The sequence below is a fragment of the Hemibagrus wyckioides genome, linkage group LG29, assembly GCF_019097595.1.
Source record: "Hemibagrus wyckioides isolate EC202008001 linkage group LG29, SWU_Hwy_1.0, whole genome shotgun sequence".
In the NCBI taxonomy this organism is placed as follows: Eukaryota; Metazoa; Chordata; class Actinopteri; order Siluriformes; family Bagridae; genus Hemibagrus; species Hemibagrus wyckioides.
Window position 1 is genome coordinate 10366099 of NC_080738.1, and position 53294 is coordinate 10419392.

General features: G+C 38.4%; 4 protein-coding genes across 8 annotated transcripts; 2 read left to right on the top strand and 2 right to left on the bottom strand.

Moving 5' to 3' along the window:
* Positions 1-7380: 7380 nt before the first annotated feature.
* LOC131349368 (chitin synthase chs-2-like) lies at positions 7381-17802 on the bottom strand. Its single transcript, XM_058384990.1, has 20 exons — positions 17664-17802; positions 17375-17516; positions 17099-17281; positions 14324-15016; positions 13863-14206; positions 13685-13774; positions 13451-13603; positions 13124-13298; positions 12432-12536; positions 12208-12349; positions 11812-12012; positions 11384-11668; positions 10909-11097; positions 10211-10619; positions 10059-10081; positions 9878-9942; positions 8714-8824; positions 8233-8450; positions 8029-8137; positions 7381-7885 (listed from the first exon to the last, which is right to left on the bottom strand). Exons 1-20 carry the CDS (start codon positions 17696-17698, stop codon positions 7874-7876), a joined length of 3684 nt encoding a protein of 1227 aa, XP_058240973.1. The 5' UTR covers positions 17699-17802; the 3' UTR covers positions 7381-7873.
* On the top strand, positions 15731-25334 carry irf1a (interferon regulatory factor 1a). Of its 3 annotated transcripts, XM_058384994.1 has the most exons (10): positions 15731-15749; positions 20088-20206; positions 20470-20613; positions 21154-21253; positions 22030-22209; positions 22924-23007; positions 23155-23301; positions 23382-23434; positions 24518-24611; positions 24721-25334. In XM_058384994.1, the coding sequence occupies exons 2-10, from the start codon at positions 20198-20200 to the stop codon at positions 24795-24797; spliced, it is 888 nt and encodes a 295-aa protein (XP_058240977.1). In that variant the 5' UTR covers positions 15731-15749; positions 20088-20197; the 3' UTR covers positions 24798-25334. The 3 variants fall into 3 exon arrangements, with proteins under 3 accessions (XP_058240977.1, XP_058240978.1, XP_058240976.1); XM_058384995.1 differs by lacking the exon at positions 15731-15749 and having other exon boundaries at positions 19816-20206; positions 23385-23434; XM_058384993.1 differs by lacking the exon at positions 15731-15749 and having other exon boundaries at positions 19820-20206.
* A 126-nt stretch (positions 25335-25460) lies between these two features.
* On the bottom strand, positions 25461-39679 carry ddx21 (DEAD (Asp-Glu-Ala-Asp) box helicase 21). 2 transcript variants are annotated; one of them, XM_058384992.1, is made up of 16 exons: positions 39523-39679; positions 37306-37527; positions 35832-36011; positions 34841-34913; positions 34563-34741; positions 34161-34278; positions 33543-33728; positions 32463-32608; positions 29922-30071; positions 29602-29763; positions 29283-29402; positions 29121-29194; positions 28141-28300; positions 26488-26622; positions 26312-26356; positions 25461-25942 (listed from the first exon to the last, which is right to left on the bottom strand). In XM_058384992.1, the coding sequence occupies exons 1-16, from the start codon at positions 39607-39609 to the stop codon at positions 25694-25696; spliced, it is 2286 nt and encodes a 761-aa protein (XP_058240975.1). In that variant the 5' UTR covers positions 39610-39679; the 3' UTR covers positions 25461-25693. The 2 variants fall into 2 exon arrangements, with proteins under 2 accessions (XP_058240975.1, XP_058240974.1); XM_058384991.1 differs by having other exon boundaries at positions 35832-36014.
* A 3066-nt stretch (positions 39680-42745) lies between these two features.
* Positions 42746-47335, top strand: LOC131348899 (hypermethylated in cancer 2 protein-like). 2 transcript variants are annotated; one of them, XM_058384129.1, is made up of 3 exons: positions 42746-42891; positions 43804-44188; positions 44448-47335. In XM_058384129.1, exons 1-3 carry the CDS (start codon positions 42886-42888, stop codon positions 45707-45709), a joined length of 1653 nt encoding a protein of 550 aa, XP_058240112.1. In that variant the 5' UTR covers positions 42746-42885; the 3' UTR covers positions 45710-47335. The 2 variants fall into 2 exon arrangements, with proteins under 2 accessions (XP_058240112.1, XP_058240113.1); XM_058384130.1 differs by having other exon boundaries at positions 42778-42891; positions 43856-44188.
* Positions 47336-53294: the final 5959 nt, after the last annotated feature.

A 53294-nucleotide genomic window follows, 5' to 3' on the forward strand; every position in this document is an offset into this window, starting at 1 on the left:
TTTAATTTCATAACCAGTTCATGAAGAGAGTCTATCGAGATTCATAGGCATTAAATGATGAGGTACAAACCAGAAAAGAGGAGGGATCGTAGTTTATTGGAACAATAAGCTGTCTAATGTCATGTATCTTGTTTGTAAAGTACCATTCACAAGCAATAACTGTGTCATTAAAATGCATATCAATAGAAGGATTTATAAGAGTTAATTGTGGAGAACAAAATCTTAGGTCTTTAATAATTTCTAGCTATGATGTCAGAGAAATACTTTGATTTAGCCTCCTTCACAGCTCTTTGATAGTTAGTTAATGAAGTATGTAGTATCTCTAACGATACTTGCAACTTATCTTTTTTCCATTTACGTTCTGACATACTCGTCTCAGAGCCTGTGTATCAGCATTTAACCATGGCTCTGCCTTAGGTTTAGTTTGCTTACACCGAAATGGAGAAATAGGGTCTAAAATTTGAGTACAAGTAGAATTAAATAAAGTAAGCTGCTGTTCAGCATCTAAATTATTTGAGGGAAAGAGAAACCAGCTTACATGCCTCATCAAAATGAGAAACAAAATCCTCACTAAAGGTGGAGCTAAACATACATGACCAAATAGGCTTCTTGGTTTTAACAACCTGGCCAAAAATAGAACAGGTGAACATCACAGGGTTATGATCCGAAAAACCATGTAACAGGACAAGGTCAAGGGTAGAGTGAGTGTGTAGGCTGAGAGAGTGTGTAGGCCCTGTAACCATGTTGTTGTAGATGTTATTTTTATCTTAACTGCAATTCCTACCCGCTTTCCTCTCCATCTGTGGAGTTTCCTTCAGGAAACCCCATGCCGCAAAACGCAAGCAGGTAGGAATGGACGCCAGTACAGGTGGAGGTGAACGATTGAAATTGGTTCCCTCTGGAGCGGTGTTAAATAAAACTTCTTCTCTGCTCCTTAAATTAAGGAGCTGTTGCCGGTTGTACATTATAAGCGTATGCACAGTTTGAGTCAGAAGAGAGCTTAGATAAACAACAAACAGCACAGAGAGCAGATGGCCAGCCACACACCTCGACGCCATCTTGGTGTCAGTAGTCAATTCTGATAAGTAATCCTTATCCTTAGCCTTAATACTTGCCATTTACCTTGATGTTCTGTCTAGAGCTGGGCGATATGGCCAAAAAATTTTTTAAAACAAAATTCGATTTTCGATTTTAAAACGATTATTTTTCTTTAAAAAAATTTAATAAAACACTAGAGACTATAGAATAGATTTTTTTTATTTGAGCAAAAACAATATAAACAAACATATGAACTGCTAATTTGGACTAAAAGTGCAAAGTGCAAAATTACTTTCGCTAACAAGTTTTTTTTGTTATTTTAGAAAAACAATAATCAATACAACATAAAAACCTTTTTTGGGGATTTATAAAATGCAAACTTTCACCAGTCTTTACAAGTTCTAATTATTCTAGTAAAATAAAGTAATATAACAAAATATGAGGAATTTGTAAAGTGCAAACTGCAGACTTAACTTAAATCACTTTTTATGAAATAAATAATTGTCACTGGAAAAAAATCCCCGAAGAAAAACAATTTTAAAGCAGTTCAACATGCAACTAACACGCTAAATAAAACCAACATGCAACTAACACGCTAAATAAAACCAAACAGGAGCCAGACAGCATTTTACATCTGTGTACATGTGCACAATCAAGGGCCAGTCTAGGATTTTCATTTAAGGGGGACTCAGCCCCCAATGGGGGTATAATAGTAAAAAATATAAATAAATAAATAAATAAAATAAAGGTTTGACTAACAGGGTAGGATGGTAAACTTATTGCAGCATTCCACTGTATTGCATAGATGTGTTTTATAACATTTGAGTACTGAACAAGCCAAATACGAGTCTTCCTGATCACACACACACATCCTCTGATCCTCGCTCTGTGACGCCACGGTTTCTTTAGTCGGATTGAAGAACGTGCTGAAAGACGGGGAGGAGCCGAAGTCTGCCGCCGTTTTCGTCGCTAGGCCATTTTTAACATTTCTATTCAGCCATCCTAAGTATTCTGCGATTCTCCATAAACTCTACACAAATTCGTGATCGCTTCAGTTCCCTTTCAATTTCATATGAAAACGGCGGCAAACTTTCGGCTCCTCCCCGTCTTTCAGCGCGTATGAAGAAACCTGAAGAAACCGCGCCTCTCTTAGAAACAAGCTCTTTGCGTCGCAGAACTACGGAAGCTCGCTCTGCCAAACCAAAGTGAAATCGGAAAATCGATTTTCGTTTTCTCAACATCGACATAAACCATAAATTCGAATTAATCGATAATAACGATTAATCGCCCAGCTCTAGTTCTGTCCTATATACCTGTCATGTTGTATCTGTTTTTGCCAGTCATCGTTTTATGTTTAGGTGGTATGATCTGATGCCATTGTGTTCCCATGTTATGGTTCAGTTTTGGTTACTTACATTGTATTTGTCCTGTGTCTTATTTAAATGTTGTTTTAGTTTTAGTTTTGTTAATAAAGCAGTGCTTTTATTTTATCCTGGATGTTGGTCTGATTCTGTGCACATAGGTAATCACAATTATTGAGGAGATCCAGGTTTGATACCCACTTCAGGTGGTTTCTCCTGACCGTTATACCATGTCCATTATTAAGTGTTATTTAAATGATAAAATAATGGAATTAACTGATGAATTAAATGAATTAACTGAATTGAGCCATTCAAAGCCCCAAGGCATGCCTCGCCACTTGTCCTTTCAGTTTCTATCTCCCCGTGCAAATAACTTATGGTAATCACACCCACTCTGTCTCAGTCCTAGTAGACTCGGGGATGGCCATCAATCTTATCCATCGCCAGCTGGTTGAGGAGCTCCACCTCCTGACCATCACTTGCATGGTCCCCCTAAGGATAACTGCGGTGAATTGTCAACCCATCAGAGGCAGCCTTATCACTCACCCTGTTCCCTTCATGCTACAGATAGCACATTTCCACATGGAGGAATCCACATGCCTTGTCTCCTCCTCCTCCTCCTCACCAGCTAGTCAAATTATACTGGGCTTCGCCTGGCTGCTTGATCACAATCCACAGATATCATGGACAGACAAAGAACTTGTCTACAGGCCGCATTTACCTACTTTCTGTACCAGAGACCAAAGAAACCAAAGGAGTATATTGAGGAGGCCTCCATCTCACCCACTGCAGCCGGATTCTTCTTCGTAAAAAAGGAAGATGGATGCCTAAGGCAGGGTATTGACTATGGTGGACTGAATGTCATTAAGGTCAGATATTCGTACCCACTGCCGCTAGTCCCCCTGGCTCCTTTTTTACCAAGTTGGACCTGAGGAGCGCTTACAACCTGATATGGATATGGGAGGGGGACAAACGGAAGACAGCATTTCTGACCGCTAGTGCTCAATACCTGGTGATGCCATATGGACTGACCAGTGTGCCTGTGGTGTTCCAGTAATTTGTTAACAAGATCTTCAAAGTCCTCCTTAACCAGTATGTAATTGTGTACATAGATGATATTCTAATTTACTCAAAGACTTACAAAGACCATGTAGTGCATGCGGGTTCAATGCTAAGCAGACTTCTATAGAACAACCTGTTTGTTAAAGCTGAAAAATGTGAATTCCACTAGCACACTTACCTTCTTGGGATATGTCATCAGTGAGCAAGGGGTACAGAGGGATGATAATAATGTGAGCACTGTCACAGAATGGTCGACCCCTACCAGTGTCAAGGAGTTGCAAAGGTTCCTTGGGTTTGCAAATTTTTATTGAAGGTTCAACTATAGCACTGTAGCCACCCCCCTCACAGCATAACTTTGTGGGAAAGTGATCTGCCACAGACACTGATCTGCCGTTTATCGTAGAGTTAGACTCATCATGCTGTGGGATTTGGGCAATCCTTTCACAACATCATGGGTCCCCCAGAAAGCTCCACCCCTGTGCATTCTTTTCTCAGAAGCTCACCATAGCTGAGGCTAATTATGATGTAGAAAACCAGGAATTACTTTCAATCAAGGAGGCTTTGGAAGAGTGGCACACCGATTAGAGGGGGCACCCTACTCAATCTAAGTACTAACTGACCATAAGAATCTGGAGTACATCCGAGGGGCTAAGCAGCTCAATCGCAGACAAGCACGATGGACTATATTCTTCACCAGATTTCAGTTCACTGTGACCTACCAGCTGGGGTCAAATAATAGTAAGGCAGATGCTGCTTCCCGCCACAGTGACCCAGTCCACAGGGAATCGGACCCAGAACCCATCCTGCCTGCCTCTATGATCATCGCACCCATACGCTGGAACCTCATGGAGCAAATCATAAGGGCCCAATGCAACAAAATGCCGACCTCTAAGTGTCCCCCCACACTACACTATGTTCCTGATGCCCTCAGGGAACGTTTTGCAACTACAGAATACCAGAGCACATAGTATCAGACCGGGGGGTGCAGTTCACATCACACATTTTAACGTGAGCCTTACCTCTAGCTACCACCCCCAATCTAATGGCTAGGTGGAGCAGCTCAATCAGGAGTGTTGCAATAGAGAGCAGCAACGTTGGAGTGAGTTTCTTCCATGGGCTGAGTACACCCAAAACTTCCTCACCCACGGATAGCCTAACTCCATTCACAGACATTTAAACAGCGCGCATGCCGTGAATCAATGCGAAGTATCCTTAGTTTTACTACAGTGAGGGAAAAAATTATTTGATCCCCTGCTGATTTTGTACATTTGCCCACTGACAAAGAAATGATCAGTCTGTAATTTTAATCGTAGGTTTATCTGAACAGTGAGAGACAGAATAACAACAAAAAAAAAACAGAAAAACATATTTCAAAAAAGTTATACATTGATTTGCATTTTATTGAGTGAAATAAGTATTTGACCCCTTGCAAAACATGACTTAGTACTTGGTGCAAACCCTTGTTGGCAATCACAGATGTCAGACATTTCTTGTAGTTAGCCACCAGGTTTGCACACATCTCACATCTCAAGGAATTTGGGCCTACTCCTCTTTGCAGATCCTCTCCAAGTCATTAAGGTTTTGTGGCTGACCCTTCAGCTCCCTCCACAGATTTTCTATGGGATTAAGGTCTGGAGACTGGCTAGGCCACTACAGGACCTTAATGTGCTTCTTTTTGAACCACTCCTTTGTTGCCTTGGTGTTTTGCGTCATTGTCAGGCTGGAATATCCATCCACAGCCCATTTACAATGCCCTGGCTGAGGGAAGGAGGTTCTCATCCAAGATTTAACGGTACATGGCTCCGTCCATCGTCCCTTTGATGCGGTGCAGTTGTCCTGTCACCTGGGGATGGTGTACTTGGGATCATAGGCAGCATTCCTCCTCCTCCAAACACGGCGAGTTGAGTTCATGCCAAAGAGCTGGATTTTGGTCTCATTTGACCACAACACTTTCACCCAGTTCTCCTCTGAATCATTCAGATGTTCACTGGCAAACATCAGATGAGCCTGTACATGTGCTTTCTTTAGCAGAGGGACCTTTCGGGTGCTACTGGATTTCAGTCTTTCACGGCGTAGTGTGTTACCAATTGTTTTCTTGGTGACTATGGTCCCAGCTGCCATGAGATCATTGACAAAATTCTGGGCTGATTCCTTGCCGTTCTCATGTTCATTGAAACTCCATGAGGTGAGATCTTGCATGGAGCCCCAGACCGAGGAAGATTGACAGTCCTTTTGTGTTTCTTCCATTTGGGAATAATCGCACCAACTGTTGTCATCTTCTCACCAAGCTGCTTGGCGATGGCCTTGTAGCTCATTCCAGCCTTGTGTAGGTCTACAATCTTGTCCCTGACATCCATGGACAGCTCTTTGGTCATGGCCATGATGGAGAGTTTGGAATCTGATTGATTGCTTCCTTCTGTGGACAGGTGTCTTTCATACAGTTAACGAACTGAGATTAAGAGCACTCCCCGAGAGTGCTCCTACTGTAATCTCAGCTCCTTACCTGTATAAAAGACACCTGGGAGCCAGAAATCTTTCTGATTGATAGGGGATCAAATACTTATTTCACTCATTAAAATGCAAATCAATGTAGAACTTTTCTGAAATGCGTTTTTCTGGATTTTTTTTGTTGTTATTCTGTCTTTCACTGTTCAAATACACCAACCATTAAAATTACAGACTGATCATTTCTTTGTCAGTGGGCAAACGTACAAAATCAGCAGGGGATCAAACAATGTTTTTCCCTCACTATACATACCAAGCCACTGTTTCTCTGACACTGTGTATGACCCTTTGCTCTGTTTTTGGATTATTACCTTTTGTCTTTGCCCGTGTTGCATATGTTAGCCAGACTGACTACTTTTTCTGGTTTTTGGACTATATGCCTGTTCTGTTGACCTGCTTTCTTCCTTGGTGTTTTGTGGATTTATTATCAAACTTCATGATGTGGTTAGAGCAGTGCATTGCTACACAGTCACAGTGCATTGCTACACAAAGATGTAAATAGCACCATTTTGGATTCAGAGTGGCTGCTGTGCAGTACTGCTTTTGGATCCAGAGCTATATCCAGATATCCGTATGTGGGCAGATGAAGACTACAGTAGGATGGAAACGAAGAATAAGCTGTCCAATTAAGTGAGCAATGCTTCCTTTTGCAGTCGAATAAACAAGTATGATATCTTGATATGAAATCTTATTGGAAACAGAAAAGAATCAAAACAAGGCTACCAGCCCTATGTAGACTTCAAGGACGACAACAACCTCCTAATTAATAACCACACTAATATTCTACATCACACTGTAGACTGTACATAACTGCAGAAAGGACATTGTTCATATCGCACTCTTCGGTGTTTAGAATAATTTATAATCACACTCTCCAGTGTCACCCAAATGAGGATGGGTTCCCTTTTGAGTCTGGTTTCTCTTAAGGTTTCTTCCTCATACCATTTAAGGGAGTTTTTCCTTGCCACAGTCGCCACAGGCTTGCTCACTAGGGATGATTTTGTCTAATATCTAGGACTTTATACAATATGTTTTTTGTTTCCTATGTTCTGTAAAGCTGCTTTGAGATAATGTTCATTGTTAAAAGCACTATACAAATAAAATTGAATTGAATTGTTCTGTCAAGCCCACACAGACAACAAACTCCAATTCCCAGAACACAAACATTCCTACAAACATTACCACCCGGTCTATACGCCTCAGAATCCATCACTGCTAACTCTATCCCAATCGTGGACTTCTGATCATATTCACCTGTTGCTAATCTCATAGACAGCCTCATGCATACATATTATTACATTTTAATGAGGTAGGGTTTGAATGTACATTCAGTTAATATATAACATACAGCCAGTGCTTGGATAAGAGAACGAGACATTTGTGATTAAGTATATTGGTCTAAATAGAAGTAAGGAGTACGAGATTTTTTTTATAGAAATATAATCTCATACAGATAATATATATATATATATATATATATATATATATAAAAAAAATATTAATTACACATATTTAAATATAATTTATTATGTACAATTACTAAGGTGTTGTTCACCCCTGGTCTTGGGTAGGTTACATTTAATTTAACATTGTGTGCAAATAATTTTAACATTTAGCACAGCAGCAAAACTAAGGGCCTTCTTGTGAAAGAAATTCAATTTGCAGTGGTGATTACTGTACATGGATTATGCATGTGGCTCATTAGACAGAGATTTTTTTTTACAAAAATAAATAAAAAAACTTTTTTTGCGCAAACTAAAAGCCCTTACAGCATTGTGGTAACATTTTATTGTATTGTATAAGGATTCTTAGGTTTGCCAGACTTGTGTGTTGTTGCAAAATTTTCCATCACAGCTCATCCTTTAGATCATTCTCTTTTAGGCATTGCATCAATTCCAAATTTTCTCCTAAAGAAAATTCTGTAGAGAAAAATAAACCTTGAAGTTATTAAATGGGCCTATCATCATGGTTAACAAATATATACAACATTAAATGATTCCAATGCATTAATAACTCTAGCAATAACAATAAAGAATAAAGACAAAAACAAAAAACAACTCACGTTTTCTTCAATAACATCGGGCATCATTGCTATAGATTGATTTCTCGCTTTCCTGTTAACCGCAGACTCAGTCCCAATGTACGCAATAAAGTGTATTAAAGTCTGGATTCTAAAGGGGAAAAAACATACATTATTAACATACAAATAGTAGTCATTCAGAGCACTTTTAAATGTCATACGACACAAGATTCATGTTTTAGGTACCTGTGCCACAGCATAGCAAAAAATTGGACAATAAGGAGGACTGCAAAACTCAAAAGGAACATCAGTCCAATAGGATCGATATATATCGCCCCATTCTGGTCAACTGTTCCATTGGCATAAGTCTTAGGGATTTTGATGGACACTGGGGTGCCAATGGCTTGAAGAAAGAAAGTCGCCACAAGCCACAGGGCATTACAGATAAAAAACACAAACGTTGCCTGAAAATGTAGAGAGGATAATTAGACCAGACAGCAAATATTCCTACTACAGTGATTTCTGCTAAGCATTTTCCAGTAATTAGTTATACTGTGCAATATACCATGCTATAAAACACACAATATTAGATTCATGAGGGCCTCAAAATATAGTGAGTATGTATTTTTTTCCAATACACTGTGTTTGACATCTTTATCAATAACTTATTTCCAGACATCAGCAAACTGCAACACTGGCAAAGTACTTTTTATTTACTCATACCCACCTTGTTGCGTAGGTCTTTTAGATCTTCTTTGATTCTTTCCTCCTTTTTTTTATCAGTCTCTAATGGTTTTAAGTATTGCTGAATAAGATCCATCCAAAACTTTTCTTCTTCCTAATGCAACAGATTATAATTATTCTGTAATTAGTTTCTGCTGTCTAGTTTTTTCCACAATAAACAGACAAAATAAGGAACAACAAGCTTGAGTAGAACAGGGATACAGGTGAAATAAATGTGTGGACTCACAAATACAATTTACTAAATATCCACACAAACCAAGTTTGACGAAAAGTTACAGGCTTAGAGGTTGTAGTCTCAGTGGGAGACCTAGTTGAAGCGGAAACTGGGTCGAAATGGTCTGTCTGAATACTACAGATTTGTAGTGCAAATGGGAATGTTTTTGAGCCCATATATGGACTTTAATTATATAAACATTTCAATAAAAATACAAAACATGTCTTAGGAATAAATGTTCTCAGTAAAGATTATTAACATTTACTATGTGATTAAATTCATGGAACCACCCATAATAGTCCATAATATTCAAGTGGTGGGTAAACATAAATGTAGCCTACAAAATGATTTATCACTGAATTCACAAAAGCTGCTACTTTAATTCTGGGTTACATCACAAACAGAACAATGGCCCTAAAAGCATTGCAAAGAATTAGATCTCCTAGTAAAGAGAAATAAATTAAAATAAGTCAAATGTATCTAGTATTTTCTTTTATAAGATAACAATAACTCTATTACAAGATTACTCACCTATTTCTACATATGTATACTAAGATCAAGCTTAAATTAGTCTTGTGTTATTAGCATATAATTTTGGTAATTTAAGAACTAATTTTTGAAAAGAAACAAAATTTTCAATAGAATAAGAAACAGAATAGACAGCAGAATAAGACAAAATTAAAATCTGAAAGTGAACATGGTTTATTAGCCTTATATTCAGTTTATTGTAAACTCAAGGAAATACTAGATAAATTTTTAATAAGTGTTTTGTATTTTCTTTTGATAAGAGTTTTTTTTGCAGTGCTTTAGAAGTATACTTTTAGCTTTTTATACTTTTTACTTATATTCTCTACTTGTTTGCCTAATCCAGCTGTGAATTTTTAATAAAAAATACTTTTAAATAAATAAATAAATAATAGTGATCATACTCACCCAGTTAAGTCTGTTCTTAATCAGGGCCAGTTCACCAGAGCTTTCTATCAACTGTTCCAGAAAAACTATCAAAGAAATCTTTATTAATCATCTGTGGTACCCTAAATATATACATTACATATAAACCTATTAAGAGTAATGGATATATAGTAAGGGTAGTCAAAAATGTTTGTTTACTCACAGGTTTTATTTTCAGGTACTTGTCTGAAAAAACAAGATTGCTGTCATTTAGTGTGCATCATTTCTTTCAGTTGGGTTAAATTAACAATTTTAAAGGCTAAAATTAGTTTACATAGCCATCAGAATGTTCATATATTAGTTTGTGACTCTTACTGTTCTTTAGGTTGAGCGACCTCTTTGCTTTCCTCTTTCAGCTGCTCGGTTTGCGGTGCTTTCTCATGTACTACAGTCACTTTTTCCTTTTTGCTCAGTTGAACCTCAAGATTGTAGCCACATAATTTGAACAGCTTCTGACATTTGACATTTTTCCTCATGTTCTGCTCAGTTCCGCCGGCCGTGTTGGCTGATTCGCGAGTGCCCCATGACACGTTGTTCATGTTGACCATGGAGTAAATTGCCAGCAGCAGGTAGCCACTCGGGATGCAGATGATGTAAAGGAAGCCAAAGATGATGAGATGGAACTCGTGAGGATGAAGAATAGCCGTGATAAAGTACATGATGACAATACCAATGAAGAACAATCCAGCTGGGGTTATAAAAGTCCCCTGCTTCACCATGTCCCCTGAACACAGAACAAGAGTTAATCACAATTATCATTTCAATGAGACATTTTTTTAGTGTGGAGAAATGCTAAAATATTTTAGCAAATATTTCAGCTTTGTTACCAAAGTAGCTAAGCATAGTTATTTCAGTGGAGGGATGTGACAAGTAATAACAATACTATGAAATGCTGGGGATGTTCAAATACATAGCAGTGTGTGTTTGTAAACATACCAGGTGATTCTTTAATATGGTGTTAGTAAAAGTACTAATTATCCTTTAGCTGTTATTGGAAAGAAAATTTCACTTACCTATAATGGATAATATGGACGCTGTCATCAGAAATGCATAGATTATGCTCATGACGGCAGCAATGGTAATTTGCAAGTCCGATTTTGCTTGTCCGAGATAATAGCAGAGAAACAAGTAGATTGAAGGAGGAACAACTGCTATCACAAGTGCAATGTTGGCGTCTAAATCGAGGACAAATTTGAGGCTTCCTGTTGAAAAGACAGAAGAAATACATGGCAATTGTGTAAATTACTTTGTGGATATTACTGAGCAGATAAGGGTCTTGCTCAAGGACCAAACTATAGTGACTTGGTGAGATTTACACTCGCAAGCACCTGATCAGTAGTGCAAGCCTTAATCAGTGCCCAAATAACATTCCTTTACTAGACCCAAAGCAGTATTCAACATTTTAGTACTGCAAATTTGCACAATATATTTTGAAGTGGGCTTGAATGGAAATGGTGATTAACATCTAAAGAGCATCTAAGTTCTCACCTGCAACCATGAGGCAGACCGTAGCTGGACCCAAGATCGAGGAGGCCATGGTGATAGTCTGGTATAGAATGTAGGGTCGCGATATGGACTTGTTGAGTTGTGCAGTAATACTGCCACTGGAAAGAAGGTCCAGAGTGTTGGCCATGGTGGACGGACCCCAGCGCCTCCGCTGGTTGTAAAACTCCTTGAACTCTTGTGGAGCATTGGTGTAAGAGTCAGAGGCAGCGTTGTACTCCACTCGCCATCCCTGCTGCAGGAGCAGTGTGCACAGCCAACGGTCTTCACCTGCACACACAGAGCCAGAACACACAAGCTACATGTGAATATACGTAACATATATAGGTTTTAAGAGTATGTACAGTGCATTATAGTGCATATAGTGTCATTTTATTTCTCATCTCTTTTTGTCTTTGCTTTTTGTCACTCACCCTGGTCATACTGTAGATAATGGGAAGCCTCCGTCGCTTTTGTTGTGTATCTCTTCATGACATTGTTGCTCATGAGTGCTTCTGCACGCATCAGGCTAAAACAGCCCGGGCTGCACAACACAGATCCAAACACATGCTCAGCTGTCTTCTGGAGCCAGTGACCCACTGCATACTCGAATTTCTGATACCACACCATCGGACCTGCAACACACATAGTGTAAAGGTATTATTTTCCTGATTATTGAGAGCACAAGCATAAGGTGGGTGCAAATCTTCACATTATATCAAAATGTTCTGAAATCTCTTCATGAGCATGTGTACTACCTGCATCCATCATAGGTTTATTATCTTTTTTCCTTTTCCTTTTGTACTTCAATTAAATATGTTATTAATCACCTGTGCCAGTAGGATGGATCCTGCCACAAGCTGCTCCCACTTCAGGGTACAACCTGAGCCGATCCACCAAAAGCATAACGGCTGAAGGCTGGAAATCCGTGTCTCCATCTAGAGCCAGAATGTATGTGTTCTCCTTGGCTTTCTGGAGGAGTAAGGAAATTCTAGGTTAGGAAATACTATGTTATGAGGCAGTTAAGCAGTTCGTTCAGGGGAATCACACTCACCTGTAGCTGCTCTTCAACATTTTTCAAGTGCACATCCCCTTGTTTGTGCATCTGATAGTAGTTCTTGTGCAGCCTCCAGCCAAGCAGATAGTACATGTACATGATCTTTGGTGGAAAGAAATGGAATCAGTGCTTAAAATGACACATTGTAAGTAAGTAGATAAACTTTAAGCAGACTTAAAGTTGTAGCCAGTGTGTAGTATGTGCCTAAAGCTAGCCCTTGATTTCATCCTTAATGTAATGCATCTAATGATGACATAAAATAGCACCTACAACTTGTTTGGGTAGGGCTGTAATTAGGATGGTTAACTGAAACTTGAGGAAAAATATCAGATAACAAATTGTAGTATCTGCTTACCACTTTCAAAGTTCCATTGTTTACCAATTAATGGTTTTAAATAAGATATTATTATGTTACAGAAACAGATTGAATGTTATTTATCTTTTAATTTTATTTTTATTTTTTGCTTTCAGCCTATATAATAATATGAAAACATACGTGTTTTGCCTGAGTTTGAATTTTTGCAACTGGCTCCCGACAAATTACAGAAATCTTTGTGTCTTCATCATCCATGCCATTGAATGAATAATTTTTCATAATGGTATTTAGTCCTACCAGTATATACTTTTCTCTAGAATAATAATTGCGGAGAAAAGGGTTTGTTATCACAACAGTATCTGCAGCAGCTCACCTGAGACCATCTCTTTTTGTGGCGGATCTGGTGTTTGTCCTTGAAGTGAACAAACAGCAGGTTGCCATGAGGAAGTGTGTACTGCAGCCGACAGCCGTACGGCGTCTGGAAGATTTTCTGGTCAGAAAGCGCCCTTTTGTCCCTAAATACACTTTTGTTCTCCTCTGAGAATATGCTGTATATAAACAGGACACAGACACACACATTTTACATTTATGTTTCAACATAAACTATATACAGTATGTTTATATACAATATATTAGTACTTTAGTATCTGTCTTTTGTATTAAGGAATTGGCTCAATATTTTATTTGCACATTCACTTACATATAAACTTCTCTGATGACTTCCACCAGGGTCTCGGCATACTCGTTGACACATCGCTTGTTGTCTTTGGTCAGGAAAGCATCGTCGAAATAAATGTGAGACTCAAACACAACATCATTAAATTGGTTTTTCTTGGGTCGGTATTTGTCCAGCCTGCAGGAAATGGAGAAAACATTCATTAGAGATTGATCCATGAAATTCTCAAGTGAAAGATCCTTTTCACCACCAGAATACCTGAACATCGAGATGATCATCTTCATCATTTCATCTAGAGTCTCATGCCACATGGTTGCACAGAGGTAGATGGTCACCTTCTCCTGTTCCCTATTGATGAAAATATATGAATGTTTATTACAGATGATGATATACATCAGTATGCATTGTCCTTCATTAAGCACATAGACTTAACTACCTGGCTTGTTTTGGCTGGAGCACAACCTCAAACTTGGTGTTCAGGAGCATGGACTGATCAATGAACGCTGCTTCATAAAGGTTACGCACGAACAGGTCCTTTGTCCTGACAATGCGTCCTATGTTCAAGAACCAGATGTAGAGTGTGCAGAGCACCAGGCCAAGCCACCAGCTAACCAAAGACGATCCAAGCAGACCAAATTGCATTACATTTGTCTTGTTTGCCATGTGGTGGTAACATATGTCCTGAGTTAAATTACTCAGCAACTGTCCCACAGTGCCTTGGCTTTCCACCTTCACAAAGGTGCTACAGTAGTCAGCAAATAGCATGGAAGTACTGTTGAACTAAAAAGTGAAAAAATAGTTAATTATATACATATAACATAAAAATAATTATATATATTATTATAATATTATATATTATATAAAATATATTATTATTATTATTATTATTATTATTACCTGTTGCTTGTACTGCTCAAAGGGAATCCAGATAGCCAGCACAAAGGCACCCAGCGTGGCTGGAGAAATGAAGATCATGGGGGTGAGGAAGCTGTGGCGCACAGCATGCATTTTGCACGCAACCACAGCCATGTAGCGACACAGAGCTGAAGCTAGAACCTGAATAGCGAAGAGGCTCAAGACGAGTTCTTTGGTAGAATCGTGGACTGTCAACACTGTTGACCAATCCTGCTTTGTGAGCTTCACATACGCTCCAAGAACACTAGAGGTCACAGCGATTCGTGCCAAGCTAGCTACAATGTTCACAAAGTTTTGGGATCTTTTGATGTCCCGGATTGTGTTCTCGAAGAAGACAATGTTGAAAAGCATGGCGTAGTTTTCCCACCAGTTCAAAGAGACCAGGACAGTGCCTCCTATGGCTAAACCCACAAATAGCCCAAGGCCATTTTGGTCTCTGAGGTAGTTAATAGCAAAGAAGGAAAAACCTGCAATTAGGAAAACAACAGCAGCTAATGAAGTTGCAATGAATCGCCTCCTTCCGTGCTGGACTGTATTTGCGATGACCTGCAGCATGGCTGATAATGTACCAATGCCGTTCAGAAGCATCACATTAGTCAGGATGTCAAATTTGGGCATAGTGACCAGGGTAAGGACGGAAGATCCGAGAGCCACCAAAGTTTCCACTGAAACAATCTGAACACAGACAAAGGATACAATTGTAGTTCAATTAAATGCAAGGTAATGTATAATAAATAGCAATATAGCAACGGTATTACAGTCCATCCATCCATCCATGTTCTGTAGCCCTTATCCTACACAGGGTCACAGGGGTCTCAGGAGACTCGTGGCACAATCAAAATAACAAACACACACACTCACACAGCCATTCACACACTACAGACAATTTAGAGACGTCAATCAGACTAAAACATGTCTTTTGACAAGGGGAGGAAACTAGAGTACCCTAAGAGCAAGGAGAATATGCACTGTGCTGCCTAGGTTCAACCAATAAATGCTTAAACAAACTTTGTTCTCCACAAGATTTAAGCATTAACCAACAGTAGATTCAAGAAATAAATATTTTGTATTACTTATAAGTACTTCAATTCTACGATAATCCAGCTTTTCTGATTTGTATTGTTAAGCTTGATTTTCAGCTGGATCTCCCTGGCAAATGAACCACTGAAAAGCAGTGATGGACTTGTTGTCATTACATAAGTCATGCTTTAGTTATTACATCAGTCCTGCTTTTGTTTCTACAGAAGTTACAAAACAACAGAAGTTAAACCATGTAGGCGTGAATTCTGTACAAACAATATATCTAAAAATATATCTTTTTTTTTTTTTAATTAGCCTACTATGTTGGCAGCACTGCACTAACATTTACACCACTATGCACAGACATCGGCTGAAAGAGCTTGCTGAGGTTTGTTCTCATTTTAGTCACTCATCTATTTCATTTTAGAAGTCCTTTCAATTTTACAGAAATTAAATTAGAATTAAATGCATTAAATTCATTTGACAGAATTTGAGTAATATTCTAGTGTTGTAGAAAAGTATAAAATGTTCCTTCATTTCAAATACAACTAAGCCAAAGATTATGGGTTTACTTGTCCCATCAGGACAGCTTAGTGGTGTTGGGATTTGAACACACAACCTTCTTATCTGTGACACAAAGCCGTGCCCAGTGAGCCACCACAGCTAGTGTGCTTTGATTCAATTATTCCTAACACTGCACTAAAAAGCACAACATCTGTACACTAGATACAGTGGCTCATAGCTTAAGGTTTCAAATCACAGCTAATAAGGTTTTGTATTCAAATCCCAGCATCAGCAATCAACTGCCTTGATTGTGTCCTTGAGCAAGACCTTTTGCCAGAGTTGTATCCTGCATCAACCAAATACAGGATTAGGTGTTATTTTTATCCTATGTAAGATATAACAGTTCTTTACTGTGAACATGTCTTACAGTTGTTTACTGTGAATCTTACAGTGTTTACAGAGTTTTATTGGCAAACCAGACTGCTAGTAAATTACTCTAAAATCTACAGCAAAGTCTGGCACAGTGTATACTAGAAAAAGTATAAATTGTGTATAGAAAATAGTCCTAATGGCTAATAAGGCATTGTTCAGATTCAAAAAGACTGGAAAAGAGGTTAGTTATCTAATTGCAAATAGGTAAAGCTTATGTAAGAGTACATAGAGGAAACATTGGAGGAGAAAAAAATGTGACACTGAAAATACTAACAAGGAAGATGCTAATTCTAAAAATAAGCTGACAGTTGTAAAAACAACTGTCAGACCAGTTTATTATCAAATAAATTACACCTTCACCACAACCAGATAGGTTACGGAAACTAATCTTTTAAATTGTTTTGTTTTTTAAATAATTGATTATTAAAGTTGTTGTAAAGAAATCCTCTAGAGGTGGATTCCACACGAAACCATTAGGTTTAGGATTCCCTTAGAGGGAAAAATGAAAACCCTAGGGTGCTAAATTGAAAGTTTTTACTATTTGGATTATGGTCTGTCATTGCCGCGACCCAGGTTCAATTATACGGCAGATAGGGTTAGGGTTATTGTTAGGGTTAGCCCAGCCACTAACTCCCAGTGCCTGTCCCAATCCCAAATAAAATGGGAGGTTGGTCAGGAAGGTAAAACTTGTGCCAAATCAAATATACGGACCGGATGATGCGCTGTAGCGACCCCAAACAGGGAGCAGCCGAAGGAACAACAACAACAACAAAAAATATTTGGATTATGGTCAGCACTTACCCATAGTAATGTTTGCATTGACGGGGTTTTTGAATCCTTAAAAGTAATTTTCCAGATGCTTTTGAGCAGCATTAAAACACTTGGAGCAATCAGAAGGCAACCAATGAAGAGGAGAGTGTAAGGTTTGTTTTTTTTGGTTTTTGATGTGTCACTGCAGAGGTTTATTAACAGCAACAGAGATGTCTATAATGGAGAAAACAGAAATAACAATCAGATATATTTAAATGCATTAAAAAAATATATGGATACCAACAAGACAACTGACATTAAGCTTACTTTGCTGAAGAAGGCAAGCCCAAACACTAAGAGTCCAACAAAGGTACATGTGATGATTTGAATGAAGCTCAGACACTTGCGTGGTTTTTGCTCATCTGAAATAATCGGTGTTTCCCGGGCAGCATCCCAGGACTCCTTGGTCCTACAACATATCAGAATTTTTTTTAAAATTATTTTTGTGTTTTAAGAATAGTTTTACTTGCTTCATTGTGAATAGGTTCATTGAGAAAGTTTACATAATGATGATAATACTGAAACTCAAGAAATAAAAATTAATCCAATCTCTTACCATTGCTGCTTTTCAAACAGATCTTCATCCATCATTGCTCACCAATGAAGTGACACCACAGTGAGAGTCTGATTTATTAGATATATGAATGTGGGTGGTTACACATGATCTTGTTTCCAGACACCTCTTGAAATGGTATTTTTTTTTTTTTTTCAGGTATGAGGAAAGATTTTTACATGATCTTGTCCTTTCATTAGAATCAGCACATAGCCTGGAAAGTCCACACCTAAGAATTTTTGTTATGTTTAACTGTGGCTCATGTTTGAATGTCATCTTTGCGCTTTACTTCCTGTGATCTGCTTCTGTTTCTGAATTACTCAGGCTGCTATTATATCTTAGATAACAATTACTGGTGCCACACTGGTGCCATGACTTATGAAAGAGAGAAAGAAAACACATGAAAGAAAGAAAGAAAGAAAGAAAGAAAGAAAGAAAGAAAGAAAGAAAGAAAGAAAGAAAAAGAAAGAAAGAAAGAAAGAAAGAAAGAAAGAAAGAAAGAAAGAAAGAAAGAAAGAAAGAAAAGAAGCAGTCTTTATATGATTTATGTGATTAGGGGAATTATGTGATTCTTGTGGCAACAATACGCAACAAAAGCATAATAGCATGTTCTATCTATTTATCTATCTATCTATAATACTGTTGCCATGGAGATGTGGTCTGTGGTACATATCCACATGAAAACCAGGACCCAAGGTTTCCCAGCAGAATATTTCCCAGAGCATTACACTGCTTCTGCAGGCACACCCACACACACCACCATCCAAATAATGTAATAATAAAAAATAAAAAAAAACTTTACTCATCAAACCAGACCACCTTTATCCACTGGTCCAGTTCTGATGTTCATTATAGATGTGGTGTACTGGGATCATCATGGTCACTCTGACTGATCTGCAACTACGCAGCTTCATACACAGCAAACTGTGACTCCTTTCTATCAGAGCCAGCAGTAATGTTTTCAGCAGTTTGTGCTTCAGTAGCTCTTCTGTGGGATTGGACCAGACAGCTAGCTTCCTCTCTCCACACACATCAAGTCTTGGGAGCCCATGACCCTGTCGCTGGGTCACTGTTGTCCTTCCTTGGTCCACTTTTGTTTGGCACTAACCACTGCATACTGGGAACACCCCACATGACCTGCTGTTTTGGAGATGTTCTGATCCAGTCTTCCAGCCATCACAATTTGGATCTTGTCAGAGTTGCTCAAATCCTTACACTTACACATCAACATTGAGAACTGACCGTTCAGTTGTTGCCTAATATAATACCATCCATTAACAGGTGCGACTGTAATGAGATATATGTGTGTGTGTGTTTTCTTCAGCAGCTATAAATTAAAGATTGCCAAACTTCCATTTATAATAAAACGGTGTGGCAGCCATCACAGTGCACTATAGCATGCTTGATCCTCTCCAGGTTTCATTTAAGAGCCTTGCACTGAATCTTCCCCTAGTGCTGGAGTAGTTCTTGTCCATCCTAATTATGCCTTAATGATATAACTTTGTTCCAGGAGTCTAGCTTGGTCCAAATTTTGACAGTCAATGTATATGTACATTTATATTAGATCACCATATTCTGTCTTACAATAAGGTGTGGTTCTTTTGGCAGCCATGGCATCTCACTTGCTCAATCGCTGGCAGGACGGATGTATGGAATGTGTGAGTGCATGATCTCCTGCAATAAGCTGGCATCCCTTCTATTGTTTATTTCTTTCTCATGCCCAGTGTTCCCAGGATAGCCTCCTGATCCACCCCGAGCCTAAACCCTGATGCATGTTTAAATGCATTACATACTTCCTCAGCCAGTTTGTTTTTAACTAACATTATTTACCAGCTCAGTCAAGTTCCAAAGAAAAAAGGTGGAGCTATGATCTTTCACCAGTTACATACCATGCTTCTGATTTGTCACAAGTCACTTCTTTATTACACTATTTCAGTTTTCTTTAATATATGGTCTAGACTAAAGCAAATGTGTTATATATTGGCTTATATATAAGCAAGGTGATTAACCGGATACTTTTTCCAAACCATACACTGATAATTATAATTATATAAGATTTTAAAAATGAATCCTTCCTTTCTTCCAAAAATTAACCAATATTCCACAAGATGCTTTATTTCACAGCAAACATTATAATCTGATGTTTATCAATATATTATAAGGTACTGGATGTTATTCTAAAGCAAATGTGTAAATATCATTATGTCATCATTATAAATCCTTCAGATTTGATATCTGCCCTTAGTAGTGTAGTTTTTATATTGATAGAAATGAATGTGTCTTATCATGTAAAGTTTGCATGTTTTAGACATAAATTCTATGGTGGAAAAAAAGAAAAAAAAAAAGAAAAAAGCTGTGAAATGTTCCAATGAACTGAAGATGGGGCGGGTGGTTAGGTCATCCACTACCAGAGAATTTCTCCAGCAGGTTTTTTGGAAACAGCAGAAACCTGTTGGAGCAGGTACGAAGCATGAAAACGAAGCTATGCCCTGCTAAAACGTCTTGGCTGTGTGTTCTCCTGCACAAAGCACCGTTCTATGCAAGAGGTAGGTTATTTCCTTGTTCTGATCCTTCATTTTTTATTCTCTATTTAATTCATTTCAGTGTTACAAAATTGTTGTTTCGTATGTTAATGATCACAGGTATGCTACATGCGTGTCTTATCAGTAGCATCAAATTACAACACTGTAGCCGATGTAAACACTGTTGGCATAAACATTCTTTAAACACTGTGAGTAATCCGAAACTAGATAGAAGGAAAGACTTGAAAAAGTAAGCATGTGCATTGCTGACTTGTCAAACTACACAGGATAAAGAAGGAGGGCGAAATTGCGGTAGTCTACTCGAGAAGGACCAAAATTCAAAGATGCACCAGGGTCGCCTGCGTTTACGGCCATGGCTGGAAGAACAGATTAAGTCAGGGAGATATCCTGGAGTCATTTGGCTAGATGAGGTAAGGCTTCATTTCATCTTTTCATGATTGCTAAATGTTGCTTAAATGTGTTAAAGGCTTCTAAACCACATGTATGTTGTGTATAGTAATAGAAAACTGACAGCTGATAATAAGAGGGGTTTCACACATATGTATGTATCATGTAAAGAGAGCTGAGAACTGTACTAATCACTGATTACTGATTTTAGAGCATCTCAAAAAAAGAGAAAGAAATGCTTTTAGATCATTCTGTAGTGTTTTTAATATCTGAGTAATCTTTTCTAACCTAATTCCTAATCTACAAAAGTGTTCACAAGAATCTCACAACATAATTCAAGTAAAGACTCTCTAGATTTTTTGACATTACATTAAAGAAGATATTAGGCTGGTATTATTGGTAGAAGAGAAAGAATGGGGGGGGGCATCTCCATAAGCTTCATGCATATCCTATGTCTATGAACATTATATTTTTACTAGCCATATTATATCACAAAAACCTGCTACTGAAAGATCATTTTTATCACAGCTTTTTTTTTCTTCTTCAACCTATTCAAACTTTAGACTGCTCAGGTCTTCCAGATTCCTTGGAAACATGCCGCTCGACATGGCTGGAATATAGACAAGGACGCCACTTTGTTCCGAAACTGGGCCATCCATACAGGTGAGGGACAAGTCCAGACACCAGTGGACACTGTCTCCAATTACACCTCAGCATGGCTTCCCTAACACATGCAGATACTGTTGCAAACTGTGAACCCATATGACCGAGCTACAGTATCACTGACTTGCTTGAAACTAAATGATATTTGATACACCTCAGAGCTTGATGCTCTGTCATATTTCAAGTTTGTCGAAAAACTGATGATACAAAGTGGAAAAGTACAATTATTAGTACAATATAGTAAAGGTTTAGGAATGTAACCAAGTAGATTATTATAAAGAAATGAGCAGATGATGTCTTCTGAACAGATACAAATAGGAGAAAGTAAGCTTAAGGAAGGATCAGAAGGAATCTTTTAGCTGTGCTGCAGGACTATGATCCTGTGAAATGCAACAATACTGTTGTATAAGCAGGAGATTTATTCCATGCACATGCATGTAAGCGGTCAGATATGAAGTATGGGACAAACAGATTTGCAGCATTTGTTCATTCAGTCTGTAGTGGTTAGGGTTGCAGCAGTTTGTGTTTGGAAAAAATAACCCCAAAGTGTTGTAATCTAAACAGCATGTCTTCATTTTGCTCATCAACTGGTCAAGTTGGCATGAGAAATGAAGAAAACCCAAACTGGTCATGCTGACTGTAGTAATCTTCTTAATCTTCCACAATGATACAATTGAAATGCTTGTTTCTGTTTCTGAGTTCCTAAGAATTCTTTATGGTCTGACTATCATAACTGTGGAAACTGTTTTGTGTGTTTTACTAATTGTGGCTTTCAGGGAGATACAAACCTGGCATAGACAAACCAGATCCCAAGACTTGGAAAGCCAACTTCCGCTGTGCCCTCAACTCCTTACCAGATGTCCAAGAGCTTCGAGACAAAAGCATCAAGAAAGGCCACAATGCTTTTAGAGTCTATATTCTTCTCCCTAACAGCAAACTGCCAAAGAAGAGAAAAGGCAAGTGTTAAAAAGCTCATACATTACTTATATATTACATTTAGATTTGATATTGTGTATTAAAAGTGACTACAGTCTAAGGAGAAAGGTGTTAACCAACTTTACTGCAGGTGCTGAAAGATATGCTTTAGTCATTTGGCTACATACTGGAACAAATTGATGGGAGGAAGAACTAAATACACTCATTAACAACTTACATATACTTTACAAACTCACACCACACTTAAGGTAAACACAAGGCTTGGGACTAAAGTACTATTATCTACAAGTGCTACAAACTGATGACTCTCTTCTTCCTTATTTCTTAATGATTAGGTCTGCTTTGAGTAAAATAAGTAGGATACCAACATTTTCCGAAAGATGATAAATCTATCCATGATTTAGAGATTGTAAGTGTTATCAAGACTAATGAAAAGAGCTAAAATATTTCAGATCCTCGTCAACAGGTATTTGCATCTGCGTATTTTAGTCATCGGTCACTGAAAGCTTGTTTACCCGCCTCATGTCTGGGTAAATAGTTACTCAAGTACTGACTAAATGTGTAGTTAAGTTTACTTAGTGGCCAATAATGCGTGATTCTGATTTGTGTTCTGATGCCTCTGAATTGTGGCAAAAAAAGAATCACATAACTCAGAATTTTATAATAAGGTAATAGCTCCTAATGGTGCAAATAAACAAACATACCCTTTAATATCTGGTGTCCACTTTCTCCAGTGTCCAGTTTAGACATCGAGGATGGCAGAGTCAGTTTACCTGCATTACTTCCACACGGCACTGCACCTCTGGAAAGGTTTACGGGTGAGCAAAGCTTCATTAGATTTATTAGCAAAACATCAGTTAAACCCAGGGCCTTCTTTTTTCTTTGTAATTTAGCCATGAAAGTCATTTGAACCAAACTAGCTTTGTCCTATAGGAGAATAATATTCAGGTCTTATTCTTCTCCAGAGGCTTTCAGCAGGTATAAGGAGGACGTCAGAGGTGTTGCTCCTGAAATGTTTGCTAAAAACTGCTACTCTTCATTACCGGCAGTGAAAGAAGAACGCTCAGCTCTCTACTGCTGCTCCTCAGCCAATATCAGCCCAGCGGCACATGGTGAGAGAAATGATATATTACTCAGATTTAGAGTGGAGATTTCTTTATGCGGTACTTTATGAATGTTAACTCTTTCACAGAAGTCCAAGCAAATGCAATGGAAGAGCACGAGCAGACTGAAGCAGTGTTAAAGGCAAGACAATTTGAAAAAGACTTTCGTTTGTGGAAATGAATCATTTCTTTTTAATAGCTAGTGATCTGTTACTGAAGCAAGTGATAGTAGCTATAAATTTGTGTGTGTGGTGTTTTGTCTGTCGATTCGGCTTCCTGTTTAATTCCAAGTATAAGTCTCACCTAAGAGCAGGTCGACAAATAGCAATATGTCAAATTAAACACACACACGGAAAAAACACATAAGGAAATAAAAACAGTTCCTATGTTAAGATAACAAGCTATACTATTTCTGTGTGTCTGGTGCCGAGATACTTGAGTTGATTGCAGTGTCAGTGATTGGTTAATTTATCAAGTTAAAATATTAAATTTCACCAAGAATGCTGAGTATCACGCTTTTGTTTATAGTTATATTTAAAATATGACAAAATTTTTAGCCTTTTAGATTTCCTTGTAATCTTGAAATGTCCACCAACTTCGCGTTTTCATCCCAATTACTGTAATTTTCTTATGATAATTAGTGGTTGTGCTGCGCTTAAGCCTGTAGGCTGTAGATTCTAATCTGGTGTGATCTGGTGACATGTTTTTATCTTACAAATACCAAAAGGCTTAGTCCAGCTAGCCCTTTTATATCCGCACCTTTTTCATGCATCTAGGTTTAAAATGTCTAATAAAGTAAGGCAACGTGACTGAATTTGAGTTTTGGATGTTTTGACACTTTGCAGGACGACTTCATTTTGAGTTGCTGGAACATGCATGATATTAAAGAAAAGATTTTTTCTTTTAAACAAACAGCTTTTTACTAACAGTGCTGAGAAAACATGATGGCATTCGACGCCAAGATTTCAGGGGGCATTTGTGTTTGTGTACGAGTGCAAACTAATCAGAAACTGCTTGAGAGAACACACAAATGGCAACTTCCTACTACTCGAGTCACATGATAGTGTTTTTCCAAAACGTAGACCTGATTAACTGGTTTAGCTTAATTTAGCTTCCAACACTGCTAATAATTAAACTTAAATCTTGATCTAATTGAAGCATATTAAAGGTTTCAGTAGCTTGCAAGCTCTGTAGGATGTTGACGTGACGGAATTTTGTGTTCTAGATAGTAGACCACCTACAGAACACGGACCACTGGAGCCCTTTGCATGAGCATGAAAGAGGCTGGAGATCAGCAAATACCTGGATGGAAGGTGTTTGTAAGTAACTTTTTAACATTGCAGTTGATTTGTTCTCATTACTGTGGTTCAATTAACATCTCTGGCGATATTCAAGTGACCATTTGTGACTCAACAAATCTGATTTCAGATGAAATAATGGACTGTTCAAGCTATCCCTTCCAAGCAGACTGGCACAATCATAACATGACGAGTCAATACGTCTGAGATAACCTTCAAGATAACTCATCACATTTTGCAATAACACATGCAACACACTGGATTGTAAGCATGACAAAAAGTGCAATCAAATACACCACACACATAACTAATGGATTTTTCCTTGATGGTTATAAAATCTCTACGCATGGCTGCCTGTGTATGAATATTAAGAGCACTGAGAAAGTTATTCATTATTAATCTATAACTGTGTTTTGTGTAAAAGTACTGAATTTGGGCTGTAGCAAACTTTCAGTTAAGAAAGTTTTTCCCCCCTTTTGTTTTCTGCATTGCAAAGATTACTTAAGCTATTAAAGATGTGTGCTATAAGCTTTCCCGGAAACATACAGGACGTCTATTCAGACACTTCCTGTCTAAATGAAGACCGAGTGGTGCTTTAAGTTTTTTTTTTTTTTTTCCCATATTTTTTTTTTGTTTAAAACTAATCATTTATATATAACAATTGTGTTAAGTAACTTGACAGTCGCATGACTTTGTAAGTCCTATAACTGCTTTTATAATAAATATTTTTTAAATACTTTAAAATTGTACTTTTATTATAACAACCCATGTGTCTACTGAGTGAAATTAAAACAAAGAGCCAAGAATCTACTATTAAAGAAAATTTACAAACCAGATACGAAATGCAAAATAAGGACAGAACCAACGATGTTTGCGTATTATGACAACTTTAATGGAATTCACATTCATGTGAATGGGCTTAAATAGAGCTGTTTGAATACACAATTGCAAGGCAATTAGCTTGTTTTGTCTATGCAGGCTTTGGGAAAGCAGTTTTCCGGTGAAGGGTAATGGTTCACTTCCCAAATATAAAGTGGAAAAATATTGACCGACCCAGTCGTCAAGGCTGGAAAAAGAAAGTCACTCGAGCAAACGTGTGATGTTTAACGGCCAAAAGCCTGGCTGAAGTTCCTTTTTTGACCACCTCCTCTTCCCCCACCTCTTCCTCCTCCTCCTCCTCCTCCTCTTCGGTTGTTGCCACCACGGAAGCCACTGCGGAATCCACCGCGGAATCCGCCACCACGACCTCTGGACCCAGATCCTCGTTCCCCGCGGTTCCGCATGCTTTCCTCCAATTCGGGAAGTTCAGTGGCGATGGTCAGCTGCCATCTGCGACCATCTTGCCATTTTTCCTGTAAAAGGAGAGGGAATGACGGTGTTGGGTTTGGAAGTTAAGAGCGTTTTTCCATTTGTTTCGTTCAGGTTGATTAGTTTTGACAGGTAAAGAGTGGCAAAAGTTGTGAAATTTGAGAATCTGGAGTCCAACAGGTTAGCTTAAAGTACTAGATTTTCAAAACTCAAGCGTGTGCTAATGGAAAGCTTGAGAACTGAACTTGACATGATTTTTGGGATTGCAGACTTACAGAGTAGGTAAGCTTTTGCAGCACGCCTCATTTGCTGTATCAAATTCTGCACTGATTGCAATCGCTCTCTCACACACCCACCCAGAGACACAAAGACACACACACAGTCACATACACGCACTCGACATATTCCCATACCTGGATTTCTTTCACCTTATCGGCTGGGACGTCAAAGCAAACCCCCTAAAAAAGAAATGAGAATAATCGATACATGAAAGATTAAGGAATAACCATGATACGGACGTATATTGTGCTTACTGCAGAAGTTCTAATAAAATGCAAAATGTTTGCTACAAAAAGGTTCAAACACACACCTTTTTACTCTTCAGGAAGGTCATGCGTTTGATTTGGTCGTCTATCTCCTCCCCGAGCTGCTCTTTCAGCCCTCGCCAGGCGTAGCCGATGTTATGCATGTCCTGAGAGCAGCTAAGCACTAACGTGGTAAAGCCCTGTGACAAAATGAGGGAAAAAAACAGGCTTTATTATAATCTTAGCCACATTTTCTCCCAACATGTTAATTTTCGATAAAATCACAGCTCTGCCTGCAACATACACAAGAAACCTTGACCATTGACCAATTTTTCATTTTCCATGAGATTATATGGAGCTTCTACTGTCTAAACTTGTGTGAATGAGATCATTAGATATTGTTTAAGTTTATTTAATATGGATGGAAGGGAAAGAGTCTGAAACTGTGCCTGGTATCAGTCAGTATTTTTTGGTGACATGGTAGATATATCAAACAGTAGAGTTTGTCTTTCCGGTTTCTCATTGAATTCAGGTGTCGTTTTTCAGGGGTTGGGCTCGGTACCTTAGTTCCACTGAAAGGAACGCTTAATGCTTCAGCATACCAAGACATTTTGGACAATTTCATACTCCCAACTTTGTGGAGTCCTGACCTCAACCCTGACAGAACACCTTTGGGATGAATTAGAGCAGAGACTCTGAGCCAGACCTTCTCATCCAGCATCAGTGCCTGACCTCACAAACGCGCTTCTAGAGGAATGGTCAAAAAAAATTCCCATAAACACACTCCTAAACCTTGTGGAAAGCCTTCCCAGAAGAGTTGAAGCTGTTATAGCTGCAAAGGGTGGGCCAACTCCATATTACAGTCATGTGCATGCAGATGTCCCAAAACATTTGGCAACATAGTGAATGCAATAACAGCAACCAATTAAACTTTTTTTAAATATTAATTAAATTCAATTAAAATGGCAAAAAAAAAATATCTTTAGTATTCTGCTGTGGTATAATCACCCCAGAGTGGGTTACTTTTCGGAAACGTCATGTTTGTTCTATGGAATCACCATGGAATAATGAATAATTCTCATATTTTCTTTCAGTACACTGAGGTTCATAAAACACCTGGAGCTGACCCAGTGAACCCTAGGCATGAGGCAGAGGTACAACCAGGTACCTCCATACACACATTCATAGCTCAAAGCATTTTAGTGTAACCAGTTAGGTTTCTGGGAAGCGGGAAGAAAACCCATGTGGACATGAGGAAATGCCACACAGACTGTAACCTGAAATCAGGACTGAACTGGAGCCCCTTGAGCTGTGAGGTGGCAGAGCTACATGCTTAAACGCTCATCTTCCCAAATCCATCATAACGTGTCCTGTCATTGAGCATTAAATAAAAAGCTTATTTTAAACTTTTTTTAAAACGCTTTATAGCATTTACTGGGTGATTTTATGTAAATACTATTAATTAAGAACACTTAAATGTTAATGAGTGGATACAAAATGTACATGCAAACAGATATACAAAATAAAACAGCTCATTGATATTCTATCTGCAAAAAGCCCCTTGTGTCTGTTCATTCTCAACACCAAATTTTGGAAGTTTACACTAAATACTAATCAGTAGCTGTGACGATCCCTTTTGTTAAACATCCTATCGACCTACAATGCACTTCCAGAAGACTGCCTCATTTGAGACACAGCTTTTTCTTGAGTCCACTTACAGCATCTGAGTTAAGAAGCGATCTCTGCTCCAGAGTTGTGGCTCCTGATATGTGTGCAAGAGCAGCGGCTAGCGCCTCCACCGCACCTCGCTCTTCGATTAGCCTCTCTGCTGCATCACGAAAATGTTCGATAGCTGCTGGAGGTACAGAATCCAGGAACCTGCAACAAACAATGAGATTAACACTAATCTTAGGATAAAACTTTCTAACCAAAGCGGTGGGATTCCTCTGGAAATGTACTAGCTATTAGTTGTATACAACATGGCAATATTTTGGGTGCTCATGATTAGTAAATCTGGCACTGTAGAACCGAACAGTTATGAAATAACACGTTGATTAGAATTTTTACACAATATTATTTCCCAGTGTGAAAAACCTTTTCTATATATGCTAAATAACCTAGCACCTAATAATTAACAATTAACCTGATAACTACCAATCTGTTTATTATTAGATTACATTACATGGTGGGTCATCCATACGAGTCCCTGTGAACTTAATTTAATATAAATCCAAATTGCTGCCTTGCATCTGTAACTAGCGATGGGAATTTATTTATGATTAAAATTATTTGGGTTTTTCTGACCATAACTAGTTCATCTTGGGTCAAGTTTAAACAGGTATTAAATCAGAAAGAACCAACCCAAAAATGTTAAGCTATAATTGAGAAAGACAAGGTGGATTTGAAGAACAATAAGAAAAACAAACAAACTTGAAGTGTCTGGTGGTGCCAACAACTTGCCAAATTAAGAAGACCGATCACTGTAAATGCCAATGGGCTTAAACTGTCAGGATGATGAATCCATTTAAAAATAATACTGAAAATAAATACTTATGTGCAATTAAGTACAATACACAAGTACAATAATGCTTATGCTGAATTACATGCATTCTATCAAAATTCGTTTACATGCATTTATGCATATACACCGGACCCTGGACTGTGGAACAAACTTTAAGTAAATGAAGCAGGAAATCACCTGACTGCATCTTTACTGGAAGATTTGACGATGTCATTAGCAGTGGGAACGCCAACACGCTTGAAAGTAATGCCCTGGTGGATAAAACAAAACACAATGACGTCACATGAATCTCGCAGATGGTTAGATGTTTATTAGAGTGTAGTCGTGATGGAGACTCACAGCCTTCTGCTCCACATATCGCAGTTGGTCTTCTTCTTTGCGCTGATAGAAACAAATGCAGATGCCAGTTCTACCAGCTCTGCCAGTTCGTCCAGAGCGGTGGATATAGGACTCAACGTCCTGAAAGCAAGAAGAAACTTTCTTATGAAAGCAGCAAAATAAAATCCTATATACAGTATAAAGTATACCCCATTAATAAAATCCTCATCAGGAAAAAGCCTAAAAATGTCATCTGAAATGCAGAGGATTAACCTGGAACCATGCAGGTTGAGTTTTATTAATGAAGCAAAACTATTGGTAAAAGACAAGATTTTCTAACCTTTGGAGGAGAACACTGTACAACCAAATCAACTTCTGGGATATCAAGGCCTCGTGCAGCCACGTTGGTGGCCACCAGGACCTCGAAGTGGCCGTTCCTGAAGCCTTTCAGTGTGACCTCTCGTTGTTTCTGAGGAATGTCTCCATGCAAAGATTGTGCACTCTGGACAGGAAAACAATATGTTCTTAATACTACATAAAAGACACTTAAATGATGCATTAAAGTGCAAGGATATAATCATTTGACTGCGTTTCTCATCACTAATGGCTATTTTATTAATTGTGCCTTCATTAGCAAACTGTAAAAGTACAGCAGCAAACCTGTTTGATGGAGGTGTTCATAGACAGCTCATGGGCTTCCTTCTTGGTCTCACAGAAGACGATGGTGCGTCCGTGGCTGCCGCTGTACACCCGCACTACATCACCAATCACCGCTGCTCTCTGAGACCAATGGCATGCTATGGCCAGATGCTGGAAAACAATGAAACTAAGTAAGGTAAACAGGACCTGGGTGAACAGTGAATAAAAAAATTCAACAGTCAGGGTCTGACTCCAGAGACCCATGGCTGGGTCCAGATCATAAAGTCTGCAAAAACCAATTGTCGCCTTGGGAATAAATTGTTAATATAATTAAAATTCAGAGTGTTCATTTTGATAAACAGTCACAAGAACAGTTCGAAAGCCAGTACATTTAATCTGAAATTAATGGAGCATACGAGCCAAAAGAGGAGTGAGACAAGAGATGATCATTGTGATGCTTTTCTAGGCTTGTATTATGACTTCTTTTAGCTATAGTTTGTTTTGGGAGGTTTGTCCTTTCCGTGTCCGCTTCAGAAGGTCAAATGCTGCTCCATGTTCTAATTGACTTGGCCAGCCTTCCACTTTTCCACCCTGATGAAGTGATTTGTTGTATTTGCAGTGTGTTTTGCTTCATGCTCAAGTTCCTACCAATTAGATTGAATGGATTTATCAATGAAGATTAGTGAACCTGTTACAGAAGCAGCCATGCAATCCCAAGCTATGATATTATTTCAACCAGGCTTAGCCGATGACCTTTTGGATTATGAGGAGCTCCTTTCATTCTTCAGGTTAAAGGTTTGTGGCTCATATCTGTATTTCAGTGCTTCTTGTTATCTTTATTTTATTCTTAATGTTGATAAATGGTTGTCTGCTGTTTTGGGGCGTATTCCTTCACAGATATCACAATGTTTGGCATCATTTACTGCTGTTTTCCTTGACCGACTTGTTAAATTTCTGGTTGTTAGTACACCAGTGGTTTGTTTCCAATTTGTTTTACTGGTTATGCCAGTGTGTACAGTGGCTAATATGTTTGTCAAGCTCTTATCTCAGCTTCAAAATGACCTGCTTTTCTCTCACTGTTATCTCTTTGGTCTTCATTTATCCCTTTCAACAATACATACAGTCTTCAGAGGTGAATCTCAGAGTTCAAACTAAGAGTTAAGAGACAAATCAATCAATCAGACAAGATATACCTGGGCAACAAGAAACAACCATCATTCACAATTCCAATATTTTTTGTAAAAAACTGATAGGTTCAAACAGAAGGAGGCAGGTTCCAAGCTGTTTAACATATCAAGATGTAAATATCAGGAAATAAAAGCTGATTTATTAGCTCAGTTCTAGTAGAATTTCACTTGAAATCTCCACAATTGTTGACTAAATCCTAGAGCTTCAAAAGAATTCTACAAGAAAAACACCACCACCAACACAGGAGCAAAGTCATGTGCAGGTTAGCATAATGGAAAAGATTTGATCTAACGATTAGGAGGGAGGGAAAAAAAAATAAAAAATATCTGCCCAGGCACATCCTCATTCTTTCTTGACAGCCAGTTAGACCAGATATAGATTCAGGAAATCAGGGCATTTTCTGCTACTCATTTACATTGGCATGCTTACTTGAAAAGGTCCATTGCACGATAAACAGTGCACTGAATAAATTTGCTCATTTTGACTTTTCTGTATTTGGTAGCATGGATTTTTATAACCGTTTGATTTACACTGTATATTAATCATGGATACAAAGATTTAATGAAACAAAAAGCAGATATTTGTTGATTGCATGCTATTCACCCCACTGAAGCAGTGCTTGATAGAGCCACCTTTGGCCACAATTACACCTGCAGTCTTCTGAGATAAGTGTATGCCACCCTGATGCTATCATGCTTCACTGTGAAGACGGTATTCTCAGGGCAGTGGGCAGTGATGACTTTCTGTGCATTGTGCCAAAGCTACAAACTGCAAACATTTAGCAAATATCAAATGGCTAATGCGATTTCTTCTTCTCAATTCCATAAAACCCATTGTCTGGGCATTGTTTATCCTGTCAACATGCTCTCATCTGAACTGTGGACACCTCTGGCATTGCCATTTTAAAGAAACAGACTATGGCTGTGCCACAGAAACGTGTCAACTTCTTTCCAATTTTTTTATGTAATCGTGCTGTGCTTGTGATTCACTTTTGGCCTAGTTAACAAAGGCTGGTACCTTCCAGAAATTGGTGGATTCATTTAGAAGTCACATGCCACTTTCTTTTCACACAGAAGAATGTCAACTAGTTTTGTAATTTTCCATGTACAGGATTCCACATCATAAAGATTGCAATTTTTTCCCACTAATTTTACTCATTAGTTCATTTCTGTTTCAAGTAATAAAATATCTTTACACACATGGGTCAGTGTAAACTTTGCGGAAACAGAATCCTAGGTTATTTGTTTGACATTTCACACTGCTTTGTTGAGGGAGCAGTGATAACCCAGGGTTAAGTGCAGTGTGAAAAGCCCTTACTGGCTTTCAATTGGCTTTACAGTATAATTTATAGCCGGTGTGGTCATTAAAACTTACCTCAACTGTGGTGGCGGCTTTCTGAGACTTTTTGCCGATGAGGTCGACATGGACATACTGGGAGCGCATGTATTTCTTAGCCACGTCATAAACCCAAGGAGGGCAAGTGGCAGAAAAGAGCAGAGTCTGAGGGTTGCTTTCATCACCTGAAATGGATAGAAGAACTTTTATTCATCATTACAGCAGAGTGGAATTCTTTTCTTTGCTCATTAGAAAGTTAAGGTCAGTGCTTAGGGTCAGCTAGGATACAGCACCCTGGATCAGGGAGGGTTAAGGGCCTTTGCTCATGGGCCCAACAGTGGCAGAGTTGAGGCTTAAACCCCAAACCTTCCGATCAGTAACCCAGAGCCTTAACTGTTGAGCCATCACTGGCCTCTCCCCTCACTGATATGAGTCATGTGCACTGTTGAATATCAGCCAGAAAAGAAAATTAAGTAATATCAAAACCAGAACCACTATTAGTATCGGGATGTACTCATTAATAAAGAATTTCTGTGAACCTGGGGCATCCGCCAAATTCCATAAATGTAAATGTGCTTGTAGATTATAATCAAAGTGTCCTGAGTGTTTTACTTTAAAAACCAGACAAATCAGATGATCAAATCGAAATATTAGACGATGCTCTCAAATATTTAAATGGACCCTATGAGCAACAACATACATTAGGCTCATAAAATTACACTCCTCCTGGGGGACAGGAAAGGTTTTTGTTATGTTTATGGCTTTTACAACTATATCGTTTCAGTTCATTTAAAAGTTTACATTAAAAAAAAAGATTTTTTAAGATTTATTTATAAGCTATATTTACAAGCATACCCATATATATATATATATAAATAAATAGCTTGTATGTATTTACTATAAACTATACTATGAACTTAACTATAATTACTATAAACTATACAGTACATATTTTTATGGTTTCATTAAAGTTGCGTTAGAGAAGGTTATATACAGACAACCACGATTTTTTTTTCCAGAATTTATCCACAAGTGACATCACAACCTTAAGAACATTAAGCAATTTTTATTTCAACAATTTGACTAAAGTGTTTAGTTTTCCTTTGGTGGAAAACCCACCTTTTTTGTAGGAAGCAGAGAGGATCTCCTCCACTTGTTCAGCAAAGCCCATATCAAGCATTTGGTCCACTTCATCCAGCACCACATGTTTCAGCTGGGACAGGTCCAGTTTGTTGTTCTGAAGGTGGTCTTTTATTCGGCCTGGGGTGCCGACGAGAACGTCGATCCCGCTGCGAATGGCATCAACTGCGGCAGAAATATATCACGGGGATCAGCAAATATAAGTGTAGGTTTAAGAAACAGATTTCGATGAGAGCGGATATTGTTTATTAAGTTATGTTTAAACCTTCATTCCATGGTGTAACATGGGCTACATATTTGCTTTGTCAAATCACAGTCATTTGCCTAAGAAAAGATTTGCGACATAAACTTACATTATCTCAGCCATCAACCACATGCTTTGCTTTTTCACAAAGCTTGATGACACACATTAACAAGAAACTAAGGTGGGCGACGAAGCTTTGTTTACTTTTATGTAACAAACAAGGTGTGGCCACTGAAGTTATTCTTGTCTGCTACCGAGCCGGTCTCTGCAACCTATAATTTTGGGTAAATTATCTCTGAACTTTCTGAAATCTTGTTGTTTGTCAAGAGTTTCCGGCTAGTGTTCATTAGTACCTTGAGGGTTGTAGGAGCTTCCTCCATAGAAGCAGTGAACGGAGAGCTTCCTGGTGATGTCCTTGAAGTCTTTAGCCACCTGAATTGCCAGCTCTCGGGTCGGAGCGAGAACCAGCACCTATGATATAAGCACATTAGGTTAACTGGCAGGAAACCAATCTTTCATTTTAAGGGAGTTGCCAGTCAGTGAAAGCCACATGAAATAGCCCAAGATTAAATAACTCTATTGCATAGTCACATTCTCAGCAGTTTATACTCTAAGCCTTAAAGGTTATTCTCACAGGGCACATAGCATCTGTGACACTCAAGCGCTCACAGCAATCTGATTAATAAGAACATTACCCATAAAATGACAGACTGGTCTCATGATGCTTTTTTGGCATCCCCATTTGAAACATTCACCTTTGGTGCTCTCCCTCTTCTTCTGTCCTCGGCTCCAGACTGCAGTTTCTCCACTAGTGGGATCGCAAAAGAGAACGTCTTTCCCGTGCCGGTTCGGGCTTGACCGATCACGTCTTTCCCGTCGTACACAGAGTTGAAGGTCTTCACTTGAATGTCAAAGAGATACATCACACCCCGGGCTGCAAAATATGTGAAGTTACTCATTAGTGCAAGTTCCCAACACACAGACAGAGTACGCTTTAAAAATAAATAAAAATCAACCAATGAGAGGTTAAAACCTTGGAGTAGCTTGATGGTGTCCTGTGAGATTTTGAAATTAGAGAAGGCTCCCTCTTTTTGCTCTGGTGTCTCCTGTAAAAATATCATCATTATGATATCACAACTACATAAATACATCAATTCCTCCGTTTTTTTCGTGAGATCAACTGTTTCAGACTACTTGTTTTTATATAGAGATGAGCTGTTATTTAATATCACGACAATATTTCCATCAATGTTTGGAATATTATGACATAATAGTTACCTAACTGAATTACAAAAACACATACAAGTGGATCCCTGCCAAATTCTAGGAACCCGTGATTCCATGTAAAAGGAAGATCGGCATATTTGAGCCTCTTACACAACACCGAGCTTGTAGCTCAGGCCATGAGTCAGCATTTCTGTGGTAATTTAGACAGTAGTGTCAGTATCAGTACTTTAAAACTAATCTAAAGTCTGAAATGAGATTTAGTGAAATAAAAACACAGTGATAATACGCAAACATGAAATGTCAATAGCAATAAAACTGCGCTTCCCGAACATGAATACATCAACCTCACACACCCTGCGCTAAGGTAATTTCCTTCAGCTATGAAAAGCACTTAAGCAGCAGGAAACCAGGGCCTACTATTTTCACTTTTTGGTTCCTGGTGCAAATGAGGTGCTTTTCAGCAGATCTGGGAAATAGGTTGAGCTTGACAATATAAACATATCTAATAAACATCATTCAACTGCTTGAACCCTGCATTTAAAGCTACGAGTAATTACTACAGCTTGGTAAATGCCAGGAAGAGGACACTTTGAGAAGGAGTATGAAGGAGTTTTTATTTTTAATTGCGTTATTAAACTGTCTTTTAGTGACATGTTTATGGAGGACAAAAGCATATGTGGTTCAAAAGTTAACGATGCACTAACGAACACAACTTAAACTCGGAGACACTGTTAAATGTCGTTAGTGTGTGTTAATGTGTGATATACTATCCAGACGACACACACACAGTAACCTACCATATCCTTTTCACTCTCGCTGCTGGAGTCTTCGCTGGACAGTGTCGAGGTAGAGTCGGTCAGATGCCCGTTGACTTTCGCTGGAGTCTTTGGTGATTTTGTACTAATGCCATTGGCTGCTGGCGTTTGCTCGGCTGTATCGTCGTCTGTTGTCGCCGCCTTCTTTTTCTTCTTCTTCTTCTGCTAGGACGTCCAAGGAAACCAAAGAGGAGCGGGTCAGCATTCATCGAGACAGACAAGAGAAATAGTGTAACAGATAAAGATACATTTCTAGTTGAACCAGTACCTCATTATATTGTTTTTTTTGCTGTTTCTACGCATTAAACATATCGAATGTCAGAGGCAAATGATTAAAAGGTGCAAATATACAACACAATTCTGCTTCATTGTCTGATTTCGCCGACTTTTCTTTTGTGCGTGTGCGCGTGTGCTTCAGATACAATAGCTCCTGCATGACTAACATCATGAGGTATTATTTAAACGGAGCTTACATAATCTCAGAGACGCCAAAAGAGTTCAGACGACTGATGCAACCATGACTTTCTAGCTGCCAATCACCATACAAATTATCTGTATCCGACAACGTAATTATTCCAGCCGTCATTATAGAACACATCTAATTATGATATAATAATGCTAATAGTACAACAAGCACTCATTCGAGACGTTTACTGAACACCTTTGAAATATAAATAAATATTTTTCCTATGTTGTATGATAATAGGATACGACGTGGTATCCTACAAGAACATGGTATACTGGTAACAAGAAAATCTGTATTTGACCAACATATAAATATGATTTATATGTTTTCTTTGACCATGACTTATTATTGATGATGAACATCTGCAACAAATCCTATACTTATGCTGTGAATTTTAGCAGCTGATCATCAAAACAATGATCGTTACCAAAGGAGCATCCAACTGAAAACTGAGTTGAATTCTGGAATCTGATTGGTCAGGTGTGGTCTGATTAAACAGTTTCACAGGTTTATATTAATTCGTTCAATTTAATGTCATCGCTTCTTGAGCAACGACTCGAAGGAACTTGCACAAGAGTCAGGAACCAATTAGAAATATAGCGAGTAAATCCTCAAATAAAAAGATAAGATGGCTGAGAAAATGCATGGGGTCAAAATTTAAAGGATATGTGGTGAATAATAAATACAAAATTAACTATATGTATGCTTATTAGTTGCTGGCGAGTAAGAAATCCTGTATTCAGCCCTCAGGATGAACAGAATTTTTCATTGTTAAGTAAAAATCATGTCTTCATTTGTAGACAAAAAACAAACAACAAATGATTAACTTCTAATTAGACTCAGTGTGTCTTTCAACACACTGAAGCTGTTTGTCAAGGACATTGTGTTCAAGTCAATTATTTACCTGAACCCAACCTCGAAAAAGTGCCTTATTTGTGGCTACAGAAACATGCGTGATCATCAGGCCAGGTCATGTAAACAGACGATTACCTCTGGAGGCTCGCCAGCTGGGTTGACGAGCTCGTCACTGGAATGAAGGTTCTGAACTTTAACTGGTTTCTTCCTGATGTTTCCATTAACATCAGGAGAGCTCTGCACTGTCCCGTTGGCTGTGTCCATCTTTTCTCGTTTCAACTTTTTGGGAGCCGGTGGATCGCAGTCAGCAGACTCTTCGGTCATGGTCATTTTCTTCTTGGCCTTGTCTTTCTTTTTCTGGTGGTTTAAAAAAGACATTTCTATGAGGATCTTAAAAAAACACTGCTATAACTTAAAATAATAATAATAATAATAATAAGTTAATGCTAAAATGATAACCTTTAGTGGTAACCTGCTAATCTACTAACTTGTTATTTACAGTTATGACTAAATCACTAATTATATCAAGGTAAGAAATAAAAAACTTTTCATTTCTAATAAATAAATTGTTCGTAGTAGTAAATCGTTGTGAAACGATCTGAATCACTGACTTGCATTTTAATATATTTTTCCATGAATGTGTATTTAATTATTCCCAATAGTCTATTCTCTACATTTCATAGCTTTTCTCTCGGTTGCGTTGCTTCCAGTAGTGTATATTTATGATGAGTATTTATCCAATCATATTTCAGCCAGTGGCTGACATCATGTGTTGCCAGAGTGAAAGAAAACTGCCTTAAGGCCTTCAGAATCAATAGTGCAGGCGCCCGTAGTTTAAAATAAGTGGCAATGAAATTGTTCCATTAACCAATCAGATTTCGAGTTGGTGTCACTGGGGCCATCTAGCAGGCATACGATTACGTCAGCAATTTCACGTCCTTTGATTGGATAGTTGGAGTAGTCAGAGGCAGCAAACCACACAAACTAAATAAAATATATATATATATTTTAACTCACAATGGCTGACAGAGGAGAAGAAATCGATTTGGTTACAGAGATCCTTACAAACGCGTTTTCAAGGCGGACTGTAATAAAATGGACTATTCCTTGTGAGGTGTGAAATACTGTAGCCTAATTTCTTTTTTTACATTGCCATTTAGTTGATATTTTTGGTTAATTAATTATTTTCCTATGTATAATCAACCAAATCAAGAAATCAACAGTGCTGTCATGTGATACAAAATTTCTTGCACTCAATATTTATATTTTTCCTCAGTGTTACTGTTAGAACAGAAGAAAACTAGCTGCACTCCAGTTTCCCCCAATTAAAGCTAAAACTGGGTTTAACTGTTTAAAGCCTTTCTCCATCCAGTCACTTTAATCACTAAAAACCACTTTATCACTAAATCACTAAAATCCAACACAGTTTGCAAGCAGTCAGTAAAAAAAATGCACAAAAATAAGGACATCTGAGCAAGCTCTGAGAATTTTTGCCTCTTGACTGACAGGCGACCAAGATGCGTAAACTTCCTTTGTGCAATGAAATTCTTAATTTGTATATATTCTCACGTATACTGGAGTAGAAAATAAAAGATAAATAAATTAAGTATTAACATCAGAAAGCTGTCGTGGACAGATTTCATATACAAATAGAACATTATAGTAAACATTTACATTTCTGGCATTCGGTAGATGCCCTTATACAGAGCGACTTACATTTTATCTTGGTTTTTTTTATACAACTGTGCAACTGAGGGTTAAGGGCCTTGCTCAGGGGCCCAGAAGTGGCAGCTTGGTGGATCTAGGAGTTGAACTCACAACCTTCTGACCAGTACTCCAACACCTTAACCACTGAGCTACCACATCTACAACTATTGTTCAGACACAATAAACAGTGATGACTAAAAAGGTCATATTTACACGACACAGAGCTACTATGAAGGGAAAGTGTGCGAGACATTGCAGTAGTGTGAAGTGTTGTATCAGTACACAGTATTGTATGCTATTAGACACACAGGGTGCAGTTCACACGATGACCATTAGGGGGCGATGATACTTGTGTTTTTTTCCCCCTATCAGCACACGTGGTGCCAGCGTGCTAACAAGCTAGCAGGCTGACTATTTAACTAGCTCTCCTCAATCTAATCGGCTACTGTCTTCTTTCGATCTAGAAGAATAACGACTCACATTAGACGCTGTAACGTTAACGTAAAGCTTGTAAGGATTTATCGGCTAGTTGAAGCCGTCGTCCATCTCCACCAACAGCGCCGTTAGCTAGCCAGCTGGACAGCATGCTAACTTATTCGTAGTAATTCGTAGTAGTACACGAATGGAGCTCCGATCTGAACTTACTTTGATTTCCAAATTGGTGTTTAATCCTTCGTCCACGTCGTCCATGATGTTACTGTTGTCACTGCTGGTTAAAACTAATGATGGCATTTTGTACCGTTTCTCCGGTAGATGAACACAGCCTCTGCCACGGGAACAGGCAGGAAAAGGAACGTCAGCCTCAAACCGGAAGCGGATGAGGCGCCTGGTGTGTTTCACACCCGCATTCGTACACTGTGCCTCTTCTCGACGAGGCCTTTGTAGACATCCAATATGAGCTAACTCCAGGGGCGGGGCTTACCGGAATGCGGGTAGGAAATAAAAAAAAACAACATATGACGCAAACGGTCCGTTATTGCTGCGTTTACCACAACTCGGAACCTCCTATTTCCCACATTAGAGCGTTCGCGCGAACCCCGGAAACTTGAATTAAAAGCTGCTTATTGCTTCATTTATCTTTTAAGCTGATGCGATATTTTATTGTTAAAAGTTGATTTTCTTTATATAGTACTTAAAACAGAATAATAAAAAAATAAAATAATGAAAATGTGTATTAATTCGCTGTGAAAATCCGTTTGCAATATTAACTTCCGGTCCAGGATATTTGGATGAACATCTTGTCAGGCACCATGTGGACGCCTTATATAATGGGGGCGGGGTTTGCGAATGTGGGGTTGTGGGAGTGGTCTGTGAATTCTTGTCTGTGGAATTCTTACTGTCAGTCAGTTGCTTAATGAACGGGGCCTACGTTTAACATATTCTGAATTTCTCAATAAATTTATGATTCCTGTGAGACCAAAAGAATATTCTATTATTTTTGATGTAATTCCTGGCAAAATCATATCTTTGTTACGAAATCCTGGATTTTCTCCTGATCTTCAGATCAGTTTTTGTAGTGATAATAGATTTATTGGGGATATTAATATAGTAATAGATAGATGTAGTAACAAATATATTAGAAATATTTTAAAAACAAACTATTTGCCTTGCTCAATAATGTTTTGGTCTGCTAGATATGAAAATGTCAACTGGAAAAAAGTATGGTCAATAACAATTTTTTTTATTAATAATAAAATTAAAGAAGTATCCTATAAAATTTTTACACAGAATCTACCCTGTCAAGGAGCTGTTAGAACATTTCAATTAGAATTAATAGCTTATGCGAATTTTGTAGCAATGCCAAAGAATCTGTCACTCATCTTTTTTTTTGACTGTGTATTCATGTGAAAAAATGGACTAAAGCTAAGCCAAACTTTAATCATTTTATAAAAGAGATTAAACAAAATGGAACCACATTAGACAAGATTAAGAACAAAAAAAGCAAGAAAGACCTATGAAGCAATCTCCCAGCGACTTCAAATATAAATATAAAATATATTCTATAGAAACTTCTAAAAGAAAAAACCCTTGGTTTTATTTCTTGTTCTTACTTTTCATTATGTACACCGCCATGTTGAAATGACGTCACGGATTCGCTTGTGTAGGGGGGGAAGCCCTCTGACTTTCTGAGCAAGACTTCAGCCATTTAAACAGATTTTCCCGCTGGGAAGTCAGATACTGGGTTTCCAACTGAGCAGTTCCCACTTGCTCAGGGAATGGGATCCCAAATGTAAACAAAATGCATTAATGGGATTGTGTTTCACACAAACATGACAAAATATGTATTCTACACACTCCACAAAGGAAATCCTTGACCTAGTGTGAACCCGTAAGCTATATTCTTTTGCTCAATCATCAAAATATAATGCTTACTTAAGGTTAACCCAATGTTGGAACCAGTCCCAGGAAAACTTTTCAGGAAGTCAAAACACCCTTGATACTGCATCAGCTGACAGGGAAGAGAAGCGGGTAATCCTCCCCATCCAGACAGACGGCCAATTATGCTTTTTTTTTTGCACTTCTGGCCTCAGATAAATATGCCGCTGTCAGGATCTCAGGAACTTACTGCACTTTGGACTCAAGAGTCATGGGTGAGGATCTATAAGAGATAATAGATGGATTATCTGCCTTAGGCTAGGCCCGATGCCAGTGTTCTAAATCTGGTCCACATGAATGTGGTCTGCACATATTCATGTTATATTGTACATTCGCTCATGCCCGAAAGCTTCTGTTGTGACATATTCCTGTCACATTCAATGCTATTTATGTTTGTAAAACATGCAGCGTAACATTGTAAGACATTTACTGTCCAACTGCGTATATTTTTAGTAGCTCATTGAGTACATAGACCAATAGATATAGTGGACTTAAGTGTGAATTTGGCAGGCCAATAATAATAATAATAGCTAATAATAGAACAAGGCTGCCCCCAGGTGACTGTCACAAGTGCCCGAGGCTAATTTGGAGAAAACGGGAGCCACGTGCAGAACAGCTGGTTGATTCTTGACCAAGGGACTCCCTGTCAGCTGACTGGTACATGGGATCTGGCTTTGAGCGCTTGGCGTGGAACTGCACGTACCAGGGCACACTGTTTTAGAGCACTGCATGTTTTTGTACCATACTTTTGAGAGTTAAAGGGATGTAATCAGCTCCTATAAATACTGTCAGTCTAAATCTACTCACAATTTTTAATACAACTAGGATAATATACAAACCATTGTAAACAGTTTATGTTCTGTGGGTTTAGGAATATAAAAACATTGGATATATTTTAATCATATGTGCCTAATCTGTGCTGTGATCACCAAGGAGGTCATTAAGGAATTAGTTAGATGATCCTGGAGAAAATCTGGGAACTCTTTGCTTAAATGGATTCCTTATATCCCTACAATGTATGTCCATGGGCACGGCTTTATTAGCATCGTATAGTCAATTTCATTAAATTATCCCATTTCATACACCTCAAACAAGATCATTAAATTTGTACCTTTCCTCAGGGATGGTGCATGTGGTGTACCTTTACCCTAAAACCTCAAGGTGTAACGTACATATTAAAGGTAAAGATGAGTCTTTGAGAGAACCACTCAGTCCCAAGTACTGGGATTGTTCAGTACTATTTTGTTTCTGTGTTTCATTGGAAAAAATGATCCAAACGGATTATTAATTCATTCACACGAAGCACAAACATGTTTTTAATCCAAGAGCCAAGTCCATCGTGACAGTTTTGTTGACCTGATCTGAACGAATGTCTCTGTAACTCGGTAGCAGTCACGTGGTCACGTGAAGCAGCTGTCAACAAAGCGTCACGCTGGGATTTAACTGCGTTGCGTCGAGACAGCGTCAAAGCCTATTGGCTGGAGACGCATTGTGGGCGGGGTCTTAACTCGCGAGAACTTTGAGGTGCCGCAGGACGTCACGTAGCGCTCGCGATACAAAAACTGCTGTGTTGGAGATGAAAGAGCGCGCGCACTGAGTGAGTGCATCAGCATTGCATGTTTCTCGTTCACAATGGACGTAAGTAATGCTTTCTTTACCCATGTTTACTGCATTATGTTTTAAGGTAGATATAACGCTAACTAATAAGGATAATGCAATGATATATATAAAGAGTTAATACTTATAAATACATGCATGCTGCTTTTTAAATTTGGCATTATAAAATATATATCTTAAAATGGTCAGGGTACATAAAGACATGTGAATCTGTACCGCTTATCCTACACAGTGTTACAGGAACCTGGAGTCTATGCCAAGGAAGTCTGGGCACAAGGCAGGGGACACTTTGGACCGGATGTCAACCCATCACAAGTCACAATCACACACTACAGACGATTCAAAGATGCCAATCAGCCTACAATGCATGTCTTTGGACTGTGGAAGGCAACCAGAGTATTGGGGAGAACATGCACACAGAGCAAAAGTAGGAACTGAACCCCAGTGACAGTGGCTTAGTGAGTTGCATATGGCCTTGCACCTTTGGGGTAGAGGTGCAAGGCCATATGTAACTCACTAAGTCACTGTGCCCTTTATACAGATGGAGGAGTGTGCATGCTCTCCCTGTGCTTTGGGGGTTTCCTCCAGGTACTCCGGTTTTCTCTCCTAGTACAGTGACATGCATTATAGGCCGATGTGGCATCTTTAAATTGTCTGTAGTGTGTGAATGTGTGTGAGTGTATGTGTGATTGTGCCCTGTGATGTGTTCACACCCTGTCCAAGGGTGTCCCTCGTCTTGTACCTTGGACCCTGTGTAGTATAAGTGGAACAGAAAATGGAGGGATATAAAACATTTAAAATTAGTATCTGTTATATAATTACATGTATAATTAATGTCACAGTTGCAGAGACTTCTATGCTCAAATGGTTGATTTTGACCCAAATGTAACATAAGGGACAATAAACCCCAATGATGATTCTTTTTGCTGCTAGATAAAGACTGAAGCTCTAACCAAACCTTCCCACGGCTTTGCTTTACTAAAAGAGCTTGACCTGCAACGGAGAACAGGAACTTTCTGTGACTGTGTGATACGTCTCCACATGCACCCCGACCTTTTCTTGGCCCATAAAAGTGTCCTTGCTGCCTTCAGTCCGGTGTTCGCCAGTCTCCTTCCTCAGCACGGTTCCTTCATGGATTTAAATTTCCCTCTGCTCACACCACAAACCCTGGCTTTGCTTCTAGACTACATGTACACAGGCACATTGCCCCCAAAGGTTCATGAAGAGCCAGTGATGTATGCAGCTTTCCATCTGCAGATGGAGCATCTACAGCATGCACTGACCTGCAGGAGGGAAGAGAAAGAGCTCACACACACTGGTGATTCATTTCTTCTATTAAACCTATTTGATATAGCAATATAGCAAACTAAGTTAAAGGAGGAATTTAATCTAGTTAAAAAAGAAAACAAGGTGGAACAAAATTCTTTCATTCACATATCCATTTTGTTTACCTTAAGAAGCTTGTGAAACTTAATTTTCATTAAATATCATTAAAGTTGTTGGTTTCATCATGTAAAAGTATGCAAAATTTGTAATCGTTTACACATTTGATGAAATTTTCTCCGTTCCTTCTCCAGTTCAGGACCATACCAGAAGAAAGAGAGGCTTTACAGAGCATGAGCCTTTAGATAAGACACTTCTATCTTCTTCATCATCTTTTACATATGGCTCAGACCCACCTCCACTGCCACCCACACCAACCTACGAGGTTGTGCCAGTTATATGCCACCTCAAGACAACAGGAAACAATACACTTCCACTACAGACCCTCTGTCTTGATCAAACCCTTCATGCTGAGAAGGTTTCAGAGGCCAACAAACACCGTCAGAGCTCAAAGATGTCATCACACTCAAAAAATGACAAGACAGAGAATTGGGTGAATGACATCCCAAGTGTTGGTGCAGAGAAAGATGAACAGTCCAATAACCCCTGCAAGATGGGACAATTTCAGTTCAATGACTCTCAGAGCATCGCAACCACTGATAATAAAGATCAGTGGGTACATAGGGCTTACACCAGCAGTAAATATTCCTCTCCAGAACCAGACTGTAGAAGAAGTGACAATAGTTGTGATTCAGATGTGGACATTGTCCAGCCATTGAATCATTTTGAATCAGAAAAACATGTGCCTGGAATTCTCTCAGACACTTTTAGTAATAATAAGTCATACAGCTCCACTGACAACAAGTCTGAGACCACATCTCAGGCTTTTAGTCAGCATTTCGTCAACATCTCAACAAGTCTAAAAAGAGAAGACAGTTCATATTTAGAAAATTCTTGTAGTACTGACACAAATGTAACATCTTGTGAAAAAAGGACTTCAGATATTAACATGTGGAATAAAAAAGGCCAATACTGTGCTCCAAAATCAGAAAAAGGTGCCTTGAGGGAAGAATCTCCAAAAACCATTCATACTGATTGCTGTGAATTCTCCAGTCTGAGGAAAGACTGTGTAAATGCCTATCATGGACACTTAAGATACCATTGCCTCCCAGAATCGAACGATTCAGACAGTGATGAGACATACCCAGGGCCACATGCGGATGTGAAAGATGGCGCTGAAGTTCTAGAGACAATAGACATGGCGGAGATATTCCTCTCGACCAGAGAGCGACTAAAGTCTGGATCTCACCATCTTTCGAAGACACATCGGTTTCAGTGTTCGGTGCCAGACTGTCAAAAAGCCTTCAGCCAGCGTGGTTCCTTGAATAGACACATGCGTTCACACTTGGGCATTCGTCCTTACTCCTGTCCTCTCTGCACCATGACTTTTTCCAGACAGTACAGGGTCACTGAGCACATGCGTGTCCACCAGAGGAGCTGTGGCGACCCATCTTAATCCTTATGTCCTTAATTGATACTATACAAATTTGGTATATTCAGAGCTTGTGTCCAACTCTGGTGCAATGTACTGCAGAGTTGAGTATTATTTCTGGTTGGAAAATAGCCCAATATGTGCCCAATTAGGTTTGGTGAATAGAAGGGACATAAATAGTGTAGGAATGTTCGTGCAGAATTCAAACATTCATTCATCTTCTGTAACCAATGATCAGTAATCTTGGGTTCTGGTGGGTGTGGAGCTCAGACATAGTCACACAGTACTTTACATTGCATTGTGTAACCAGTCCACCTTCTGGCATGTTTTAGGAAGTGAAAGGAAACCAGTCAAACTGAAGGAAACCTATACAAACAGAGGTAGAACATGTAGTCACTAACTGGAGCTCAAGGATTGAGCTAGGGTCCTGAAGCTGTGAGGCAGCAGCACTACTTGCTGCACCATGTGTCATTAGATGTCTTTAATGGTTTACTAGATGAACTTAAGGCAGTTCATTTAGATTTGCTGCCACCAGTCTTTGAAAATGACCAGGATGACCAGAAACACTTTAAGACAATAGAAATCATCTATCAGTTATTGCACATTATTCATCAAAGCAAATTTCATCCACAGTTTCCAATTTCATCTTTGGTGTGTGTGTGAATTTGAGAGTGGCATTTGGACAGCTTTTTGATTTGTGGTTAAATAGACAAACTCAGTCATCAGTAAGAATAGTAGGTATAGTTCATAATAAAAATGATGTTGATTATAATTATGCACATCGGAGTATTATATTTAACATGTAATGGGATTTAGGGTCTGTATGTAAATTGTCAGTGTGAATCAGAGACGAAGATGTGGATCTGCTTAATAGTTCTTGACTTCAGTTGAGTAACAGGTCCATATTCATACAAAAGGCTCCATAAAGCTTGGCTCTGGATACAGAGTCTTGGACAAACCCCATAGCTATGCTATTTAAAGACACCTGGCTGTACTCACCAATGATAGAGAATTACCATCTAAAAGAAGGTGGAGGAAAAACAAAGTGTGATTCTGATCTCCTTCATTTTGCCTGTTCTCTGATGTGACTTCTCTCAAGGCGTCCTTCTGCAAGGGAAGGCCGGAAACATCTGCGTGCGATCCATAACAGCATTTCTTCACTTCTTAATCAATCTCTTCCTCTATCTTTAAAACAAACTCCATTCAGTTTTATTTATATAGCGCTTTTTACAGCAGACATTGTCACAAAACAGCTTTACAGGAATCCAGATGCAGATTTTTATGATTTAATGAACAAGCCTCATGTGACACTGGCAAGAAAAATGACAAAAGGCAAAAAGGAAATCAAAAGGGAATCCATCCTCATCCTTGTGATACTGGATAGTCACACCGTTCTACTGAGTGTGATAAAAGGATCTTCTTTAAATCATTCTGTTTTTAATCTTTATTGTATCCAAGTGAAGCTATTCAATCGAGACCATCCATAGCCATCCTTGGGGTATCAGTGTGGTATCATCCACAACAATTTTTAGGTTATCCATATGGATCAATCTTTCAGGAGCAGCAACCGATTCTCAGGTGAAAGAAGAACCAAGCAGCATCAGAATGGCTCAGACGAGTCCAGAGGTCAGAAATCATCGGGCACCGGAGGTAATGTGTAATACCTTTTTCCTCCAATCTATGCTTCTACTACAATATAGTGTCTCTCTTCTAATCTCTTATCATGCTTCTGTTTTTAGAAGAAATTCTGCAGGTTTTCAAGCGATCCCACCCCTAGTCCACTAGATCCTATCTCTTCAACGATATTCCAGACTCATATCTCAAGATGACCTCAAGATCACCTTCTCCTGTTTAATGACTCCAGTAGAAGATGGCTCCATTCCATCCGGTCACATACCGACGTCAGATACCTCAGACTTCAGCTGCTAATGACTGGTATTTCACTTTTTTTTGCTTTTGGAAAGTGCTTTTTACAATCAGATAGATCAGCAAATCATCAGTACTGATTCTTTTTGATTTCGCAGCAGCCTCTGACAGTGTTGATAACAAGACTGGGAACTAAATCCCTGCACGACTGAGATGTGTGTTCAACCCATAGAGACGCGTTGCCATGTCAAGATCTTGTCATCTTCCTAGGAAACTTTGAGTCACACCATCTGATGTGCATGAAATCTTGGTGTGATTTTGGACAACAAGCTATCATTCTGTGCTCATGTTGCTACGCTGACTCCAATATTCAGGCTTTTACTTTATTTCCTCTTCACTCTGATGCTTGTTTAGTCCTTGGGACGAATGCAACTCTGGGCAGGTTTACCTTTGCGTACCATCAAGACCACTGCAACTGTAATCATAGACCACTTGCTGCGTTCCTTCCACCAGCTTGCTGTAGCTGTAGGTTTAAAACATTGACGCTATGGCAAAATGGACAAGTTTCAACATGCATTAAAACACTTGGAGAAAAATTGGCTCTAAATCATGTTCCGACAAGTCAACTTAGGCCATTATCCCTCAAGACACAAAGAAGACCATCATCATGACTCTTGATGATGGCTGAGCATCTAATTCACCAAAAATAAATCTGTTTTGTTTTCTTTGCTTAACATTTTTTAAATATGAATTTCATATCATCACGGCAGGCATGACATTATCAATAATTATGTTCTGCTTTTCAGTATTTGACGACGTTTTTTTCTTCAGTGTGTCTGTGCTAATCAAAGCTCACCCATATTTCTGTGATAACTGTTGAACTTCACAATTCAATCTATTTCAAATAAATAAAAAAAATCGTGTCTAGATTTTGCATACAGTTCTGGTTTCTACCTTGCTTGAAAGCACAACCTCAGAAATGCCTTTATTTCTCTCTTCTGTTAATTTTTTGGATCGAATTTTAGTTAATAACCGGCAGTATGTGAGTACGTGTTAAATTAAATCCTGAATAGAAGAATTGCATTACCTTAATATGGGAATATTTTCACGATTTTTATTTCATCTTTTCTCTGAAATTGCTAGGTGGAATATTAAGAATTTTCACACTCTCAGGTAGAAAAATCTTCTTGGCTTAAAATGTTCTGAACTTAATTGTGCAACACCCTTCTCCACTATGCAGATTAATCACACAGTGTTTAGTCATTAGACTGGCAGAGAAAATCTAGGTCTGCAGCACACACTGCATTACGCAGGCTAAGCACTAATTGGGTGAATAATAATGACATCATTTGTCTACTGATAAATTATGTTGTTTGGTAGATTGCGGTTTGGAACATGGCCCAAGTATTGGCAGATCTGAGGATGTAATTATGTGCTAACATTATCATCAGTACGTCAGCAGAATCCAGTGTGTGTGTGTTTCTGTTACCCGATATGTATTTTCAGGTGTAATCTATATCTTAAATAGTGTTAGCAAGTTAATCAGTAAAAAGGATTTTTTTAAAAAGCACAGTGACAATTATACACACCAAGGGCGAGCAGATAACGTCAAGTTCCACCCTATATAACCATGTTCAGAATGCAGAGACACACACCCGGTTCATGTTAATCACTGGGTGAAAATAATTAATGTTCTAGATAAACAATATGCATTTCAACAATTAATAGAGAACAAGCAAAACTGACTGCCTGTCATTGACTAGCTTTCCAATCAGTTAACGAGCAAATGAAAGCTTTTATAGCTAGGAAAATTCCCCAAAAATTCCATTAATATTACACTTAAGAGCCAAAAGTTTGCGGACACCTGGGAGTAACACTCGTGTTTTTTAAAAATTGACTATGTCAGGTTTAGTCCCTTCTTTGCTGTTACAAAAACCTTCACCGTTCTGGAAAAGCTTCCGCTTTCGTTGAAGGAATTCAACCATTCACCCACAAAAGCATTAGCAAAGTCTGGTGCCGAGGCCAGCCGAGGAGACCTGAGGCACAACCGAAGGTGTTCTTCGTAGGCCATATAAGTTCTTCCACCCAACTCCTGGCTAATTCTGTCTTCATTGTCGTGTTTGTAATGCTGGAGTATATATACAAAGATATTATATACAATTGTGTGCTCCAACAGTTTGGAGAAGACTCACATACAGATTTGATGTTCAGGTGTATATAAACCTTTGGACACATAGTTTATATTACTTTCTCACTCCCTTGTTTGATTTATTATGGATTTTCTCATACCCATATTTAGTTACCAATTGTTGCCTGTCACTATGTTGTCAAACTACTTTCATACCCAGTTCTGATGCTACACCCTTTTGAAGTTTGTCAGGGCAACTCCCAATGTCTTAAGAACATCATGTTACAGAATATTTCCATTCTCTGGCTCAATAATAATAATATATCTAACTATGATATTTTAGAATATATTGCTTTTATATTCTGCTAGAATTAAAGGGTTGTTGTCCTTCAGCTGCTGCCAGTTTGAGGTTCCCACAGAGGATCATCCAATCCGAATATTTGATTTTGGCACAGGTTTTTACCCCAGATGTCCTCCCTGTCCTTCCATCCCATTTTATCCAGGCTTGGGACCGACTCCCCAGTGCTAGAATAAAAAGGTAATTGATAAAAATGTAATTTCACATTTGATTAACTAGTGTTGAACCTTCTGTATAGTTAAAGGTGTGTGTTACTATATACAATATAACATTGTAATGTTATACTTCCATACCGGAAGAGAACTCTGGAAAGCCCTGTGAAATATTCAACAAGATTTGTAAAAAGTTTGTAACAACCGTAATTCCTTTTTTGTCTTAAGCGGCTTAGTAATGGACCAGACTCAGCAGGAGACTTAGGATCCAAGTGCAGAGAGATTTGATTATACAATCCAAACAAATCTGAAACACTGTCTGATCAGTGGAATGAGGCAGACAAAGGTCAAAACATGATCAGGCATGAAATAAGCAAACCAAATGACAATCTGAACAGGGCAAAGATGATGTCCAGGGATTAAATAATAAAACCATGGATGCATTAAATGTAGGTGTTTTTCTGTTTAACGCTGAGAATGCAGGTTAGTCATACATTATGTGAACACTGTGCCCAAGGCAGGACTACACCCTGGATAGGATGCCAGTGCATCCTACGCACACACACACACATTCTCACTTATTTAAACCTTATTAAATACTGACATATTTTGGGAGGTGGATGAAACTGGAGAATTCAGAGGAAACCCATATGCAAACACAGGGAAAACAAATTAAATTTCCCATTAACAGTACTATTAACATTAACACATCTGGCTAAATATCAAACCCTGGCTTTATTTATCTAAGGATTCTCCCAATAAATATGGGACTTTTAAGATGCCATTCACAAGCAGAGAACTAGGTGTGTTTCTACTTCTTGGTTTAAGTGTTTCCTGTTGGCATCAGTATCAGTGCTGCAAACTCCAGCCACCAGAACCACCTGATCACACACACACACACACATACACACACACTTCAGTTCCCAATCACAGTGCTCTCACAGTCACCATTTAAAAAGACTCTCTTTTATTTCACTCATTGCGAAGGATAGGTTCAGTCTATACTTTGTTCCTGTTGTTAGTCTTTTTATTGCCTGTTTTTTGACTTTGCCTTTTGACTCATGTTTTTGGATTTATTTGCTGTTGTCTTGAAGCTGCCTGACCTGCAACTGTGTCCTCTCAGCCTCTTTTCTTTTGTTTAAATAAATAAATAAATAAATAAATAAATAAATAAATAAATAAATGTAAAATACATAAAACTTCCCAAACTTTTTTTTTTTTAAAAAATAAAAATGTAATAAAATATTATGAATGAATTTAACAATTAGCAGATGAAGGAGGCATTGCATTTTCAAAGACCACACAAAAGGAAAGAAATTTTAACATCAGTCATCTTGGTCCAGGGTAGCTTGCATACAGCATGTATCAGAAAGCGTAAAAAAAAAAGACTGTCCAGTAATACAACAGTAATTAAATTATAGTAAAATATTCATCTAAATGTTTTCCTTATGTATGTGTTTTCTTAGTATGCCACATTGGTTGATAAAAAGGCCGGACTATGCCAGTGACAATCTAGGGAACTTGAGTATTCTTATTCAGAGTGTCTCTGAGCTGTTACTGTAAAGTTTAGGTACAGGGACACTGATTTGTTTGACTTGAGAGGATGCGGAAAGTCTGAAATAAACTAAATGAATTAGTAAATTGCGCTATCTACTGTTGGGAATAGGAATCGCAGTTATTTGATTCCTGTCCACGCATCCATGGATATTTTTTGGAACATGGAGTGTTTTCTCTATATCGCTCATGCCCACACACTTTTTAGTGAAAATGAACATTTTAAAAACCACCCTCCAAGGTGGTGAAAATTTTCAATTTTTTAAATTGTTTATGTGTGGATGAGAAAAAAGACAATTCAGCACAAGTTTATGATGATTGCTAATCACATTGTTATTTTGTGTGTGTGTGTTTTTTTTTTTATTTCACTTTGTTTTATTGTATTGAAACATCTGGTTATAGTCCTGTAATATTTCAGACTCCGATAATGATCCATGTTTAGAGACTTTATCATAAAATACATGCGAATAAAGTCCAATAATCAGAAACAGGTGATGTGCTAGAAAAATATGGGAATCAAGGGGAAGGTGTACAAGACAATGGTGAGTAGGGGTGTATGTAAAAACATCAGGGGCTAATTAGGGAGAGGGGGGGTAATCAAGAATAACACGTTTTGTAAGGGCATTTTTATGGAATATTGTTTAATAATAAACACAAATTAACACAAACACTATGTAACTTTAGAAAATTTCATTCAATCTTTTTTTCTGACTCCTGTATACTGTATTATACTGTATGTAGGGTGGAATCATCAGAGACTTGACTTGAGCAAAATGGTCAATCACCATACTAATATTTATAGTGCTGAGAATTCCTTTATCAATTGACAGAACAGCCGAATGATGGAGTCTGTTCTGGTCCATTGTTCACCTACGCCATGTATGTATTATAACTTAAATACTGCATTAGTTGTATAATAGAAAGTCATGATATTCAGACTGTAATGTCTTAGCACTTTAACAGTTTATATTTTATTTTGATCTATCTTTAGGCTTATTTAATTTAAGACTTTTGTACATATTGGGTATAGAATAATATTCAGTATTCCTATATGTCAGGGGTTTTCATAATCAGAGACAGTGGGCCTCCTTTTTGACACAACATGCATTTGTTAGCCAACTTTTATCAACTGTGTTAACATTAAAAATTAAAAGTTAGGCTATTATTTAAATAATAAGACTTGTGGTTTCTGACCATTTTTTTTGTTTATTGCTGTCACGGTCTAGGGCTGTAAGGTGTTTTAGTCACGTGGTGTGAAAGTGGCACTGTGCAAACCATAGGTGTATGACATTAAAGTATCGCGAGAGTGGTTCTAGAGCATATTCGAACGAGGTACTTACATTCGGGGCTCGAGCCGGTGGTGAGACCGGCCATGCTGTATGGTTTAGAGGCAGTGACACTGAGGAAGAGACAGGAGTCAGAGCTGGAGGTATCAGAGCTGAAGATGTTGAGGTTCTCTTCGGGAGTGACACGGTTGGACAGGATTAGGAACGAGTACATCAGAGGCACAACTCATGTTGGACGTTTAGGGGACAAAGTTAGGGAGGCCAG

Bases quoted from the DNA above. Each gene is read 5' to 3' on its own strand.
- LOC131349368 (XM_058384990.1), bottom strand. From the start codon at position 17,698: ATGATGGATGAAGATCTGTTTGAAAAGCAGCAATG. The intron at 15,017-17,098 runs GTAAGTGCTGAC...GTCTGTGTTCAG, and splicing joins CAATGCAAACATTACTATGG to ATTGTTTCAGTGGAAACTTT. The intron at 8,451-8,713 runs GTGGGTATGAGT...CTACATTTTCAG, and splicing joins TAAAAGACCTACGCAACAAG to GCAACGTTTGTGTTTTTTAT.
- irf1a (XM_058384994.1), top strand. The intron at 23,008-23,154 runs GTGAGCAAAGCT...ATTCTTCTCCAG, and splicing joins ACCTCTGGAAAGGTTTACGG to AGGCTTTCAGCAGGTATAAG. The intron at 23,435-24,517 runs GCAAGACAATTT...TTTGTGTTCTAG, and splicing joins AGACTGAAGCAGTGTTAAAG to ATAGTAGACCACCTACAGAA.
- ddx21 (XM_058384991.1), bottom strand. From the start codon at position 39,609: ATGCCATCATTAGTTTTAACCAGCAGTGACAACAGTAACATCATGGAC. The intron at 34,279-34,562 runs GTGAATGTTTCA...CTTATATCATAG, and splicing joins GAAGAGGGAGAGCACCAAAG to GTGCTGGTTCTCGCTCCGAC. The intron at 28,301-29,120 runs GTGATTTCCTGC...TGTTTGTTGCAG, and splicing joins TCCAGTAAAGATGCAGTCAG to GTTCCTGGATTCTGTACCTC.
- LOC131348899 (XM_058384129.1), top strand. The intron at 44,189-44,447 runs GTGATTCATTTC...TTCCTTCTCCAG, and splicing joins GAAAGAGCTCACACACACTG to TTCAGGACCATACCAGAAGA.